General features: G+C 33.5%; 1 pseudogene; it reads left to right on the top strand.

Annotated features, from left to right (window-relative positions):
• The first annotated feature begins 43,196 nt into the window (after positions 1 to 43,196).
• Positions 43,197 to 48,381, top strand: LOC127546758 (elongation factor 1-alpha 1-like; annotated as a pseudogene).
• The last annotated feature ends 23,708 nt before the right edge of the window (positions 48,382 to 72,089 follow it).

Genomic DNA, 72,089 nt, shown 5'->3' with positions numbered 1-72,089 from the left:
AGTGAGCAGAAATCAACAGAATGAAATTTGGTAAAATCACATGTATAATAGGACACTTGGGATGGAAGCAAGGTTGAAAAAAGTGGTATAAACACATCATGGAAAAATAGTAATAAAAAATGCCTGCTGGTCACAGCCCACTCCATCCGCTGTACCATCTAGATGCTCTCTAGAACTTACAGTACACTGTTGTGATTTAAAGTAATTCACTAGTTGTTTAAATCCTTGTTCCATATGTATTAATATAAATGTAGATTTCATGAGGGAATGAATGTGCATGATTTTGTTTTTGATGTGGATACAGAAAGTTTCAAGGATAAAAGTAAATTATAAATTGCAAGAATTATCACTATTCATAAAATAGACAGTCAGAGCTAAAAGAGAACTCAGGGGTCATTTAATCCAATTTTTTTCATTTACAGATGAAGAAATTGGAGTCCCCGGAGGTTAAGTGGAGTCCCCAAAGGTTAACTGGTTTCCCCAAGGTCACAAACTAGTTACAAATCCAAGCTTACTACCTTCCAGTGCAATACAAAAGGAAGACAATACAAATGGAGAGTATGACAAAGTTCATTAAATTGTGAAATTGTTTTTTAAGAAAGAATACTGCAAATGCATAACTTTAGGAGGAAATAAAATGTAAGGTAATCAAGGAATAATTGGTCCATCCAAAGCAGACTTAGGCAGAATTCAGTTTCTGGTTGGCTAATATTTGATGTATGTCATTAATTGGTTCTCCAAAACCTATCCAAAATTTTTTTTGGTAACCCTCAAAACAATATATTTTACTCAACCCAGTGCTTGTATAAGCCCACTTTTTCTTGAATCATCATTTTTCTCCTTAACTCCCTTCCTCTCTTCATCTTTTATACTAACCTGTTTCTACTAAGTGATGGTCATTTTTTTTAAAGATCCATCACTTCCATAAAATTCTCTTAGTATCTACCATATTTGCATTTTTTCAACATTTTAATTTGTAAATTCAATTATATAATTAATTCTTTCCATTCCTTAAATGCTCCCCTTAAATATCATCTTTTCCTTATTGATGCTTTTCTTCTTTACATCTTTATTGTTGAAATTATCATTCACTCATTTCAGTTATATTTCACTCTTCATGACCCCATTTGGAATTTTCTTGAGAAAGTCACTGGAATAATTTGCTATTTCCTTTTCCAATTCAAGGGAAGTCCCCATCCAAATGAAAAGAAACTAAAGCACTTAACTTTGCCTTGTCCAAGGTCACACAGCTAGCAAGTATCTGATGACAGACCAGAACTCACCAAGATGAGGCTTCCTGATTCCAGGCCCAACATTCTATCCATTGTGCCACCTCCTTAGAACTTACAATACATTTCATTTTTCACCTTTCTAGTGCATTGATTGCTCATTACTGTGTATTTCTTATTTTCCTACTATATTCATAAAGTTTCATAATGTTAGGGATTGTTTCTTATCTAAGTAGAAACAGATGCAAGGTAATCTCAAAAATGAGGAAGAAGGGATGAAAAAGTCCATTGTAAATAATCACTAATTCTTAACTAATGAACACTAGTTTTTAGTAATTTATTTAAGGTTTATAACCCACTTTACCTAAATCATCTAATTTGATCAACCCAATATTCCATGAGGTAGGTGTTATTATTATCTCCATTTTACAGATGAGGAAACTAAAGATCAAAGATATTAATGAAATCATTAGCAAGGATTATACAGCTATTAAGTGTCAGAGGCAGGATTCAATCCCAGTTACCCCTGACATCAAGACCAGTTCTTTTGCCACTATATCACTGTTAGTTGAAAAGTTAAACATAAAATGTCTTAATTTCAAGTTCATTCTTTCCTTTCACATTGTTAAACCAGTAAGTTAGTATTTTAAGAATGCATTTAAAACTATGATCTCTTGAACTTTGGAATATAGCAATTAAATTGACTGGTTCATTTCATCCTTCTATATCAGATTCAAGAGTAGGTATTAACAAAGAAAGAAGTTACCTACTTGATATCTTCTAGGGCTCAGATGCTTTCATATCCCTTCTCCACTGACCTGTTACAATGCTGTAGCACCCTCCTTCCTATTACAATTATTTGGGAACATATCTCATTGCTTTGTAAGTTCTTTGAAGGAAAGGGTTGTGTTATTTTTCATCTTTACATCCCAAGCCCCAGTGAGTTAGACAAACAGAGAATTGGAGGCAATAGTTTTTTCTTTGAAGAAGGCAGTAGAGTGAAGAAAAAATATTAATTGAAAAAAAATTTAATTAAAATTTTAAATTAAAATACATTGTTAAAATAAACAGTTGGGGTAAGTATATAAAGAAAGATGGCAGGTAAGGAAGTAAAGCACACATCTTTAGTCTTTTCCCATTGCTCTATTTATTAGCTTTCACTTAATCCAAAAATCTTAATCTTGAGCAGATTCAATGTAACATAAATAAGCTCCAAAATTTAACTGTTGGAATGAAAAAATGAAGCAGCATAAAATCCTGTGTTTGTGCACTTGTACACATAATATTGGAAAATTCTCCAAAAGAGGATGCCTACAAGTACCAAAAATAGATGTCAGTTACTTTATCATTTTTCCCATTACTGGTCCTGATCACATATTCAATAAACATTAAATGATCCTAATTTTAGAAGAAGGAAAAATCATAGTCACAACATACCTGAATGTAAAACATACCATAAAGGGAAGATAAACAGTTGTCAAAATAATTGTTTTGGTTAATACACATTGCTTTCATTTCTCCTACATTCTTATACTAAAATTAAGGCTCCTGTCATACTTATTAGTGATAAGTTCATGATTTTGGAGGCATGTCCAAGGCAGCATAAAAACACTTCAATGCCACTTAAATTAACTTCATTTGACAAGATTAAAGAAAACAATTTTTTAAAACTAGCAAAAGCCTCCTCCTGCTTATTCCAAATAATTAGAATTTTTGAGAACACAATGAAGAGCCAAGAAAACATTATCTGATCCCAGTGGCATAATGTTTGGCTTGCCAAGTAGAAATTAATTTTCTCATATTAAGAAGTAAATTGAGCTATACACATAGCATAAGAACAGCAGGAGCTTACCATTTCACACGGAAATCTTTAGTGCCTATTTAAATGGCAGTAAATTGTGCCATATATATGTTTTGATTACTTTGCCCCATATTCTCAAGAAGATTCCAGGCCAATAGAAAAACATAGGATTGAAGATCATATTAGTTCTTTTTTAGCAAGCTAAGGAAGTGGTGGAAGAAGCACTGGAATGGAATTCAGAAATTTGGGTTGTAGTAAATTATGTGGATGCAGTATCTTTGGGTGACTTATCAATTTCTTCACCTCTAAAACTTCCTTAAGAGAAGAAACATTAGAATCTTCCTTTAGCTCCATGAGATCTAACTCCACAAAAGCATCTTCCTTCCCATGATTTTTCTGAAAAAAGAAAACATAGGTTCGGTTTGAATTTGATTTTGAACTCATTTTGAACTTAACCTCTATGCTAAGATTTCAATCTGTCATAATGGATGATTTAACTTATAAACAAGTTTTCCCAACTGATTATTCAGCTCCTTTGCCCAAGTCTGAGCTGCAAGTACCTTCTGGTTTTTTTGCTTTCCATGATGTCTATCCCACTTCTTTTGTTGCTCAGTCATTTCAGTCATGCTCAACTCTTCATGACCCCAGGTGAAGTTTGCTTCACAAAGATACTGGTGTGTTTTGCCATTTCCTTCTCCAGCTCATTTTACAGATGAGGAAACTGAGGCAAATAGACTTAATTGTCTTGCCCAGAGTTCCACAGATAATAGGTGTCTGAGACTGGATTTGAATTCAGGAAAATGAATGAATCTTTGGGCCAGGTATTTTCTCCACCGCCCAAAAAACTACTTGCTGTTTAGGTGAAGAAGACAATGCAATCAGAACTTGTGAGATTTGAAAAGGGAATGAAGATTATATGTTCTCCCACCCAGAAAACCCCTGAGGGAATCCCTTCCAACTATCATTTACAAATATGCAGTTGACACCTTTTTAAAAGTTTTAAGAATAAGAAAAAAAACAATGAAAGAAAAACTCTTATTTTTATGGAATTCCCTAGAATCACTTAAAGTCCCAAAAATATTTCTTTCAATTGAAGCTCTTCAAAAGTCTTATCCTTACCTTCTTTCTGTCCAAAATCCCATGACAGAATTCTCTCTCTACCCTTATCTAGCCATTGTTTCAAGCCTACTATCACAGCTATCTTCTGGTATAAAGTCCACTGACCACTTGATAGAAGCAGGGAAGCTTCAAAGGTTCTAGGTCTGTAAATGCAGCCAACAAGTCAAAATGGGAGAAATATTTTCAGATTGTGCTTTTCTACCAGAATTTATATATAGTTATCTGGAAAGTGTGTTCCAGGTATAGGTCCCAGGTTAAACTCACTTGCTCATTGTTTGGGTTTTGATGACTCAGCATGAGTGCAAATAGCAATCGTTTTCTATTCTGGGCAGAAATTTTGAGGGTCTTCTCCTCCCAGATTGATTCTTTGGGAGGGCAAACTAGATCATTTTTTGTTTCAATTCTTACCAGTCTTTAATGTTGAGGGTTGCTTCAACCTGAAACTTGAGCAAGTCCATAGACTAAAAAGATTAAAGTCTCCCACTGCATCCTGAGCCATTGCTAATAGTCTTGATCTATGTTTTGTCACTCTGGACTGATGATTCTGGAGGAGAGAGTCAGGCTGATGACTTTGCACAGCTATGTCTCATTTAAATCAAATTCACTTGCAAGCCAAGACACCATCCTCTGATGTCATTGGTCTTCTTTGAGAACAAAGGATGAATAACAATAAAAACAATTTCATTTATTAGACAGTTCCATCATACTCTGAGCACACATAGCAACTTTGCTGTTATGTTATAATATCATGAATATCTCTAGAACGAATCTCAGGATAATCCAAAGCCTTTACCTCTTCTCCTTTTCTCTGATGTCTGTAATTAACATCCTTCTACCAACAGAATACTACTTACTTGGCTCAGTATCATAGGATATTTAAAATTAAAAGGGACACTTAAGACAACTATCCAAACTTTACATTTTTCAGATTAGGAAACTAAAACTTTGATAAAAACCTGTCCAAGCCCAAAATACTAGTTAAAGAAGATTTTTTTCTCTTTGGACTTCAAATCTAGTGATATTTCAATTATGGTACACCCAACTAAGTACTATAATTGTCCCTGAATCTTTTCTTCTGAAAGCTTATTCCAATTACCCAATGACCTTTAATAATTTGGGGCAATTACCAATATTTCCTCAGATCCTCTTCAGCATCAGTGGTTAGAGCATAGTATTACTGTAATGTTGAATGGTTTGCTTTGGATTCAAACAGATAGCAGTCATTTTTGCGATTATAGCCTAGTACTGCTTTTCTCACCCTTTTTTTGACTATGAATGGTATTCTATTTATTTTAAGGAATTCTTACTCACAATAGTATATGCAGTAATTATCTAAATTAAATTCACCCATTCCCATTCATTTAATTTTACTGTCACCCAGAATGTCAATGTTTAATGTATCTAACTTCTGTTTAACTACATATAATATCTTCTAGAAATAACACTTAAAATGTTACATTCATCATAGGATATTGGAATGCTAAAGTAGAAAATCAAAAGATAATTGCAATAACAAGCAAGTTTCATCTTGAACTGCAAAATGAAGTACAGAGACTAATAGAGTTTTTCAAGGTTAATCAGTTCTAACAAATATTTATTTTCAACAACCCAAAAGGCAATTCTATACATGGATATTACAGGATGATCAATTAAAAAGAAGTGGCAAAAAGGTACAAAAGAACTATCTTAATATCACCAATACCAAGATAATCCTAATGGTGTAATTGCTGGTCTAGAGCCAGACATCCTGGAGAATGAAGGCAAGTGGAGCTTAGAAAGTATTATTAACAATAAGTTTATGATGAAATTCCAGCTGGGTTATTTAAAACCCCAAAAGATGAGGCTGTTAAAGTGTTGCACTCAATATACCAACAAATTTAAAAAACACAACAGTGGCCACTGCATTAGAAAAGATCAGTTTACATACCAATCCCAAAGAACAATAAGGCCAAGGAATATTTAAATTAGCAAATAATTGTTTTCATTTTATATGGCAGCAAGGTTATCCTTATGATTCTATAAGCCTGAATTCAGCAATATGTGAACCTTGCCAAAGGAGCAGGTAAAGGAAGTAGAGACCAAATTGCTTTAATTCACTGGATTATGGAAAAAGCAAAGAAATTCAAAAAAAAAAACATATTCTTCTGCTTCAAGTCCTCAAAGAGATGGAAGAACTAGAACCTCTTAATTGTCTCTTGAAGAACCTAGATGCAGACCAAGAACCTAGATGCAGACCAAGAAGCAATATCTAAAACTGAACATGGAACAACTGATTGCTTTAAGATTAGAAAAGGACAAAATTGTATATTGTCACTTTATTTAACATATTAGAAGAACCTCATGAAGACTGAATATATCATACTGGAATTGTGGTTGCCAGGAGAAATATCAAAAAATCTCATATATGCAAATAATAGCATTCAGATGGCAAAAAGTGAAGAAGAATTAAGAAGCCTCTTAACAAAGATGAAAGAAAAGAGTGTAAAAGTTGACCTGAAGCTTAAAATGGAAAACAATACTAAGATTTTGGAGACTGTTTCCATCATTTTTAAACAAACAGAGGGAGAAGAGATGAAAGTAGTGTCAGATTTTATATTCTTGAGCTCAAAGAGTGCTGCAGACTGAGACTCCAACCATGAAATTAAAAGACACTTGCTTTTTCAAAGGAAAGTGATGGCAAATTGAAACTACATACATAAATACAAAAAGCAGAGACATCATCATGTAATGCAATCATGTAATCATATAATCAAAGCTATGGTTTTCTCAATATCAATGTATAGTTATAAGAACTGAATTATGAGGAAAACCAAGTACCACAGAACTGGCACTTTCAAATCATGTTTCTGGGGGAAAAAAATTTGAGTTCTTTGGAAAGCAAGGAGGTCAAATCAATTGATACTTAAAGAAATTAATTCAAGTAATTGACTGGGAAATCAAATATTGAAACTGAAGCTTAAATATTTTTGACCTCATCATGAGAAGACAGAACTTAATTAAGAAAGATCCTGATCTTGGAAAAGATTGAAGGTAAAAGTAAAGAGAGATGGCAAAGGATAAGATGGATAGATAGTATCATGAAAACAAAGTATTTAATACAGTACCTGGCATATAGATCAATATTGTCTTCCCCTTTTTTCTGTGAAATTTCATGTAATACAGAATCCAGAATTTCAATATACTCTTATACAGAAAGCAAAGATGCACCAGGCCTAGAAAAGCAATAAATAGATTGCCTCCATTGATTTAATTCTGTAGACCTGGAAAAAAAATCATGCATGTGATCAAACTGCTTTCATCAAATTTCCTAGGTGTGAAATTATTTTTAAAAATACTAATTTTTTTTGTTTTCAGGATGCTATTTATCCTTCCATTTGCAATGAAATGCTAGGTGATTTCTTCAGTTGTCTACTGGATTCAACAGAAATTAATCATTTTATATATAATTGCTAAGCTTTTGTCCCCCTCTCCCTAACTAATCAGACAATTTCCTGGAGACTGATTACAAAATATTTAGTCTAAATGAAAGAAGAATAGTTTAATAGAAATATGTGGAAATGTTTCTTTTCCTCTAAATCATTTTCAGTGAAAGAGGACTTACAGAGAAAGGAGCAATTATTGGGAATAATAACTGATATTTATATAATGCTTTAAGATTGGTAAAGCATTTTGCTCAGCTCATTTGAACCTCACAATAACCCTATGGAGACAGATACTACTGATATTTAAAGTGGAGAAAAAGATGATGCTAGACAAAACTGTCTCCAAAATGGAACCTGAAAAATAGTAGGATACTCTAGAAAAGTCTGTTTTATGTTCATGATATTTTCTTTTTTTTTTTATTTTTATTTAATAATTACTTTATATTGACAGAATCCATGCCAGGGTAATTTTTTTTACAACATTATCCCTTGCACTCGTTTCTGTTCCGATTTTTCCCCTCCCTCCCTCCCCTCCCTTGCCCCTAGATGGCAAACAGTCCTATATATGTTGGATATGTTGCAGTATATCCTAGATACAATATATGTTTGCAGAACCGAACAGTTCTCTTGTTGCACAGGGAGAATTGGATTCAGAAGGTATAAATAACCCGGGAAGAAAAACAAAAATGCAGATAGTTCACATTCGTTTCCCAGTGTTCTTTTTTTGGGTGTAGCTGCTTCTGTCTGTCATTTATCAATTGAAACTCAGTTAGGTCTCTTTGTCAAAGAAATCCACTCCATCAAAATATGTCCTCATACAATATCGTTGTCGAAGTGTATAATGATCTCCTGGTTCTGCTCATTTCACTTAGCACCAGTTCATGTAAGTCTCGCCAGTCCTCTCTGTATTCATCCTGCTGGTCATTTCTTACAGAACAATAATATTCCATAACATTCATATACCACAATTTACCCAGCCATTCTCCAATTGATGGGCATCCATTCATTTTCCAGTTTCTAGCCACTACAAACAGGGCTGCTACAAACATTTTGGCACATACAGGTCCCTTTCCCTTTTTTAGTATCTCTTTGGGGTATAAGCCCAATAGAAACACTGCTGGATCAAAGTGTATGCACAGTTTGATAACTTTTTGGGCATAATTCCAGATTGCTCTCCAGAATGGCTGGATTCGTTCACAACTCCACCAGCAATGCATCAGTGTCCCAGTTTTCCCGCATCCCCTCCAACATTCATCATTATTTTTTCCTGTCATCTTAGCCAATCTGACAGGTGTGTAGTGGTATCTCAGAGTTGTCTTAATTTGCATTTCTCTGATCAATAATGATTTGGAACACTCTTTCATATGAGTGGTAATAGTTTCAATTTTATCCTCTGAAAATTGTCTGTTCATATCCTTTGACCATTTATCAATTGGAGAATGGCTTGATTTCTTATAAATTTGAGTCAGTTCTCTATATATTTTGGAAATGAGGCCTTTATCAGAACCTTTAACTGTGAAGATGTTTTCCCAGTTTGTTGCTTCCCTTCTAATCTTGTTTGCATTAGTTTTATTTGTACAAAGGCTTTTTAATTTGATGTAATCAAAATTTTCTATTTTATGATCAGTAATGGTCTCTAGTTCATCTTTGGTCACAAATTTCTTTCTCCTCCACAAGTCTGAGAGATAAACTATCCTATGTTCCTCTAATTTATTTATAATCTCGTTCTTTATGCCTAGGTCATGGATTCATGATATTTTCTACAATGCACTGCTCTAAGTTTACTGCTATTGAACTTAATGTGACACAGTGATAAAACTGCCAATCTTTTCTCTCTTAAACAATATATCCTCACTTGCATCTCTCTTCTCCTATGGTTCTAGGTTTCTTTTCAAGCCTTCCAACATCTGCCACAATATCTACAGACATTAAAGATTAGCATATCCAGTAGCAAAGTAAATCCTACTTAGTACAGTTAGAAGCTGACTTAAATAACTGGTTATAGTGTTCCTCCTAAACCCAGAATTATCTTCCCCCTGAAAAACTCTACTCAATTACAAACTAATAGATTAATTTCCAATCACACAATTAAGTGATCTCTCCATTAAGCCTTAAATCTAAAATTAGTGAATCATAGTTGGAACCATAAGGTTCCCGTTCAATCCAGACAGTGTAAGAGACTGAGTTCTATGGCAAAATCCAAGGAAAAAGTGGCATGAATCATATTTACCACTCAAGTTGGCATAGAGAAAAAGATAAAGAAGCCCTGGGGCTAGTTAGCTTTATAGCTTTAAGTGTATGGACTTTAAGAGGGTGGTGACTGTAAAAGATAAAGTAAAGGTAAAAGATAAAGACTCAGGACCAAAAGTGATCAAACTTTGTGCATGACAAAAAAATAAAAAATAGATGCCAAATATCAGTTCTGTCAATCGTTAGCTCCTTCTGAGTCATAGGACTGAGGAGGAAACTTTTGTATAGGAGTACTACACCAGGGTCAGAAGCAATCCTAGCCTATATACTTAGCAAGAAGAAAGTTCAGAAGCAAGAAATTACATTGGAACATCCAGTGCAGGAATCCTTAGATCAAAAAGGAGCCTTCTATTCTACCTCTGAATCATCAGAGCTTCCAACTTGCTAATAGTGACTGAATTCAGCAGCACTTTAAAGAAACTCAAATTTGGGACAAGCCCAATAGATATTTGATAAGATACAAGCCCAGGTAGGGAAGTTGCAGAGTTCAGATCAGGAGGGTAATGATCAGATTTTTTCTTCAATTAGAACATTTTGGTAGCACTAAAAACATTCAGGTCTCCTCCTGAACATGTGCCTAAAATCCTGGAATGAGACAACACTCAATACCATTATCCCCAAATAAAACAGCAATAGTATATAAGAGAATACAAGCTCACTTCAGACATTACTTCCTGAAATTTTGTACTTAATACACAATAAAGTCAGAGAATAAGCTGGAAGAGTAAGAACATAAACAAATAAAAAATAAACTTTACTATTAAGATAGTATATAGGAAAAAAAGCTCAAGAAAAAGAGAGTGATTCCAAAACAGCTACAATCAGATCCTTAAAGAAAAACCCTATTAGACAAAATGACTCAGACTCGGAGAATTGGAGCAAAAGGAATTTTGAGATTTTTATACATTCAAAAGTTTTTTAAGGAAGGAGGGAGGGAGGGAAGAAGGAAAGGAGAGAAGAAAAGAAAGAGCAGGATAAAGAAGAAGGGGAAAGAAAGAAGGAAAGACAGAAAGGAAGGGAGGGAAAATATCATGAAAAAAACTGATGTGGAAAATAGATCTAGATGGGAGAATTTAACAAAAATTGGACTATCTTCAACCCCTGACATCATATTTCAAGCAACCATAAAAGAAAGCCACCCAGGTCTCTTACAAGCATAGGGCAAACTGAAGAAAATCAACCCAACAATTACCTGCTGAAAAAAAAAATATCAAAAACTCCAAGGAACATTACATTCAAAAATGCAGAGCTTCATGATCAAATGCAAATATATCAAGCAGCAAGAAAGAATTTTAGTACTGAGGAATCACAGTCAGAATAACACAAGATTTATCGATAACAACCATAAAGAAATAGTGAGTTTGGAATAAAAGATTTCAGAAGGAATATCGACTTAAAACCAATACTAACCTTCTTAGTAAAACTACATGTAATCCTACAGGACAAAAAAAAAAAAATGGACCTTTAATGAAAGGTAAACATACACAAAAAATCAAAAAGAACTTTAGAAAAGGATAAAATGCTTATATTGTAATGGAGGGAGATGATACATATCCTCTCAGAATTGGAATTCTAGCAAAATAGAAGTCCTGTGAGTGATATGATTTGGTACTTGTAAAAGAAGAATGGAAAGGGAGAAGGGGAATATAGTATGGTACATAAGGAAAAGGTAGGATGGGGGAAATTATCTCACATAATTGAAATATGCAAATAAAAGATTACACAAAGGAGGAAAGGGTGGAATCTTTGTCTTTTGTGAGCTGGTCAAAGAGTAGAGGAATACACACACACACAGTTGAATACAGAAATACATTTCATTCAACCAGGGAAGGGAAGGGAACCAGAGAAGACAGAATAAAAGGGAAGATAGATGGAAGGAAAGTATTGTTTAAAAAAAAAAAAGCAAAATCCATCTAAGGAAAGTGGATCGTGAAAAGAAAGAAAGAATAAGAATTATAACTGAGTGAAAGGAGATAAAAAAGGCAGAGGAACAGAAGCAAGGTATAGCACATTGCTCCTTACCTAGAATACTGGAACTGAGCATACTCCCTCTGAAACACTTTTTTTCTTCTTTAAAAGAGGAAAGGAAACAAGAGAATGAAAAGTGAAGAAAACAGGTTGAAGAGAAATACAAAATTAATGATCATACCTGTGAATGCAGAAACAAAACTAAAGCAATTACAATTATAAAAGAGGTACATAAATGGAAAAAAATTGCAGTGTTTCTCTGATAAAAGTTTCATTTCTCAGATATATCAAGAATTGATTAAAATTTATGAATACCATCAATACTACAACTTGATTTATAACCCAAAAAGAGATCAAAGAAAGAGTAAAGGGATTCATATGTATAAAAGTATTTGTGGCTAATTTTTTCATGGTGACAAAGAATTGGAAATTGAAGGAGGACATCAATTGGGGAATGGCTAAATAAGTTAAGATATATGAACTCTATATAATACTATTATGTTATAAAAATTATGAAAGGGAAAGTTTCTTAGAGAAACATGTTAAAATTCTATGATTTTATACAAAGTGAAAACAACTAAGAGAAAAATTTGTATAGTAGCAACAATTTGATAAAGACAATTTTGAAAAATTTACATGAAGGCATTTCCTATCCCAGGAGTGAAGGTAGCCTCCTTTGATTGGCTATGTAGCCAGAAAACCTGCATCTTTAAAACTTTTTAAATTGAAACAGCATCTCTGTTTCCATCTCATAGTCTTTCCTAAGATCTCTCATTTTCTCCCATTTCCAGAGGGTAAAAATCCCACTTCACCCACAGCAGTTGCTATGATTTGGACCAATTAAAAGAGGAAGGACTTTCTTCTGCTGCTCTTGTTCTTATCCTTGGCTCAAAGATCACTATTGGCTTAAGAGTGTTCGTTTCTGTTTTGTGTCATTTGTTCTTCCTAATTTCAAGTGTTATAGATTATTCCTACTAAATCCAGAAGTACAAACCATGGAATCATGGTTTGGAGGCAGGATTGCGTTTGAAATTTTGAAACAATCCAGCTTGGATAGGGAAGCCCAGAGAAGCCAGTAGGCCTGGATTCAAATCCAAAGGACTTGGATGTGAAACTTGGCACTGTGCTACTTAGAAAATGAGTTAAATTGTAAACTATATACCTTTCTTTTCCTCTCTCCAGAGTTTTATGAAATGTGGAAGGAAAAATTATGCCTCCCATGTGCTGGGGAAGTAAGTTTATATTTTTATGATTATATTTTTGAAGTAAATACTTATTAAAATTAACCTATTAGTAGTTAATGAAACTTGAATGTAGGGAGCCTCCCTACATTTGAGTAAACATTACTGATAAAAGCTGGAGCCATTTGTTGAGAGCCTGGGCATCCTAAACATTCATAAGCATGCTTTAAAAAAAAACCCTGAGGGAGAGGTAAAATGAATAGGTAATAGGGGATAGGTTGACTAGTGTTATACATTTATTTTACACAGACACACACGTATTGGCCAATGTGATCATTTGTTTTACTTGATTATACAAGTTTGTAACAGGTGAAAGTAGAGAAGATGAAGTTACATTGATTGAAAAAATTAACTTAAAAGTTATCTGTCAAATTCTTTACTTTCAAATTATCTTCAAATCCCTTCTATATCACTTGGTTTTGAAAGTCTTATAAAGGATTGTATATGGACGGGCATTTTTGAAACTGGGACAATAAGCATAGGAAACCAAGGAAATTCAGGAAAGTGTCAGAGAATTAGAATTCCATTCCCTACTCTCAGCAGTCTCTAAAATCATTAAAAAGCAACTTGGCACTTGATCTAGGACTCATCTCTGTCTGCTGGTTTCCAACTGGATTCTTTGTCTTCCCATCCAATGCTTGATTGTGCTTCATTTCTCCCTGTTTTTGCATACACAGTCCCCAGTAGATACTCAGCAAGCTAGGATGCCCTGACTGGCAATGTATTTCCTTGCCTTTATAGTGGTCTTTATACTGAAATGACTGGACAGAAGATTCTCTCTGGCTGTTGCCATAGTACTCTACAGAATTGAAAATAGCTATACTTAATCCAGCAACAGGCAAGGGTTTACAGAATCCTACCTGGCAAAGGATAATTAATCTAATTTTTAAAGGGAGAAGAAAAGAAGGAACAAATGTTACTGCTTAATTACTACTTTGGGGAAGGGAGGGAAGAGGAGAGGTCTCCTGTCTCAAACCAAGCATGTATTCCCTAGAATTCAGGGTGGAGGTACATGTGAATGGGGACAGAGTGGTACTAGATGTGTGGAATAGAGACAAAGGCAGCATAGTAAGCACTTACTGGATTCTAATTTTGTTTTTTTGTTTGTTTTTGTTTTTTCAAAGCAAAAATGTGAAATCTCATCAATAAGATTATTCCTTTAAATCATACAAATCATAACACATCCACACTTTCTCCTGCTACATAATTCTAATCTATAGTCCCTAAATATTTCACCCCACATTCTGGAGGCCATCCCTGAATTCCTTGATATGTTATGGGCACCAGTGGAAAATTAAAACTGTCCAGCCATTATCCCTTCCTCTTATTACATGACCTGGGCTCCATCCCTTCAGTAATACATTGATTCAACTTCTAGTACAAAAGCTGTCATTAAAAGTACACTCAAATCTACTCACAAGCAACATCTATCACTTCCATTTGGAGTATCCAATAGCTTCCACTTTTGGGAAATAAAATTGTTCTATGATTTATTACCATATGATATAATTGAAAGAACAGTGGGATTAAAAGAAAGATGTTCATAAAACCTTGTATTGATATAGTTCACACTACATTTACTAACAGCTATCTATTGATATCATCCATCAAAATATTCCTGTGAAGAAGACACAGCCACTATTATGACCCACATGGAATTTGTGTAGCAAGCCAAAGCTCATGGAGGTTAAAGAGTTCGACAAGGATTAACTATCCAGTCTATAATAGAACCAGGAATAAAAAGCAGGTCTTCTGATACCCAACATATATTTTTCATTCCCTTTCTGTATTATTCATTACCTTGTCCACTGATCTGTTGTTTTTCCAAACAGCATCTTACTATTGTATCACTATGGCTTTAATGCAATCAAATATATGATTAATTTTTGCTAAAGGTGGTAAGACCATGACTTTTTTTTTAAATTTCCATAGTGATAGTATAATCATATGCTATAATTGTATAACTTTATTCCATCCTTATGGAAATGTGCCCAAATGTTCCCATCTATGCCAAGGCAACAGTAGAGAGGAGAGGAAGATAATTCTTCAGTCCAGCTGTTGGTACATCTTTCCCTGCAGCTGCCAAAAAGCCACTTTCCTCCATACTCAGTTTGTCCATTGTTTCAAGTGTACAATAAAGTGGCACTGATTTTACAGCTTGGCAGATGTTGCTTACACTGCAGGCTCTCAGTTCTATTCTTTTTTTTTTCTTTTAATTCCTTTCTGAGACAAAATCTTGAGTAATTGTCATTTGTTTTCCTGAGAAAATTCCAGTGAAAAAATGAAATAAATGACTGGTGTTTTTGTTTAGTTAATTCACTTTGGCATTTCGTAAGAAGAATAAATGACACCATTGGTCTCCTCTTCCCAGATTTCTCCTTCCCTTCACTCTTCAATACATGAACACACAAAAAAAAGATTTAGAAAGATTTTCTTATTTGCCTCAGAGTCACCCCACTGGAATTTAGCAAAATTCCTGTTATAAATCCAAAGCCTTCATGCATTTTAAGAAATCTTACTATGACTATGAAAAAAGTCATTATGGTCTTAATTGGTGGCTAATCTGTTAATTATTTCTATACAATAGTGTTCATGGAGATTTTTTCCCTCCCCTTTATTTCTGATAAAAGATAGTCCTCCCCAATAGGCCTCAATTTCCTTGGATTAATTCAGTCATTAAAATAGATTTTTTTTCATTTTTAGAATATTTTTATGCAACATTAAGTGAAATATTAAAGCAATGTTAAACCATTCATTTTTAATGTAGCATTTGCATTCAAATTCTATGAGGTCTGAGAAATAAATCATTCTTTTTAATCTCCAAATTTTATTTTTATATCTCCATGGTTATAGAAAGGTTAGAACACTAAGCTAAGAATTAACATGTGTGTATATATATATATACACACATGTTAATTCTTATATATATATATGTGTGTGTGTGTGTGTGTGTATGTGTATGTATGTATGTATGTATACATAAAAAGTCAATGTATTCCACTCTTCACTTTCCCACATTCACTAACATTTTGCTTGGAGTTTTATATAGTTTGTTTAAAGAGAAAGAAAGCTAAGCACAAAAGTAAATATCACCATAGAATTACAGAAAAATGATTTTAAAAGGTTAAAGAATGCACTATTGATACCAGTAAATACAGCTTCTAGATTAGAAAATAATATCTAGATGGCAAGATGGGTATTGAGCAACAGGATCTCAAGGGATATCCAATGTCTGGCTCTGAAAGATTTGAAAGGGCCATTTATAGTAATAAAAAGCACAAGTAACTCAACTTCTGCTATCTAAAGTCCTTGAAAAGCCTCAAATGGCTGATTACTATATTGTATGCACTAATACACTTTTTTATAAAGAACTTCCACAAAATTGCACAAAAAGATTTCTATTGCTTCTCCATTAACTTAAAAATTCAATTAACTAGAATGAGCATCCCAGATTTTAATAGTATTTGAAAGTTTAAAAATGTGAGTAATGAGGATAGATAAAACTTCTTCCACTGGGCATGGTACCCTTTGTAGGTGATAGCCATGATATTAAAATAGTACTCAAATACCATTGTGATACAATTCTTCAAACTGAAAAGTGTCTAATCCTCAAATGTCCATGAACTTACAGCACATTTTAAAGGTCATAGAGATAGGAAGCAGTTTGGATATTAACTCTCTTGCTAACTATTCTTCATTTCTTTAATATTACACTTGGTTCTAATGTGTAGGATTTTGTCACAGCCCAGGAAACACTATCATTGACTACCAGGATAGTAAAGAGATTACAAAGACAGAGCAAGAGATAAGCATGGTTATAGAAAGATTAGAACACTAAGCCAAGAATTAATATTTGCTAGTTTGTCACCCTCAGCAAATCACTCTAGATCTATGATAAACCTATGATAAATAAAACAATCATTCCAGTCATGATTCTGGTCAATATGGAAAAACTAATTAATAAAATAAGACAACAAAAATGATAGATTAATTTTCACACTCTCATAAATTTCCTCATAAATAAGGGCTTCTCTAGGCCCTCTTACATCATCTACAAAATTAGGCACTTTCACTTGATGATTTACACTTCCCAAATCTATGATTCTGTGAAAATATTTTGATTATAAAATTTCAAGGAAGTAATATTCAGACACTCCACAATTTTATAGCAGTTTGGCCCAAGATTTCTACACCCAAAATGAATTCATGAGAAGACCTATGTTCGCGTCTATATCAAATCATATACTTAGTATCTTCACCCATAAAATGAGAAAACAGCTAATATTATATAACACTTTTAGATAGCAGAGCACTTTAGAAATATTATCTTATTTAATCCTCACAACAACCCTATGAGGTAAATGCTATTATTACCTTCATTTTACAGATGATGAAACTGAGGCCTACAGATGTTAAGTAATTCTTCCAGAATCATATAACTAATAAATGACTGAAGTTGAATTTGAACAAAGGGCTTCTTGACTCTAGGTATCTAGGTGGCAAAGAAAAGAAAGTGCTGAGCCTGGAATCAGAAAGATCAGTTCAAATCCAGCTTCAAAAACTTCCTGAGCAAGTTATGTTGCCACTATTTGCCTCGATTTTCTCATTGCAAGATATGGATAATAATAGCACCTATCTCCCAAGGTTGTTCCAACATTATATATTGTATATATAATATTATATATCTCATCAAGATGGATTATAAGCCCTCCATGCCTTCTCATCATAAATAATTCTTGTTCTTGCTTCTTTGTCCCTGCGATTTTGATCTTTATAAGGCTGTGATATATCATAATTTATTATCATTAATAATCATAGGCAGTTACATACTGCAATAGAGAGATAGTGTACCAGGACAAGAATTAAAATGTGGTGGAAATACTTACCAGCTATATGACCCTGAGAAATTCACTTAACCCTATTTGCCTCAGTTTCCTCATCAGTAAAGCAATCAGCTGAAGAAGGAAATAACAACTTCTAGTACCTTTGACAAATTAAAAAAAAAAACATAAATGGGGTCACAAAGAGTCATACACAATTGAAATTACTGAATAACAAATAATTATGGATTTCATTGCCTCAGAGTTATCCCACTGGAAGTCTTTCTCTCTTTCTGTGATTCAATTAAATTAAAGAAGCAGCAATCTGTAATGTAAATTGGATTTGTTATCTGAAGACCAGTGGTTGAATTCTGACTATGCCACTTATTCATGATGTGACTTTGGGCAAATCACTTCATCTTTCTGAGATGACCTTAAAAATTTCTTTCAGTTCTAAAACAATGATACTACTCTATTCCCAAATATTCCAATAAGGTGAAATATTTTCAGAACTTTCATATCAGTGAAGATCAAGAATTTCTTAATCTAGATCCATTAACTGTATTTGGACATAATTTTTATAATTCTATTTTTTTTATTTTGTGCACTTAAAAACATAAATCCAAGAAAGGAGCCTTAGTCTTTACAAGATAAGCAAATTGGTTCATGACTCCAAAAAAGTTAAGAATGCCTATTCTATCCTAGCATAACTTTTTTTGCTAAGAAAAAAAAATATGCTAGCATATTTTTTGTGCCATTTGTTTAAGACTTCATTTAGTTTTAACATGATCATAGAAGACACCTTACTTGTGGAAAACTTTTAAAGCTGCACTTTATGGTACCAAATCAAATGTCTTTTTGAAATCAACAAACAATAAAGTGGCATCTGATAGTCTTTATAACCTTCAATAATTGTGCAATTATGAACATCTAACCTTCTGCAGGAAATTGTTTATATAATCCTCCTGATCTCAGCTCATGTTTTTTTATTAAAAATATCCTTGAAGCATGAATGAACCTTTTAATAAAGATATTTTTAAGTCAGTTTATGAATAAATCATTGTTGATATTTTCATGGCTATCTCTCTTTGCTTATAGTTCCATCTATGATTTTTTCCATTATTTTGGAATCTTCACCTTTTAAGATAACTTGATAATTGATTGGGAACCTTTCACTTTGTGTCATATCAAACACAGATCTTGGTGTACATTTAGCCAGGCGCAACCATTGTTACTGTCAATATTCTTAAGAGCCATTGTCACTTTCTTATATGGGATAATGGGTACTAAGATGATAGAGACATTGCTGTATAGTGAAGAGCCCTATATTTGGAGTTAAATAACATAGCTTCAATTCTGGGAAATCCAATTCAACTCCTTTGGGATTCAGTTTCCTCAATAGTAAAATGATAGACACACTATTGCAAGACTAACCTTTTTTTGTATTTGTATATTTGTATTAGCTAGTTAGTCAGAAACTATTTAAGAGTCTGCTATGTGCCAAGCAAAGCAGAATTGAATTAGCTGGGAAGAAACACAAGAAGCACTAAGTAGAGAGTCCACCCCAAATACTGATAGAGACTATTTGTGTTCAACCTATGGCAGAGTACCTATGGTACTCTTTGAGAATAAAGGACAGCAATCAATCAACCAATCAACCAATGTGCAAAGCAATGTACTAAGTACTCAGGATACAAAGAAAGATTTTAAAAATGGTCTCTGTTCTCAAAGAGTTTAGTCTAATGAAAGAGATAATATGCAAAAAAAAAACCTATGTACAAATAATATACAGATAGAAGTTTACATCAATATGCATTATTTATTAATATATAATTGTATATAATAAAATATATAATTACCTCTAACATTATACTTATATATTATATATATAAATTTATATGTTTAGCTATGAAATGAATAGATTATGCATATAAAGATATACATTAAACATTATAGATGATCAATAAAAAGAAGGCATCAGCATTATTTATTAGTTCACAATTGTGCTTGCTTATAATAAATTGACTTCTGAAGTTTTCTTCCAACTCTACAGCTAGATTTTTGTGATCCAGTGACTAGATAACCTTAAATTTTGGAATTCAAATATTCACCATTTGTGCTAATAAGATTAGACCATCATAAAAATGTCACCATAGGAAATCTTTCCATTTAAAATCTTTAATATTCTTCTTCTAAGTTATATCCATCAATGTATAGTGATAATCTGATTCAACTAGATCTTACACAAACGTACTCAACCATTTTCCCATCTTTTTAAAAGTAATAATCTCATTATCTCAAATATTCACCCTCTCTCCTTCCCCTCTGATTCTCCTTTTCCACCCTCTCTCCTTTTCCACCCTTCTCTTCCACCATCCCTCCCTTTCTTCCTCTTTTCCTCCCTCCTTCTTTTCTTCTGACTCTGTCTCTTTCTCTGCTTCTCTTCTTTCTTTTCTCTCTTTCTCTATCTCTGCTTCTCTTCTCTCTTTTCTCCTTCTCTGTTTTATTTCTCTGTGTATGTCTCTCTCCCTCCACAACCAATATGTTGTTATATGCTGTTGATTTGCCTTTGTTAACCTCTCTCAAATACGCCCTCTTTTCTCCTCTGATATTGCCACCAGTGATGCAGGCTCTCATCTCTCCTTGGATTATTGAATAGATAGCATAATAATGAGTGAAGCAGTTGCCGCATGGTTTAAGTCTTTCACCACTCCAATCCATCCTCCATTCTAACACCAAAATGATTTTCATAAAGGACAGATCAAACCATGTTGCTTTCCTACTCAATAAGTTCCACTGGCAATACAATGTCATTGTGGCGATTCAATCATTATGGAGAGTAATTTGGAACTATGCCCAAAAAGATATAAAACTATGCATACATTTTGATCTGATAATAACACTATTAGGTTTGTATCCCAAAGAAATCATACAAAAAATGGGAAAGGATCTGTCTATGTAAAAATATAACAGCTATTTTTGTATAGGTAACATTTAGAAATTGAGAGGATGCTTATCAATTTGGGAATGGCTGAACAATCTGTGGTATATGAATGTGATAGAATATTATTGTGCTATAAGAAATGACAAGAATTATTTCAGAAAATCTTTTGAAAAATGTAGATGAACTGATGCAAAATGAAACAAGAACAACAGGAGAACATTGCACACAGTAATAGCAATACTATACAACGAAGAATAACAAATCATTTCACTATTCTTAGCAATAAAATGATCCAAGAGAATCCCAAAGGACTCAAAATGAAACAAACATACTATCTACTTCGAGAGAAATAACTGATATTGTCTGAATACAGACTGAAACTTTCTTTCTTTCTTATTTATTGCTTGAGCCCTATTATACAAGATAATATAAAATTTGGAACTCAAAACATTTTTAAATGTGAAAAAAATTGTTTTTAACATATAATTGGGGAAAATAAAATATTATAAAAAGGAAAAGAAAATGTTAAAGTCATTAAAAATATAAAAATAAATTTCAGCAACAACCTGTTACCTCCAGGATTAAATACAATATGCAGTTTGACCTCCAAAGCCTTTCATAACCTAACCTCCCCCTATCATTTCAATCTTCTTACACCTTACTTCCCACTGTATACAGATCTCTTTACTCTTACACAAATAAGAGACCATTTCTCAGCTTTGGGAATCTTTAACTGTCTCCCATATTTCAGTTTGCCCCAATTTCCTCATCTGTAATAATAAGAGAAGTAATGGCACCTACCTCCCAGAGTTTTCATATAAAATGATGTTTGTAAAGTACTTAACAAATGTTAAAGTTTTATATTCATGCAATTGTAACAATGATGGTATTGATGGAACAAGCAATATTTAAGACCACAATAGTTCTTTAATTGCTGGAAGTTAAAAGGCTTTTTCTAACCATTTCTATTCTATCACTTCTCTATTCAGACCCTCACCCCTGCCTCAATCCCTCTAGAATATAAGACCTCATGATTCAAAATCACCAGGGATTCTGACTTGTAAGCATTCCCCTTATCTTGACTAGATCTAGGTCTCCACCTCATTTCCTAGTAATGTGCACTCCACACTTAATACCTACATGTCCTTGCTCCTAATCTACTTTTCAGCTCCATGAGAATGTAATCTCTCTCATGGCTGGCACCCTGTTGATTGCTTGTATTCGAATGCTCATTGCCAGTCACATAGCAAGTACTTAAGAAATGCCCTATCTTATCACTGGACTTGTATGGATTTAGCCCTAGAAAATAAATGGAAAAATTATTGTTAGTTGCAAAGACACAAAACTAACTTGGATGTCAGGGGAAATTGCTATCTAGTAAAGTAGTTCTAAAGAAAAATGATGTACCTTGGGAGGCAGTGGACTATTCTCCCATGTATCCTTTTGGCAGTCTTTGAGAAGCTTAAAGATCATTTCTCAATGGTCTTTAATGATATGGTATAGAACCTATTCAGATATAGGTTGGACTAGGTAACCTTTGAAGTTCATGCTATCTATCCTATATCTGATATTATATGATTCTTTGTCAGCTAACCAGAATTTTTTTAACTTTTCTACTCACAACTCTTACTCATCTGAGAAATTTTTCTGTGACTCTGGATATATAATACATAAAACAAGAATACAAATCAAACACATACTGATAATAAACCATAATTTTGTAACTCCACATTCTGTTATGACATCTCCTAGGGGGTTGCAATCCACAGTTTATAAAGCTGAGCACTAACCTAGACATACCCAAAAGTTTAATTTGCTACTAGTTTTCAATCCATGTTTAATTACAAATAGGAAAAATTCAAGCAAGAGAGGAAGGGATAACTACCAAGAAATATTTTGGAGACAATTAAGGTTTTGTATACAATTATTAAAATCATTCTGCACAAATTTGTACAAAGTTGTGATCCTTGTTAGTTACTATCTGTAAGTACTTGTATTGAACAATAACTTTATTTCATTTCTATTTGGTACCTGATATCTTATTTCTTAGTGTTTTATTATACTCCATTGCAATAGGTTAAAAGTATCTTAAAATTTCTGCAAGTTTGCGTTCTTTATTCCGATTTACCATATAAAACTGACTTCAAAGACATAAATTCAATTAGAAAATAAAACTACTGCTTTGCAATATTGCTAGAAGTCAATTCAGAGTAAACCAGGCATATTATCATTTACCCCAGCATTGTTGTGAAAAAAAATGATTCTTAATAATCCATAAAACAATTAATAAATAGAATCATGTGTAGAATGATTTTTACATATATGTATAAGTGTGTATATAATGGGAGCTATCTCTGGATCAAGGGAAGGAAAGAAAAAAACTTGCATGATACTTTATTATATATTTAAAATAAATAGCAAACTTCATGTGTGATCATTTTTTTAAAATTATACTGTTCATTCCATATAGTAAAATTTAAATAAATACTTTTTTAAAATAAGTAATTTGTATTCTGTTGCAAAGTAATCTTTAGAACCTGTAGAGAGCCACAGATAGTGGGAAACCCTGGGAAAGTTATAAGATCCTTTAGTCCAGGAAAAAGAGTCCTGCTGGCATATCTGGTTTGGCTTCTTATCCTCCCTAGGAGTGTCTCACCCTTCCTGAGAAGTCAGGAGGTGTGACAACCTGTGTTGTAATTAAAGCAGAGTTATACTAAAGTGGCAAGCAAACATCTGCACATAATAGAAAGTTCTTTATGTTATCCTGCATGTACAGTATCCTATAGTTAGTGCATGTGCAGTGGGCTATAGTTATGTAAGTGTATTAGGGTATATAAGGCTGAGAATTTTGAATAAACAGACTCCCGTTTGACCATCTTTGCGAGTTCCACTCCTTCACACCTCACCCACAATCAGGATTCTGGATGATACCAAAATCCTCTAGTGAGCAGGTCTGAGCAAGAATCAAAGCTTGGAATATTTTGAAAGCCTTAAGATTCATTTTTCCTATTTCTAAGAGCAGAAACAAAGATCACAAAGCTGAAAAACAATTAAGCCAGAATATATATTTATTCTGTTGACTGAAATCTTTCTTTTTCTGTAGAGATACATCACTGATACCAACTTCATCAAGAAATCGATTGTCAATAGGTCATTTGCCCATCCTATGAGTGATGACCTCTATGACTAATGAGAGATCATTATGTATCAGTACTGCGAAAAGAGTGGTTTCTTTCAGGGATGGTTTATTCTTACTTCCTAAAGATGACTCTAAGCTTCATATACTCAGGGAATTATATTTTAGAACTCTTCTGTTATTCTTTTCATTCAATGCAATACCTTGTATATGAGCAGAAGTATTAATAGGGTTAGTAATTGATATTCAGGGAAGACTTACTTCCATTTCACTATAATTAGGTATTTGTGTCCAGCTAACTTCATTCATAAAATGTTAACAATATGGATGGGTAATAATCTGTAATCCCCTAGGAGAGGTCACTTCCTGCTTGAAGGATAAGCTACTACAGTGGTATATGAGGAAGTGTATAGAAGTAACTCCAGCTATGTGCTACTATCCATTATCCATTTATAATTATAGAAATCTTTTAAAGCTGATTAATTGTAGATTCAAAATGAGAATATAACAAGAATGTTTAAAGTGATATGGAAAAGATCCCTTCAAAGTCTATTTTTAAATTTATTTTTACCAATAATCAAGAAAAGACTAGAATCTTTTCATTATAAAAGTCAATTCTATAAATTAAAAACCAAACTCAAAATGATAAAGGCAGGCTTAAAGTAGATTAATCTTCCCCTAAGTTACTTTTCCCAGTAAGAATAAATATGGGAGATCACAGAGGAAGAGAAGAGATAGAAGAAAGGATGTAAAAAGGGGAAGTAAAGAGGTAGACACATATACTGGTTTCATAGTCTACACATACTACATATATTCTACTACAATATTTGATCCACTCTTTGTCCATAATCCTATTATCTCTCTATAACTATTATCTTCTAAAAGGCAGGAGTAACATCTAATTGGATTTCAGGGCTGGTATACTATCCACTGCACCAATTAGCTGACCCTTTAATTTTCTCAATAAAGTAGACAATGACATTGTTAAAGTAGAGATGCTTCAATAGACTGAAGGTTTGAAACTACCATTTAGGGATTATATGAGTGAATCAATCTTGAAGGAACAGGATTGCCATGTAGCACTGAAGTCCCAGTTGAGAATATATAGTATGAATGTGTAAGTGGACTCAGTCAGCATGGTTTTATGACTTCCTTCAGAAAGAGTCAGTAGGAGAAGATAAGGTGAAAGGGGGAAAGAGAACTTGAAAAATTCTGAGAAGTAGAACACTGAAGCATAGCAGGAGAATAGGAAAAGATATTCAAGGGTAAAGAACATTGTGCAACTGAACTTTTCAATTATAAGATCAAGGTCTATAAGAGACAAAATTAAGATTAGGGTAGGGGAGAATTGGGAAACAGGAAGAATAGCCTCTTGGGATCTTCATTTCTTTCAAAATTCGCCCAAAATACCATTTCCTATATGAAGCCTTTATTGCTCGCTTTAGTGATCTTCCCCCCCAAGACCAAGTTGTATTCATTTTATAAATGCTTATTTATGTACACATTTCCTCAGATAGACTAAGATCCTTGAGATTAAGCATAGGGTCTTCTTCATTTTTATCTTCATGTCTGCAGGATCTAAATTCCCTACCTAGAACACAGCAGATATTTAATTCAAATTTATTCACTTACTGACTGATATGGATATACCCAAGAATTAGGATGAAAGTAAGATGAAAGAGAAAAAATGAATTATATGCTATATTCCTTGTGTCGAGAGGTAAAAAAAAGTTAGAGATTAATATATTACACTAACAAGAATGGTATGAACAAGGTTATATAGATAGATTTACTCTCCATGGAGATAATACTGAATAACAGAGGCAAAATAAAGTTATCAAAATGTTAGAAGACCCAATTAATATAATAAATATTGATGCAAAATTTTAAATAAAATACTAACAAGGGGATCACTGTTATATATCATGAAAATCATACAATGGAGTGAGATTTATAGCAGGAATGTAGACCTGATACAATATAGGGAAAATTATCAGCATAATTGGCCATATCAATAGCAAAAACAACAAAAATAAAAAGATTATCTCATTGCAGATAAAGCTTTTGACAAACTACAATACTTCTTCCTATTAGAAAAATATTAGATAACATAAAAATTAATGAAGCTTTCCTTAAAATGATAAGTACCATCTAAAACCATCAACAAGTATTAGCTGCAATGGGGATAAACTGGAAAGGCTTCCAGATAAGATCAGGGATGAAGTTAGTGTGTCTATTTTGGCCACTATCATTTAGTATTTTGCTGGAAATTGTAGCTATAGCAATAGAGAAGAAATAGAGAAGAAAGGAATTAGAATAAATAAATAAGAAAACAAAACTATAATTTCTTGCAAATAATATGATAGTATAATTAGAGAATCCCAGATAAATGCAAAAAAAGTTGAAATATTAACAACTTTATCAGAGTTGCAGGATATAAAATAATAATCAGCATTCTTGTATTTATCAAATACAAAAGATAGAGAAATTTCATTTAAAATTACTACAGACATTATAAAATACTTGGGAGTCTACCTTCCAAGACAAAGTCAGGAACTATATGAACACAATAACAAACTACTTCACGCCAAAAAAGAGAGATTTAAATAATTAGAAAAATATTAATGGCTTATGGATAAGCCAAACCAATGTAATAAATATGAAAAGTATACCTAAATTAATTTACTTATTTGGTGCCATACCAATCAAACTACCAAAAGATATTTTATAGACTCTAATAAAGGCCTCATTTTGCACTTATATAAGAAACTTATTTAAATTTATAAAAATACAAGTCATTCCCCAATTGGTAGTCAAGGGATATGACCAGCCAATTTTCAGAAGAAGAAATCAAGATTACCTATAATCCCATAGAAAGAAAAGTCTAAGCCACTGTTGACATAAAAATGTAAATTAAAACAACTCTGAGATACCACCTCATATGTCAATCAGATTGGTTAACACTACAGAAAAGGAAAATTACAAATACTATAGAGTAAGTAGAAAAGTAAGGTATAAGTGACAGAGAGTGAACTGGTCCCACCATTTTGGAGAACAGATTGGAAATCTTCCCCAAAATTATAAAACTGTGTATACCCTTTGATCCATAAATGCCACTATTAGGTCTATATCCCCAGAAGATCTCTCTCCCCAAAAAAGGCAAAGAACCTATGTTTCAAAAATATTTATAGCATCTCCTTTTATGATGGCAAAGAATCGGAAAGTGAGGATAGCCATTACTTGGGGAATGGCTAAACAAGTTGGGTTAGTGATGGAGTATTATTGTGCTATAAAAATGACATGTACTATGATTTCAGGAAAACTTGTTAAGACTTAAATAGACAGATGCAGAGAGAGTTGAACAGAAGAACAATGAACAAAGTAACAATAATTTTAAATTGTAAACAACTATGAGTGACTTAGTTATGTGATGCAATGAATGATCCAAGACAATTTCAAAGAACTTATAATGTAATAAGCTATCTATCTCCTGGGAGAAAACCGATGGAGTCCAAGTACAGATTTGAGGCATTTCTAACTGCTTTTGTTTTGGTTTTGTCACATGGCTAATATGAAATTCTGTCTTGAATTATTTCATACCTATAATTAATATCACATATCTTCCTTGCTCAATTAGGGAGTGATAGCTGGGAAGAAGAATTCGGAGCTCAATTTTTAAATTAATATTAACAATAAATAACTTACAAATTTATTTCTTTCTTAAAGCAAAATGATAGAAGGGAGCAAAAAAGATGATCAACCCCCTCCTTATTGTTCAAAGTTTAAGGCCTCATTAAAGTTGGTAGTTAAATTTGGTATCTTCTGGGGAAAAAAAAATTATATATCTGGAGATAGCTTTTTCTGAGGGACACAGCTTGTAAACAATGTAAAACAAAAGGATCAAGGCTTAAAAAGAGTTTGTTAGCATTAGAACTTCATAATGTAGTGCTAACGTTCTTTATTGGGACACCATAATGGAAGAAGAACACAGAAAAGGATAAGGAGTGAGGAGGATAGGGATGTGGGCCCCACAAGGACATTTAACAAGGAAAATAATTTTTATCTTTGTAATAATTATAGGGATAAAGGGACCAACAGGTAATAGTTTCCTATCTTCAGGAACATGGAACAATCAATCAAAGCCTCCAAACTGTAATCTATTTATATTAATTTTAAAATCTCATAATTTATCTTTTACAAGATGTATATTCTATAACCTACATAGATTATAAAGCTAGATAGCATAGTGACAGTCATTCAAGTCAACTACTTAACTCCAGGTAGACTCACACTCAAATTCTTATATGTTTAATACATTCTATATTCTTCTTTGGAATACCCCGAAAGGGAGATCTACATTTCCCCTTCATAATCAAAGTCAGTACTTTAGATTTTTTATGATTAAGAAATTCTTTCTTTCATTCATCCTAAATCCATAGTACTTCAGTTTAAGCATATTTCCTCTCATCCTCTTCTTAGGAATATAACAAGTCAGTCATAAATGGCAAAAGTAGATTTTTATTTATTAGAAAAAAAATCAAGACTTTAAAAGCATGATTTTCACAAGATTACATGGGTAGCAGAAATCAGAATATGAAGTTACACACACTGTATTGTATGCACTTTCCACTATAGTATGCTTTTATCAATGAAATGAAAGGGTACAGGGAATATATATATTTATAACATAAGGATTTAGACATACATGTAAAGCATGTTATAGACTTGAAAACCTATATAAAATGAAAAAAAATATTCCTGGGGATTAATAATTGAAGGTCATTAGTAACAGAATTATATAAAAGCTTTAATCAAGTTAATTAACTTCATTTAAATTCAATAAGCCTTTTTAAAGATCCTAACTTTTTGTCACTACTATCCTGGTACTAGAGATATAAATTAAATACTCTCTTCCTTTAAGAACCTCACATTCTACTGGGATAATTATACTGGGTACCTTACGCCAACCCTTTAATTTTACAAATGAGGGAAACTGATTGTCCAAGCAATAGCAAATAAGTGATAAAATTAAAATTAGAATCTATGGTCTGCTAATTCCTGTTTCATTTTTCTACTATAACAAGATGTCTCTACATGTTCCATGGTTTTCTCATTGATACTGTAATGTTTATAATATAGTATTAACAATTTATTACTTCATTCATTCAAAAAATCAATATATAATGAGAATGTAGTTGAACATCCAGTGTTAGCAACTAAGAGGCATACAATACCAAATAGAACAAAATCTTTGCCCTCAAAAAATTTCCATTCACAATTTCAAGTGAGCATATTGCTAAGAAAGAAGAGATAAGGAGAGTTGAAGAGCCCAAATTATAATTGGGTTTTCCAAAAAAAAATTCCTTTTTTAAAGTATTTTATATGGAAGATAAAGTGAATAGTGAAATGACCAAGCTTTCAAAGGATATGAAACTCTCCTGAATAGTGATTCCAAGAAGAATGAAAGAATAGTTCATAAGATTGAACATGAGTGAGTAGAAAATATGTAGATCACTTTTCTTATAAAATAGACCCTGGTCAATGTGTTCTGACCCAAGAAACAGAATTGGAAGTCATTAACATTCTTGGAAAGAGCATAAAATGCTGCCTTAACCTAATATAATTATAATGAATTCATAACTTGAACATTTGAATTTTTGAACAATTCTAATTACCCAAATTTAAAAAATATGTTTGCGTTGTAAAGGCAATTCTAATGAATTGTTCCATTAGAGCAGCATTCAGAGGCCTATGCTGAAAGGGATACACATCTTCCAGAGATTTGGAACAAATATTTCAGGTATCCTGAGCATTAAGGCACTAACAGTTTTCAAAGGTTAGTGGAGACTGTGGTTCTGAGTTCTGAGTTTGAGTTTAAGCAGTCCTGATCAGGTCTAATTTCTAGGTATTTGTTGACTTAGACTCCTATATACAACTGCCTTTGCCCACCCCCTCAATCCTCAGCCCCTCTGTGTTTGGCAGAACAAGATATGGAAGCTGGTGCCAGGTTTTTTGCTCTGATCTGCAATCAATCATAGAACCAGAGAGAAACAAAATTTAAAAGAATCCACAAATCACCTTCTGAAAGAGATCCCAAATTAAAAACTCTCAGGAATGCTATAGCTATAACTCTCAGGTCAAGGAGAAAATAATCCAAGCAGTCAAAAGGAAACAATTAAAATATCAAGAAGTCATAGTCATAGTCAGGATTTAGAAGCTTCGCATTAAAGAATAAGAGGGCTTGGAATATGATGCTCAAGAAGGCAAAAAAGGTTGGATTACAACCAAGAATCAACTCCCCAGAAAAAGTGAGTATAATCTTTCAGGAGGGAAATCTTTCCTGAATGGGATGAACTTATCCAGAAAACAGAAGCAGAGTGAATTGAATCCCAAAATAACAGATTTTGAAACATTCCTGATGAAAAGACCAAAGCTAAATGGAAATTTTGATATTCAAATACAAAACTCAAATGAAACATAAAAAGGTAAATGGGAAAGAAAAACAAATTATTGCATAAGGTTAAACTGTTTGCATCCCTACAAAGCAAAATGATACTTTTAACTCTGTATCTTTATTAGGGCAGTTAAAAGGAGTATACATAAAGGTTACAAATATGTTGATTTTGATGAGATGATACAAAAAATTAAGGAGTAAGAAAGGATTACACTAGATGAGAGAATGGAGAAGCAGAACTGGATAAATTTAATTACAAGAAGGAATGTAAAAGACTTCTTACACTGGGGTAAAAAAGGAGAGGTGAGCATTCCTTCAACCTTTTTCTTCTCAGATAGGATTGAAAGAGTGAATAAGATAGGCAATTAGTTGGGTATAGAATAGAATCTTAGAACAAATAAGGGCAGGGGGAATTATACAAGAGAGCTTATTTTAAGGATACAGTGGGGAGAAGCAAAATACTAGGAAGAAGGGACAGAGTGAAAGGAGAGAGAAAAGTATAAATTAGAGGAAAATAGGATGGAGGGAAATAAACAATTACTAATCATAATTGTGAGTAGGAATGGGATGAATTTTTTTCAGAAAACAGAAGCAGAGTGAATTAAAACCCAAAATCCCACAATATATTGTTCACAAAAAGTACATTTGAAGCAGAGAGACAAATGCAAAGTAAAGATAAAAGGTTAGAGCAGGATATAATAACACTTCAGCTGAAATAGAAGAAAAGTAGGGATAGCAATAATGATCTCAGACTAAACTAAAGCATATGTCCAAAAGAGATCAAAGACAAAAAGAATACAAAATATTCATAATTTCCTTTTTAGTAACAGCAAAAAAAAATGGAAGTGGATGTATACAGATTGGGGCATAGTTCAACAAAAAGTGACAAAGGCATATAATGATATCATTGGTCTATAAAATAATGAATATGAGGTATTCAAAGAAACATTATGAAACTTGTATAAAATAATCCAGATATAACTGGGCAAGATATTTTTAGAATGATAAATAATTCTATAATAATATAAATAGGAAAGGGCAGTTAGGTGGTACAGTAGATAGAGTATCAGCCCTGTACATTGTTGGTGGAATTGTGAACACATCCAGCCATTCTGGAGAGCAATTTGGAACTATGCTCAAAAAGTTATCAAACTGTGCATACCCTTTGATCCAGCAGTGTTTCTACTGGGCTTATACCCCAAAGAGATACTAAAGAAGGGAAAGGGACCTGTATGTGCCAAAATGTTTGTAGCAGCCCTGTTTGTAGTGACTAGGAGCTGGAAAATGAATGGATGCCCATCAATTGGAGAATGGTTGAGTAAATTGTAGTATATGAACGTTACGGAATATTATTGTTCTGTAAGGAATGACTAGCACGATGAATACAGAGAGGACTGGGGAGACTTACATGAACTGATGCTAAGTGAAATGAGCAGAACCAGGAGATCATTATATACCTCAACAATGATACTGTTTGAGGATGTATTCTGATGTAAGTGGATCTCTTTGAGAAAGAGAGCTAATTCAGTTTCAATTGATCAAAGACGGGCAGAAGCAGCTACACCCAAAGAAAGAACACTGGGAGATGAATATAAACTGCTTGCATTTTTGTTTTTCTTCCCGGATTATTTATACCTTCTGAATCCAATTCTCCCTGTGCAACAAGAAAACTGTTCAGTTCTACACACGTATATTGTATATATATTGTATATACTAGTAACCTATTCAACATGCAAAGGATTGCTTGCCATCTGGGGGAGGGGGTGGAGGGAGGGAGGGGAAAAATCAAAACAGAAGTGAATGCAAGGGATAATATTGTAAAAAATTACCCTGGCATGAGTTCTATCAATAAAAAGTTATTAAAAAATAAATAAATAAAAAAGAGTATCAGTCCTGAAGTCAGAAGGACCTGAGTTCAAATCTGGCTTCAGACACTTAACACTTCCTAGCTGTGTGACTCTGGGCAAGTCACTTACCCCCAATTGCCTTAGCCAAAAAAACAAAAACAAAAACAAAAAAAAAAAAACAAAAAAAAAAACAGGAGCACCAGGTAACATAATGGACAGAGTATCAGGACTGAAATCAGGAAGACTCATCTTCCTAAGTTCAGATCTGACCTCAGACACTTACTAGCTGTGTGACTTTGGACAAGTCACTTAACCCTATTTGCCTCAGTTTCCTCATCTGCAAATGAGCTGGAGAAGAAAATAACAAGTCACTCCAGTAACTTTGCCAAAAAGACAGCAAATAAGGTTACAGTCAACTAAAAACATTTAAACAACCACAAAAGAAAAATATCTTATATATAAACCTAAATATTTATATAGCAGAGCTTCCTGGCATAGGATAGAACTGAAAATAATGCAGATACTCATTTGTTGGGGGCATGGCTAAATAAATTATGATAAATGACAATAAAAATAGAATAATTGTGCTATAAGAAACAATAAATATGACAAATAAACAAGAGGGTTATGTCAACTCATACAAAGTGAAGACTACAAAATGAAGTGAACACAATTTAAAATACAATTTTTTAAAATCCGAGCAAATGAACATGAATTCTATAAATTTAATCCCAACTTGAACCCAAAGGAAAGACATAAATAGACATATTCTCTCTAAATTGCAGGAGAATGGCAGTGGAGAATGTATATCATATCAATTTTTTCCTTGTTTTTTTCTTTTGAGTTTTTTAGCTCTTTCTTAGCAACTAAAATAGAAGCTCTCTCTTGTACAAGATGAATAGCATCTGGACATTTATTGTACTGGATATTTATTACATTCTAATATAGATCATTTATTAATAAAAAATTTATTTTTAAAATCTTCCATACTTTTTTTACAAGTTACACAATTATTCTGAAAGCTGAGTATATGTGTACAGGTCTACAAAAAATGTCAATTAAGAATTTGGTAAATTCTTAATATGTTGTATTGGAAGAATCATCTGTCACTGTGACTTTATATCCATCAACACTTTAAACCACAAAATATATTGATGCCAGCCTTCCTTCGTTCCTTTGTCCTAAACAAGAAAGTATATTTAATGATTGTAAAGTAACTGCACTTAAGGACTACATCTACTTGAAAAGAAGAGAAGAAAGTTCCATTAATTTTAAGGTTTCAGTATCTTCAAAGACCAGAAGGTATATCTCTGTAAGGACTAGATTAGAGCCATTTACAGTATAAGTATGGGCATGTGGTATTATCATCTGAGTATTCAGAACTTTAAGTGCCCTATTTGCTTAATTCATTGATCTGTTTTGTCAGTTTCTATACTGGCTTAACAGAGAAGTGTTCAATTATTAAAAGTCATATACATTCTATTCTTCTAGAACTGAGTAATAGCACTTAATACATTTCAATTGGATGTCTTCCATATTATGGAATAGTATTTATTATTATATTATCATAATAAATTTAGCCATGCTCCCAACAGATGAGTATTTGCATTATTTCCAGTTCTATCTCTATGCCAGGAAGTTCTGTTATATAAATATTTTGGTTTAGATATAAAATCTTTCTCTGTAGTGGTTATTTAATTGTTTATAGTTATGTGTGACTTTGTAAACTTATTTGCTGTGTTAATAATACTTATTATTACATTTAATTGTTTATAGTTATGTGTGACTTTGTAAACTTATTTGCTGTGTTAATAATACTTATTATTACATTTTTGTGGTATTTATTCAAATAATTGCTAAAAGAAACAGGATCTATTAGTTGTATAACACTCATGCACTTTTTATCTAGATGTTCAATAGATATATAAATCTCTCCTTGGGATTCAACATAGATTGCTTTAATAGATTAAAATACGAATGAACACTTGCCTCTATGACTTTACACCCATCATTACCTTTTAAATTACAAAACATTTTTATGCCAGATTTATATACTAATAAAATAAGTATATTAATAAAAATCTGAGGCAGTTTGGTGGGGCAGTGAATAGAGTACCAGCGCTGAATTCAGGAAGATCTAAATTAAAATCTGATCTCAGAAACTTAATATCCTCCTATCATCCTATCTGTGTGACCCTGGGCAAGTCACTTAACCCCAATTGCCTTAGCAAAAATAAATAAATAAAAATTAAAATCTCAATGAAATAAAAGAATGACAGTACAAGTACACAGTTTGAAAATTGCTGGTGGTAGTTAAATGTGCATAGAACACCGGTCCTGAAGTCAGGAGGACTTGAGTTGAAATCTGACTTGACATTTAATTCTTATTATTTGTGTGGCCCAAGTCATATAATCCCCCCCCCAAAAAAAAAAGAAAAAAGAAAAGAAAAGAAAGGAAAAACTACATTATTATTCCCCAAAGATCAAAGATCATCTAGATTGAATAAACTCTATATGTACAATCTATAGCAAACATGGCAGGCCTGCAGAATTTGAGAAGGCAGGGAACATATAATCTGTATCAACAGGAGTGCCAATACTCATAAATCCCAGACTCTTCAATTTATCAAGCATTTCCTCACTTAATAAAAGTGCATAATATCTATTCCATAGCAAAATTCTTGAGATATAAGGAGAAAATATTTTAAGACAATAGAAGAAATGGTGTTTTGCATAAATACAGAGTTAATTTTAAATCAGGAAGATTGAGATTCTAAAACAGTACATATTGTCTAGGATCTTTCAACACCCGAAGACAGCTTTCTTTTTTTCCAAACAAAGGATATTTTATTTTAAGCAGATACTCTGCATCAATGGAGAGAGTTTCTTGTCTAGAAGCATCCTACACCAGTAAAATTATAGATCCAATTTTTTTTTTAAATCCTACTAGAAAATGATCTTTAAAGAAACTGTGAAAGATTTACGTTTGGTGACTGAACCAGATTACCTTGTATTATTATAAATAAAATTTAAGAGCCTAAGAAAGTATTAAATTTCTATTTTAAAATTCACATTTTTAAATGAGGTTGGGGAGAATTTTATAAATGAAAAAGGGGGGAAAGTGACATTTGTTTAGCCCTGACTGACTCAAATTGAGGATGATTAAAGTTTAAAAAAGGTTTTGTTCAATCTCATGATAATTAAAAAAAGGAAGGCAAAGACAGTGAAAGGTAAAGAGAAAGGATAAATTGTAATCCTTCATTATTAAAGGTATAGACATATCCTTATTGTGAATTTTAACGAAATGCAAAATTTTATTAATTTTTTATTGCTTAACCATCAATTACTTAGTTCCATTTTATTATGCACATTCACCTCTTCTTTTTCCTAATAAATCACATTTTTAGTGTCCTAACATTCATTTTAAATTAAATTAGGTATCTACCCTACATGAATAACAATCAGGTAAGTTACACAATAGGGAAAAATGAAATCCTAGTAAAATGAAATTAAGGACATGACTAGATACACTCAAAAGCATTTTGATGAACAATATCTAGGGGGGAAGTAACCGTAAAAAGAGCAAGACAAAATTAAAATACCTCTGTTTTAATTGAATTTTGTCCACAAGAAAGTAAAACAAATGATACATATAACATGTTTTCTGGAACTGAACTTAGTTAAGGTCCCACTGAGGAAGTGAGACAGGGAGCAATTTACTGTTACCAATAAAGTTATTTAGCTCAATATTCCATGTAGAAGTAGCAGTGAGAAGCCAGGTTTTCATCCCAGGTGTTATCAGAAGTTGTCATAGTATTAGCTAAACTGAGATTCTAACACACAATCCCTTTACCTAGCTGGGCTACACAAGGAAGGCTAATAAGGGAACAAGATGAATTGCTACACTGGTTTATAACTAGTAATGTTGATGCACTGGGAAACAGAATGAAAATGGAAAAGCAGTGCATCATAGGTAGGAAGAGCTAGGGACACAATAAGGAACCTTAATTCAATTTTGTAATTCAGGATGAGAAAGTAATACAAGAAGTTATTAGGAAAAATTCAGTTGAGTAGGAGAGGAGATTGGTTAACAGCATCTTCTATTTGTAAAGAGAGAAAAAGAGAGAGAGAGAGAGAGAGAGAGAGAGAGAATATTTGTTAAATTTCTATCAGAGAGAAGATGGTGGAGTGAACCAGAAGGCTGACTTTGAAGTTAGAAGGATCTGGGTTCAAGTTCTGATTCTTAAACTCCAAGCTATCAAAATAGTCTTTTTACTGTTTTTCACACCTGGCACTCCCATGTGCTTTTATGACTTGAATAAAGGAATAAAAAAGTACTTACTTTGTGCCAAATAATAATAATATGGATAATAGCATAATAATGATGGTAAGAAGTTTTGTTTTTGTTTTTATGACATTCATTTGCTTTACCATAAATTCTGTTGGAAGAAATATATGCTACACTCTTATCTGCCTTCCTCAGAATGGATCGAACACTGAGCCAGAAGTCAAGACAACACATCTCTCAATATAGCTTTAGATACCTATTAGTTCTGTGATCCTGCAAGTAATTTAGCTTCTGTCTATCTAGATCTTTTCATCTGTAAAATTGAAGTAATAATGACACCTAACTCCAAGGGTTATTGTAAAGATAAAATGAACTAAAGTTTGTAAAGCACTTTACAAACCTTAAAATTCTATGTAAATTCTAGTTAATTGTTATTATCATCTGTCCTAATGTAGAAAAGACAAAGGAGAGAAAGCTACATTGTTCCTATACCTTTTGGCTAAGGACAAAGCTGCCAACATTTAGAACCATTATCATTTTAAGCAGCATTTTGGTTTTTGTAAAACATTTGAATTCATATTAAAAGCAGATAGCAATAGAATCGGGAACAGATCTAATTATTTGGATGCTTTGGGAAAAACTAAAAATGAGAAAGGATTGAGCTAGAAGATATTGAAATCTAAATTTTTGAGGTTTTGTGCCTCTAATTTGAATTCTGCCACAGCAAGATGGCCGGGGGCTCATAGCCACATGTTTAATAAAGTTTAAGATTTATTAATATGTTTATAAAACCTACCAGTGAGAAAGAGAAAGAGAAAAAGGAGAGAGAAAGAGAGAGGGAGAGAGATTCCTAATACCTGAGCTAGTAGTCACAGATTAATTTGAGGTGAGCAATCCATATTCATATATATATATATATATATATTTGTATAATACCTTTCATCTGAGTAACCCAAAGTGGTTTCCTAATGTTCCCTTCTTAACTTTCCTTGTGTAGTCCAGCTAGGTAAAGGGATTGAGTGTTAGAATCTCAGTTCAGCTAATACTATGACAACTTCTGACATTTTTTCCCAGTCCACTAACTGGAAAGAGGTTTGAAAGGTAAACTACTGTGAAAGAATAAGTAAGCATCATTAAGTTTCCAAAGTAAAATTAAGTTTCAATATCTAAAAAAAAAAAATGAGCAAAAAAGGAATTAGGAAGTGAGGAAAGAACAGGTGAACTGAGTCAATCAGAAGGAGTCTTGTAGTTTAGGGAAAAAAAAACACAAATTCAATATAGTAGCAGATCCAGCTCAAACTGATTGGGGTCAATGATCATACTCAACTGAACTTCTTTTGTGTTGCTTAATAAAATAATTGAATATTAAACAACACACTTCATAGTAGGAGTTTTCTACCATTTTTGAACATGGAATATATTATGAGGGAGGGGAGACATGCTTAAACATATTTAGGAAGAAACAAACAGTGGGCATATCAGAAAGATTGTAACCCAGAAGGGAATAGACCAATCCATTCTCTACAGACCTAAGCTAACAAGTATAAAGCTTCTCTGACTTCTGTTCTTAGAGTTGCTCTTGTGAAAGAGGAGCAGAGCCCACTTCTGGCCAGAAGTGGTAAGACAATTCCTTAAGATTTTTCTTTAATAAATTTTCCTTGATACCTGAATTTCAGTGTCGAGCATGTTTCTAACACCACTGTCCCATATAGGCAATGATATAACACCTAGCATATGTGGTTTCCTTCCCCAACCTTACTTTTTGAAACATGCTTGTTCACCATTATTACATTAACAGGATCTCATGGAGCCTTGAGGAAGAGAGGATGTTCAGCTTCCAGTCATATATTATTTATCACTGGATTGAAACCCTGTATATTAAAGAGTAATTTGCCTTTGCTTTGTACCTCTTCCTTCTGGATTCAAAGCATGAATGAGCTTATCTAAAATAGCTAGAGAGATAGTTGTGGGGGGAAATGCCCTCCCTCCATATCCAGTTACAAGCCCTGAGAACAATTTGTCCCATGCCTGGGCTTCTTTCCTTGGGTGCAAAGGTTTACAAGAACTCAAAGGGACAAAAGACCTGTGATAACAAGGACAACATTTCCCATAGGAAAAGCAATGGCAGTAACATGAAAATAGCCTGCATCAAACAATTCAACTACCATCAGAAGAAACTGTCAAAATAGAAGAAATAGTTAGCATCTCAGGAAAAATTAAGGTCAGAAAGAAAACAAGAAAGATAATCAGAGAAAAACTAGAGTTGGCATTTTTTCAACCTAGTTAAAAAAATTATATCTCATGTCCCAATAAGGCTTAAATGCTGACTTCTCAACTTATTGAGTTAGTAGTAACGTCATTAAGTTCGGTTCAAATTATCATGCAATATCTGCTGTTTATTTTTTTAAACTTAGCATTCCCATTTCTATGTGGGAATTCTATGTGTGATCTGTTCCATAAATAATTCTTGTTTGTACACTGAGTCTCACTTTCAAACCATTAAAAAAAATTGATTGCCCCCTTTTGCAGAAGTTCAAAACTATTAAAAATAGTATTGTCCCCAGAATCACAAGGATGAGAGTGCTGAGTCAATGAACAAGAGAGCTTTGAAACCTACTTCTCCTATTGAAATATCAAACTTTTCCAGCAATGAAAACAATTACCACTATTTGACTGGGTCCAGAGAAGGGAGAGTTGAATAATCTGACACCTTGTGAGTCCCAGTAGCAGTTGCTTTCTACCCTCTATGCTCCTTAATGTTTGCAAAATTCCTTACATATATTGTCTCATGATCTTCACAAACCTATAAGATAATATCATCATTTTATAGATAATGAATCTGATGTTCAGACAGATTAAGATTAGCCTAAAATCAGAACTAATAAGTAACTGAAGTGAGATTTGAACCTACCTCTTTTTGGCTCTGGGTTTAACACTGCCCACTATACCATTCTGTCTCACAATCTTTGTCCACTTAAAAAGAGGTAGAATGAGTTCTCAGGAGCATTTACACAAAAGGTATCATCCATTGAAGTGAGTAATATCCTAAACAACATGCCTGACAGACTTCTCTCTAAGCTATAGAATTGTCAACACGACTTGCTATTTAGTCCTCACTATAGTACTTCAGTAGCCCTCACTCCTGGCTGGGGTCTGAACCTAGACAAGGATTACCTACATTTTTAAAGAGGGGAATTACTTGTTTTTAGCAGAGAAAGACTTCCATCAGTTGTCTGGATAGCTACAAACTCTCAACACAGCTATAATCTATCTCTGGATCACATATGTGTTATATATTTAGCTCCTTTAGCTGTCTCTGTGACGTAGACAGAGAAGAAATCTCTGCTCTATCTCTATCTCTGTGATTGATTCTCACCCAATTGCTCTTCACCATATTCATCCCCCTTTCTCTCAGATTCATGAATTTTCACAATCAAAAATATCTTATTGATGTTACCTTATCTCTCCTCCTGCTCTTTCCAATGCTATATTCCAATTGTGAATCACATATCACCTAATCCCAATAACATACAGATGTATGTACCTCACTGTTTTTTTTTTTTTTAATTCCTTAAATCAGGTAGAAATAAGATGTTGGAGCAAAGGGACTCTTCTGAATTCTCTCCTAAACCCCTCCATTTTTGTTTAAATAATGAATCCAAACATATTTTGGAGCACCGAAAGCCACAAAAAGATGGATCCAATTTTCCAGCCAAAGACAACATAGAAGATAAGCAGGAAATATACGAGGCACTTTGTGGTGCAGACCCTGCCACCACAGCCCCAGTCCCAGAAATCAGAGGTCTCTGAATCAGTGGCAGCAGTGATAGTTTCCAGATTTCTCAGCCCACAGAGGCCAAGGATAACTTGGAAGGTTGTCAGGAAAGGTTTGTTGCATTAGTGTGTGAGGGGAACCTCAGCAAACCAGGAGAGTGTTTTGGGAGCCACAGCAGTAGTGGTGTTGGCAGCATGTATACAAGCAGCAATCATGGTGGCTTCCAGAGGAAGAGGGGGAAAAAGCTGGTCAGAAAGAGATTACAAGGTTTTCTTTGCTAACATTGAGGCAGCTCTCTGTCACTTTGCTAATACTCAGGTTTCAGTGTTGGATCACAATACAAGTCCCTAGAAGGATCTCTGAAAACAACTGAACAAAACCCCTGAAGTTTGGGACATTACACCCTTCACCCTTGAAACAAAGTCCAACTTTAACAAAAAGTTTAAAACCAAATAATAAACTGGGGAAATGAGCAAACAATAGAAAAATATTCTGACCATAGAAAGATACTATGGTGACAAGGAAAATCAAAATATACACTCAAAAGAGGACACCAAAGTCTCAAAACCTTCAAGAAAAAAATAAGCATCGGTTTTAGGCCATAACATAGCTAACAATTTACCTGGAAAAGAGATCCAAGAAGTAATTTGAAAATTAATGGTCTATCTAAAAGCCATGATCAAAAAAGGGGGGGAGGGGGAAAGCCAAGATATCATCTTTCAAGAAATTATCAAGAAAGTTTTTCTTTATATTCTAAAACCAGAGGGTAACTTGGAAATTTAAAGAATCCACCAATCACCTCATGAAAGAAATCCCAAAATGAAAATTCCCAGGAATATTTTTTCCAAAAATCCCAGATCAAAGAGAAGATATTGTAAGAGTCCAGAAGGAGCAATTCATGTATAGTGGAATCAGGATAAAATGAAATTAATACCTTCTACATTAAGAAATCATAAAGACTGGAATATGACATTCCAGAGAGCAATGGAGCTAGGATTATAACCAAGAATCACCTACTCCACAAAACTGAGTATAATCCTTCAAGAAAAAAGATGGACATTCAGTACAAAGGGAACTTTTAAGCATTCATGATGAAAAGACCAGAGTTTAATAGAAAATATGATTTTCAGAAACAGAACTCAGAAGAAGCATAAAGAGGAAATCAGGAAAGGGAAATAATAAAGGGCTTAATAAGGTTTATCTGTTTAGATTCCTACATGGGAGGATGATACTTTTAAATTATAAGAACTTTCTCATTATTAGCACTGTTTGAAGGTATATATATAAAAAGAAGGCATAGTTGTGAGCTGAGGGAGAAGGGAGAATATCTTTAAAAAATAAAATTAAGGAATTACAGAGGAATATATATGTGGGAAAAAATTTAAGAGAAAGGTGGAATAGCATAAATTATCTGCCACAAAAGAGGCAAGAAAAAAGCTTTTAGAGTGGAGGTGAAGAGGGGTAGGAAAAAGAGAGTGAATGAACTTTAATCAGAATTGACTCAAAGGGGAAATAACATACACACTCAACATGGATCTAGAAATCTATCTTACCTTGCAGGAAAGTAGCAGGAGAAGAAAATATAAGAAGGTCAGAGGGTGATAGAAGGAAAGATATATTGGAGGAAAAATGGTCAGAAGCAAAACACTTTTGAATAAGGATAAGATGAAAGAAGAGAGAACAAAATAAGTAGGCAGAAAATACAGTTAGCAAATGTCTCATTTCTCAAATATATAGGGTACTGAGTCAAATTTATAAATATGAGTATGTATATACATATGCCATTCCCCAATTGATAAATGATCAAAAAATATGATCTATACTCAAATGGCTATGAAATCATGCATATCTTTTTACTTAACAATACCACTAGTAGGCATTTAATCCAAAAGAATTTTTTTAAAGGAAAAGTACCCATAAATACAAAAATATTTATATCAGCTCGTTTTTGTTGCAAAAATAATTGGAAATAAAGATAATGCCAATCAATTGAGGAATGGCAGAAAAAATTGTAGTGTGTGATTATGATGGAATATTATTGTTTTATGGGAAATGAGCAGAATGCTCTCAGAAAAATCTGAAAAGTCCTCCTGAGCTCACACAAAGTGAAATGTACTGTGTACATTAGCAATATTGTAGAATGTTCAGCTGTGAATGACTTCTATTCTCTGCAATACAATAATTCAAGACTACTTTGAAGGGTTTATCATGAAAACATGCTCAGAAAAAGGACTTGGTTGTGTCTGAATACAGATTGAGACTTTTTTTTAATTTTATTTTTCTTGAGAGTTTTTTTAGAGAGGAGATAAGTGTTTTCTTTCATAACATGACTTTTATAGAAATGTTTTACGTAGCTTGATATATGCATTTTCAATGAGTGTGGGTGGGAAGGAAGGAAGGAAGAGAATTTGAAAATCAAAGTTTTAAAACAAATGAAAAAAGCTTTTACATACAACTGAGAAAAATAAAATATTAAAAAAAAAGTTCCTTAAATCACTTTGCTGGGGAACTATTCATCTTATACTAAAAGATAGATACATTGTCTCCTGTGAAAATCTGAGCTCCTTTATTGCAGGTTTCATTCCTACAAATTGCCAGCTGCTCTTTCTGATATCTGGTTTAACTATTATGTCCTGCATTTTATTTCCTATATCTCTCTTTTCAATTTAAAGAATTTAATCTGAATAACCAATCTTAGGTTAGTAGTTTCTTCCCAAATGCATTTAGATATGCTCTGTTGTTAATAATGAATTCACTACTCATTTAGGCCACAAATCAATAGTATAAAGAGAAGATTCAAGGAATTTTATTCCACTCTATCCATTTTTAACTAGCCCCTTGTCCTTATATTTAATCATAAAATGTTCTATATTTCAAGTGATTATTGTGATGAAAAAAATTAATTCCACCTTGTAGCCAGAAGAGATAATAGGAAATTGCCAAGGAAATCAATACCTATATTAAGAAAATTGGCTATAACTCTGATAGAATAGCTTTTATGCCAATTTCAAGTTGGAATAGTGAAAACATAGTTGGTCCAAGCTTTAATATGCCTTGCTTAAAGAGTTGAAAAGTCACTCATAAGGATGGGAATGCCAAGAGAACGACATTACTTGAAGTTTAGGATTTCATCCTGCAACCAAGTCATTCAATTGACAAACCCCTTCATCTACCCTTCCAAGATGTCTATAAGATTGGTGGCATTGGTACTATACCTGTTGATCAAGTAGAAACTGGTCAGGGTGATATAATCTTTGCTCTAGCAATGTTACAACTGTAATAAGGTCCATTAAAGTTCACCATGAAGTTTTTAATGAGACTCTGTCTGAGGATAATATTGGTTTCGATGTCAAGAATAATTCTGTTCAAAAATTTTCTGCTCCATCCTGATGTTTTCTCACAATGAGTTCTCAAAATTGCAAATATGTCACTTTATCTAGTTCTTTAAGAATATATGTGCTTCAGGTTAACAAGATGGCAAGTAATATAGAATTAATAATTTTAACTGGGGTAAACTCCCCTATAAAAAGGAAATGGTTAGCAAACTGGATTAAAAGCTAGAATCCTACAATATATTGTTTACAGGAAACACACTTGAAGCAGGGAGATACATACAGAGTAAAGATAAAAGGTTGCTGCAGAATCTATTATGCTTCAGGTGAAGTCAAAGAAGCAAGCATAGCCATCCTCATCTCAGATCAAGCTAAAGCAAAAATTGATCTAAGTAAAAGAGACAAGGAAGGGCACTATATCTTGCTAAAGGGTAGCATAGATAATGAAGCAATATCAATATTAAACATATATGCACCAAGTGGTGTAGCATTTGAATTCTTAAAAGAGAAATTAAGAGAGCTTCAAGAAGAAATCGACAGCAAAACTATAATAGTGGGAGATCTCAACCTTGCACTCTCAGAATTAGATAAATCAAACCACAAAATAAATAAGAAAGAAGTCAAAGAGGTAAATAGAATATTAGAAAAGTCAGATATGATAGATCTTTGGAGAAAACTAAATGGAGACAGAAAGGAGTACACTTTCTTCTCAGTAGTTTATGGAACCTATACAAAAATTGACCATATATTAGGACATAAAAACCTCAAATTCAAATGCAGTAAGGCAGAAATAGTAAACGCATCCTTTTTAAATCACAATGCAACGAAAATTACATTCAATAAAAAGCCAGGAGAAAATAGACCAAAAAATAATTGGAAACTAAATAATCTCATACTAAAGAATGATTGGATGAAACAGCAAATCATAGACATAATAACTTCACAAAAGAAAATGACAATAATGGGATGTCATACCAAAATGACTGGGATGCAGCCAAAACGGTAAGGGGAAATTTTATATCTCTAGAGGCCTACTTGCATAAAATAGAGAAAGAGAAGGTCAATGAATTGGACTTGCAAGTAAAAATGCTAGAAAAGGAACAAATTAAAAACCTCCAGTCAAACATTAAACTTGAAATTCTAAAAATAAAAGGAGAAATCAATAAAATTAAAAGTTAAAAAACTATTGAATTAATTAATAAAACTAAAAGTTATTTCTGTGAAAAAAAAAACAACAACAAAATAGACAAACCCTTAGTAAATCTGATTTAAAAAAGGAAAGAGGAAAATCAAATTGTTAGTCTTAAAAATGAAAAGGGAGAACTTGCCACTTATGAAAAGGAAATTAGAGCAATAATTAGGAGTTACTTTGCCCAACTTTATGCCAATAAATTTGATAACTTAAATGAAATGGATGAATATCTTCAAAAATATAGCTTTCCCAAATTAACAGAGAAAGAAAGAAATTGGTTAAACAGTCCCATCTTAGAAAAAGAAATAGAACAAGCTATTAATGAATTCCCTAAAAAAAAAAAATCCCCAGGACCAGGTGGATTTACATGTGAATTCTACCAAACCTTTAGAAAACAATTAACTCCAATGCTATATAAACTATTTGAAAAAATAGGGATTGAAGGAGTCCTACCAAATTCCTTTTATGACACAGACATGGTACGGATACCTAAACCAGGTAGGTTGAAAACAAGAGAAAGAAAATTATAGACAAATCTCCCCAATGAATATTGATACTAAAATCTTAAAGAAAATGCTAGCAAAAAATTACAGAAAATCATCCCCAGGAAAATACACTATGACCAAGTAGGATTTATAACAGGAATAACAGGGCTGGTTGATATTAGGAAAACTATTAGCATAATTGACTATATCAATAACCAAATTAACAAAAACCATATGATCATCTCAATAGATGCAGAAAAAGCATTTGATAAAATCCAACATCCTTTCCTAATAAAAACACTTGATAGGATAGGAATAATGGACTTTTCCTTAAAATAGTCAAGAGCATATATTTAAAACCATCAGTAAGCATTATATGTAATGGGTATAAACTGGAAGCATTCCCAGTAAGATCAGGAGTGAAACAAGGTTGCCCACTATCACCATTATTATTCAATATTGTATTAGAAACACTAGCTTTGGCAATAAGAGTTGAGAAAGAGATTAAAGAAATTAGAGTAGGTAATGAGGAAACTAAATTATCATTCTTTGCAGATGATATGATGGTATACTTAAAGAATGAGATTCTACTAAAAAGCTATTAGAAATAATTCATAACTTTAGCAAAGTTGCAGGATACAAAATAAATCCATATAAATCCTCAGCATTTTTATACATCACCAACAAAATCCAATAGCAAGAGATACAAAGAGAAATTCCATTGAAAATAACTGTTGATAGCATAAAATATTTGGGAATCTATCTACCAAAGGAAAGTCAGGAATTACATGAGCAAAATTATAAAACACTTTCCACACAAATAAAGTCAGATTTAAATAACTGAAAAAACATTAAGTGCTCTTGGATAAGCAGAGCGAATATAATAAAGATGACAATATTCCCTAAACTAATCTATTTATTTAGTGCTATACCAATCAGACTATCAAGAAACTATTTTAATGACCTAGAAAAAAATAACAAAATTCATATGGAAGAACAAAAGGTCAAGAATTTCAAGGGAATTAATGGAAAAAAAAATCAAATGAAGGTGGCCTAACTGTACCTGATCTAAAATTATATTATAAAGCAGTGGTCACTAAAACCATTTGATATTGGCTAAGAAATAAGATTCATTGATCAATGGAATAGGTTAGTTTCACAGGACAAAATAGTCAATAACTATAGCAATCTAGTGTTTCACAAACCCAAAGATTGCAACTTTGGGGATAAGAATTCACTATTTGACAAAAACTGCTGAGAAAACTGGAAATTAGTATGGCAGAAATTAGGCATGGACCCACTCTTAACACTGTACACCAAGATAAGATCAAAATGGGTTCATGATTTAGGCATAAAGAACGAGATTATAAATAAATTAGAGGAACATCTCAGACTTGTGGAGGAGGAAGAAATTTGTGACCAAAGAAAAACTAGAGATTATTATTGATCACAAAATAGAAATTTTTGATTATATCAAATTAAAAAGCCTTTGTACAAACAAAACTGATGCAAACAAAATTAGAAGGGAAACAACAAACTGGCAACATTTTTACAATAAAAGGTTCTGATAAAGGCCTCATTTTCAAAATATATAGAGAGTTGACTCTAATTTATAAGAAATCAAGCCATTCTCCAATTGATAAATGATCAAAGGATATGAACAGACAATTCTCAGACGAAGAAATTGAAACTTTTTCTAACCATATGAAAAGGTGCTCCAACTCATTATTAATCAGAGAAATGCAAATTAAGACAACTCTGAGATACCACTACACACCTGTCAGATTGGCTAGAATGATAGGGAAAGACAATGTGGAATGTTGGAGGAGATGCGGGAAAACTAGAACACTGATGCATTGTTGGTGGAGTTGTGAACGAATCCAACCATTCTGGAGAGCAATCTGGAATTATGCCCCAAAAGTTATCAAACTGTGCATACCCTTTGATCCAGCAGTGTTATTACTGGGCTTATATCTCAAAGAGATACTAAAGAAGGGAAAAGGACCTATATGTGCCAAATTGTTTGTGGCAGCTCTTTTTGTAGTAGCTAGAAACTGGAAAAGGAATGGATGCCCATCAATTGGAGAATGCTTGGGTAAATTGTGGTATATGAATGTTATAAAATATTATTGTTCTTAAGAAATGACCAGCAGGATGAATACAAAAAGGCTTGCAAAAACTTACATGAATAGATGTTGAGTGAAATGAGCAGAACCAGGAGATTATTATACACTTCAACAACAATACTATATGAGGATATATTCTGATGGAAATGGATATCTTCAACAAAGAGAAGATCTAATTCACTTCCAATTGATCAGTGATGGACAGAATTAGCTACACCCAGAGAAGGAACATGAATGTGGACTATTTGCATTTTTGTTTTTCTTCCCAGGTTATTTTTACCTTCTGAATGCAATTCTTCTTATGCAACAAGAGAACTGTACGGTTCTGCACACATATATTGTATCTAGGATATACTATAACATATTTAACATGTATAAGACTGCCTGCCATCTAGGGAAGGGAGTAAAGGGAGGGAAGAGAAAAGTTGGAACAGAAGTGAGTGCAAGGGATAATGTAAAAAATTACCCATGCATATGTTCTGTCAATAAAAAGTTATAATAAAAAAGAATATATCTTCTTCTTCCTATAAAGAATTTTATGTTTTTGCTTTATATTGCATGCAATATTGCAAAAATAAATAATAAAATTGATAGGCACACTTTCAGGAAGCAAAAAAAAAAAGAATGTGTCTGTCAAAGATGTCCAACATAATAAAGTGGCTGGTAATAATAAGAATGATCCACCTATGGAAGCATCTAGCTTCCAGGTTATTACCCTGAACTATCCAAGCCAAATCAGTGCTAATACCCACTTATTCTGGATTGTCACACTACTTTCATTGTTTGAAAGTTTGCTGAAATGAACAAGAAGACGGATCATCATTCTGATAAAGGCCTGATGATCAGGCATTAAATTCCTGAAATGTGGTGACATCCAGGGAAGCCCACATGTGTGGAGAACTTTTCTGATTATCCTCTTCTGGGTCATTTTTCTAATCTTGAGATGAGGTAGATTGTTGCAGTTAGTATCATCAAGGCAGTTGACAACAAGGCTGTTAGAGCTAACAAGGTCAAAAAATCTGCCTAGAATGAATATTCTGTACACATGCCACTCCAGTCTTACTTCAGAAATGAATGTCTCAATTAGTCAACTTAAGTTTAATGATAAAAGACTGGTTAATGATTTCAATGCATCTTAAAGCTTCAAGAGGAAAAGAATGCTTTTGTGAAGCATTTATTTCATGACAATTTTTGAGTTAATTTTTTTTTTAATTCAGAAATTTTTTAATGGAAACAACTTGACTAAAACAAATAGAACTCAAACTCTGGGTATGCCATTAAAGCTGACAAGGCTTCAGATAGCAAGTTGGTTATGGCCCATATAACCTCAATAAAAGCAGAGAAATTCCTCCTAAAAGGGGAAAGCCATCACCTTCCCAGGTACCTAATTGCACTTTTGAACTGCTTAAAGTTTTCATTGCACCAAACCTAAATTTGCTTCTTTACAGTTTCCACCCTTTATGCCTGGTTTTGTCCTATGTTCAAATAGAACGAGTCTAATCCTTCTTCCTTATCAGCCTTAAAGAGTTATTTCTAGAAGCTTTGCTCTAAATGCAATCCAAGATGTCAATAGCTTTTTTCATTATAATGTAATAGTATTGACTCATGTTGAGACTGCAGTCCAACTTTCCTTTTATTCAGAAGAATGGCTGTTTCACTATGTCTTCCTGAAACTATATTTTAAAAATAATTTTTTAACCCATGCATGACACTTTTCACTTAATTTGATTGAATTCCATTTCATTTCATTAAATTCTGCCCAATGCTCTAGGACAGGGATCCTCAAACTTTTTAAATAGGGGGCCAGTTCACTGTCCCTCAGACTGTTGGAGGGCTGGACTATAGTAAAAACAAAAACTATGAACAAATTCCTATGCACACTGCATATATCTTATTTTGAAGTGAAGAAAAAAATGGGGACAAATACAATATTTAAAATGAAGTAAAGTTAAATCAACAAACTTATCAGTATTTCAATGGGAACTGTGGACCTGCTTTTGGCTAAAGAAATGGTCAATTTCTGGTTCCATATTTGTCACTGCTAGTTGTAACAAGTAATGCAAGTGTGCATCCATTAGTCTTGATCTGGTTTGAGATTTCAAACATAACATTCTAGAAAAAGTCTGTTCACAGACATAAGTACTGCCAAAGATAGTTGCCATTTTGAGTGCATGGTTCCTGAGATGAGGATATGTCTCAGAAGGAGAGATGCATAGAAATTATGAAGACTGTTTGACTTGAATGCGTCTTTCAGAGAATCACAATGCTGCAGTTCAGCTAATTCCATTTGGTAAATTGTATCCACATTTTCAATGTCAATAAAAAATGGGTTATGGAAAAGCTGTATGTCCTGTTCATGGAGATGAAGCTCTTTAAATCTAAATTGGAACTCTTTTTGCAATTTTTCCAGTAAATCCACACATGTTTTGTTTGGGAATGCAATCAGTGGTTTTTCTGCTAACAGATTTTGAGTTGTGGGGAGATGGCAGAAGTTTTCCTCCTTCACTTGTTTGATGAGGAGGCCCAATTTTACTTCAAATGCTTTGACATGTGATTGCATATCACAGATGAGCTTCCCCTTTCCTTGAAGTTGCATATTGAAATTGTTGAGTAGCTCTGTTACATCTGTCGGAAAGGCAAGGTGCTATTTCCATTCTGCATCATTGAGCTCTGGTACTTCTTTGTTTTTTGAAAGCAGAAAAATTGTAATCTGTGGAAGTAAGTCATAGAAACGCTCAAAACTCTCCCTCGACTCAGCCAATGGGCTTCTATGTGATATAGAACATCTTCATACTCAACATTTAGCTCAGACAGAAATTCCTGAAATTGTCTGTGATTTAGTGCATTAGCTCTAATGAAGTTAACACAAGATACCACAATTTTCATAACAGAGTCCCACTTCAGTGATTTACTACACAGCACTTGGTGGTGGATGAGGCAGTATATGGCTATTGGCTGAGAATGGTTATGTTTGTCCATCTCTTGGTTAATGAGAGCAATTACTCCTTTCTTAGACCCCACCATGCTAGGAGCACCATCAGTTGTCATGCTGGCTAATTTAGCCCAGTCCAGCTCCAAACCATTCATAATTTGGCAAACCTTTTCATAGATATCCTCTCCTGTGGTTGTTCCTTTGATGCTTTGCAGTGCAGCAAGCTCTTCTATGACTTCAAAATAATCATTCGTCCCACGAATAAAAATGAGAAGTTGTGCAGAATCACGAACGTCATTGCTTTCGTTGGGTGCCAAGGAAAAATATGAAATTTTTTTATGGAGTTTTACAAATACTGATGCAGATTGTCTCCCATTTCTTTAATCCTCCATGTAATTGTATATCCTGAAAGACTCACTGTACTAAATAAATAGGCCTTCTCTGGACACATCTCTTTGGCAACAGAAAGAAGGCATTCTTTAACAAATTCTCCTTCCACAAATGGTCTGCCAGTGTGTGCTATTAGCTTGGCAACTTGAAAACTTGCTCGCAGTGATGAAATATTTAGCTGCTTCTGCTTCACAAAAGTATTTTGCTGAGTTTTCAATGTATTTTTCAGTTTTAATATTTTATCTTTTTTCACTTCTCCAACCAAACAATCATATTTATCTTTATATTAAGTTTCATAGTGTCCACCCAAATTATATTCTTTGAACACAGAATATAGTGTCTGGCATATCAGACATACAGCTCTTTCCTTGTACTGCATGAAAAAGTAATCACAAGTCCACTGTTCTTTGAATATTCTACACTCCGAGTCAATTTTTCTTTTTCTCAACATCATTATTTCCTAGGGATTCCAAATTGCTATTAGTAAAATACCAATATATATATATATATATATATATATATATATATATATATATATATATATATATATGCAGCGCTACAAAAACAATATACCAGCAATAACTTTGCCCACACAGAGAAAAACAGACTGCAATGCCCAACTTCCTCCAAGCTGACTCTGCACTGTGATTCCTCTCTTTCCCGCACTCTCTCTCCTGCTCTTTGCGCTCCCACTTCCAACCTTCACTGCTGTAGTGAATTCCCCTTGGAGCAGCCGTGAGGTGTGCAGCATGCACTGTACATCCCCCACGCCTGTTTGTTATGGTGGCTGCCATTACTGTACAAGGCCGCAGGCCATCAGTTCTCCATCTTCTGCATCTCTCTCCCTTCCCCACACCACATACCCTGGCCTCGGAACTCGCCTCACACTCTGTCTCTGCCACCTCAGCCCAGTGCCGGAAGTGTGCATTGCTAACTCTAGTTTAGGTTGAACATCACTTCCGGTCTGATTTTGCCATAACCCGGCAGGCCACATAAATGTCCTCAATGGGCCGCATCTGGCCCATGGGCTAGAATAGCAGTATTTCTTTGAATTCAAACTGTCTCCAATATATTATCTATCCTTCCTAGTTTTATGTCATCTTCAAATTTGATTAGCATGTCATTGATGTTAATGTCCAGGTTATTGATAAAAATGCTAAACAGTAAAGAGTCAAGCACAGATGATCTCTTATTTGCTCCATTGAAGATGGCCTCCCATGTATACAGAACCATTAACAACTATCTTTTTTAAATATTGTCATTCAACCAATTGTGAATTTAACTAATTTTAATAACTTTTAGTCTATATCTTCATTTTTATTTGTAGCAAGAATAGCTAAAATCACTTTATTAAATGCTTCACTAAAATCCAGGCTAAACTTTATCTTTAGCATTTCCCATTTAGCATTTCTCTGTTGTGACCTATATGTCTTTGATGAAGTTATGTTTATAATAAATGCTTCCTTTGCTAAAGAAATTTACTAAGTATCCTTTAATGATTCATTCTAGAATTTTGGCAAGTATAAAAGTTAAGTTCATTAACCTGAAGCTTTCAGACTATTTTCCATTTTGAGATTTTCCATAGGTCATGAAATCAACTATTGAGTGTGGTAAGGGCAGCAATCTATATCAAATGAGTTTATTGATAAAATAACAGATTCTTATGTATAATTATTACTGAGTTTATTTATTATCTTAAGGTTTTGAAAACTTACAAGAATTAATGCCTTTTTACAGTTGGAGAAACTGAAGCTTAAAGAAGTACATGTGTAAGTGTCAAGGCTTGAATTCCAAGACAAATGTTCTGACTCCCACAAAGTTTTAAACCAGAGGTCCTTAACATGAATTTTTAAAAATATTTTGATAACTATTTTAATATAATAAGTTTCTATTTTAATCCTACATATTTTATATATTTAAAAATTCTATAGGTTTCACTAGACTGCCAAAGGGGTACATAACATAGAAAAGATTTAAAAATCCCTGAAGCAAACTGTATATTAATAAAATGTTATTTAAGAAAAAAATCTAACCAAATTTGCCACCTGTCTGTCCACATGTGCTCTATGCATGACTTTTTTTCCTAAAAGGAAATTCAGATGCAATCCAGCAGTTGCCTAGGAGATAAGAAAATACAAATTCTTCCTTTTATGAACATAGCTCTCTCAGACTGCCAACATGTGCCACTAAAGTAACTAGACAAGATGTACTACAACCTTTCTCTGCGTCTATTTCATGCTTATTAATCAGGTATGCACTAAGAACTTAAAAGCCATTCATCTCTCTTGGACTGATGTGAAGAGACTATTAACATTCAAGCACCAGTGGTTTTTGAATAAATCAAATTACTTAAAAGCAGAAAACTAATTGTAAAAAAACAAAGAGATAGCATCTTCATAGCCATGGAACAAAGCTTTATTAAAATCTCTTTGTAGTCTAACCCAAGGGATATTAAGGGGAGGAAATTAGGCTAGTTAGAAAGATATTTCACATCTATTCTGTCAATGGTAGGCCAGTTCAATGGGAAAATACTCAACTTTCTCATAAGGTTAGGGGAGCCTAATGAGCTAGCTAAAGTCAAATAATAGGTTAACTCTAAAGTATGATCAACTATTCCAAATGTCTAAATTTAATTCCTATATAATATTCACTAAACCCCCAAATTATATTCTTCAAATTCAATTATTATTTTTTAAATAACTTTTTATTGACAGAACCCATGCCAGGGTAATTTTTTACAACAATATTCCTTGCACTCACTTCTGTTCCGATTTTTCCCCTCCCACCCTCCACTCCCTTCCCCGATGGCAAGCAGTCCTATACATGTTAAATAGGTTACAATCAAATTCAATTATTATAAACCATTGTTGTTGAGGTCTAGATTCGGGGTACCTAAATGAGATTAGAGTTTAGTTGAGGTCTGGTGGCAGGTTTGAGGTATAGGGAGTCAAACAGAGTCTACCCTGCAACCCCTTTGTATTCAGCACAAGGATATGGCAGTAAATGAGGTCTAGTAGTGGCACGAAACCTCAGTAAAGGCATTTATTGGTCTGAGGATGAGATTGATAAAAGAGGTTTATTATTGGGTTTGGAAGTAAGGAGATAGGTGAAGGTAGAGATAAGGAAGGCACCGGACAGAGAGTCCAGTGGACAGAGGATCCTCACATGGCTAGCATGTTTGGGAGCTCTGCAAAGAGAGGGTCCCAGTGTGTCCCTTTTATAATGAAAGATTTAACTAGAGGGGCTTTTGGGTATAGCCCAAAGTTGGCTCAGATCCAGGTGGGAGTTGGGACAAGTCCCGATCTTCTATTAGAATACAAAGGGACCAGGATTTGTGAGTTAAAGGGTAATTACATTAACTAGGGGAGGTTGGGAGTCACAAAGAAAGGAATCTTTCCCACATCATTGTTATTCTTATTTTTCCTTCTATTTCCAATACATTTGAACAGCTACAGATGCACATAATTAGCTCAAGATTTAGATTACTTTGATCTGACTCCAACAACACTATCTTACATTTGAATGAGGATATTTTTAGATGTATGTATCCTGGCTTCCATATAATGTTTTCTGCACCTCTATTGATCACTATCCAGAGAACTGAATTGAAGATCTTTAGAAGTCTACACATCCTACAAGCTGTTACATATGCATTTAACAACAGTGTTTGATTTAGAGAGAGTAAGGAAGAAGGAGAGAGAGAGAGAGAGAGAGAGAGAGAGAGAGAGAGAGAGAGAGAATCTAAAGATTGTCCACTGAAAAGAGGTCTCAAAATGAAAACTCCCATGAATATTACAGCCAAATTCCATTATTTCCAGCTTAAGGAGAAAACCTTGCAAGCTACTAGAGAGAAAACCCAAATATGGAGCCACACTCAAGATAACACAAGATAGAGAGAAAAACAGAGACAGACAGACAGAGAATGCATGCAACTAAAAAATTAAAAAAAAAAAAAAAAAAACAACTAGGAAAGACCTAAGAACTTTGACTAGTACAATAACCAACTATGATTTCAGGGAAACAGTGAGGAAATGAAATCAGTACTGAAATTCTTAGGTACTAATCATCTGAGAATAAAGTGATAAACTCAGAATATAGAATGAGAACTTTATTTTCAGACCTGTAACATGGGAAATTTGTTTTGCTTAAATATGTATATTTGTAATTCAATTTGTCTTCATTCCAATTGGCGGATGAAAACTTTAAGGGTGTAGAAAATGAGACTGGTGATATGTTATCCAAATGAAAAAGGGATGTGCCAGTGGCTGCTAGAGGTCTAACTCAGACCATGTAAGAGGATGATGATGATACAAGGAGACTGAGAAGCAGTTGCTGTTCTATGACCTCTCTCCTCTTCCCTCTGCCTCCAATTTATTTCATTCCCAATCCACAAACAACACCTGCATCAGTAAAGCCTGATTTGCAACTCTTTCACATGTTATGATCCACAGTTGTGGAGGCTCACAGAGAATTGACCTGCTCCTTCACTTAGGCATGGTCCTTAACAAAAAAAGAAAAAAAAATCATTAAAGCCTTTTCAAAAATGCACCAAAAAATCCAGAAGAAACATCAATAAAACAATGATGATGGTGATGATGATAAAAACTTTGAAAATAACATATTAAAAATTAGTATCAATATTATAAAAATTAATCATGAAACTTGAGAAAGAAAGCACTGTGATAAACTTTTTATGAGATATATAGTTTTAATACTTAAGCTAGTTAAGAATAAATTAAAAAGGGAAAACAATCAACCATATCATTATGGCTCAAAATTTTCAAACGCCATGTCAAATGATAGCAATTTATTCAAGAAATAATTCATTGTAACCAAGTTGAATTAAAATGAGCGATGTAAGGATGATTCTATATTTGTAAGACTATAAACAGGCTCATCATGTTTTTTAAAATAATTGAAACATTATCTCAATAGACAGAAAAGATTGTTGACAAAGTAACATACTCATTTTTTGCTTCAAAAAAAGTGAAGACATAAAGTTTTTAATACAATTTTAAAAAATACCCCTCTATCACCAAAAGCAAGCACCACATGCAAGGAAGCTACATTAGAAACTTTCTTAATAAATTTGAGAGTAAAGCAAGATGTCATCCCCAGTATCATTTGCTATAACTCTAAAAATGCTAAAGAAAGAGAAAGTAGATAGAACAATGACTTTTTGTTTGTTTAAGATCATACTTAAGATTCTAGTAAATCAACAAATAAATTAATTGAAATAATTAATAACTCCAAATTTCAAGATATAAAATAAAGCCAAAAGAATAGCATTTTTATAGAATAACAAAAAAATCCAAGAGGTAATAAATAGAAATGGCTATGCTACTTTTAAAGAATTAAAAAATAAATTAAAAATTTGGAGAAAAATATTCTCCATACGTGTATAGATTCAATTATAAAATGAACCTTAAAAGAAATGAAGAACAACTTGAATAACTAGAATAATATTTAGATTTCATGACTAGGCCATGCCTGTCTGATGAAAATGACAATACTAGCAAGATGCATTTACATATTTAATACTATGACAATCAAACTACCAAAGCACTACTTTATAGAATTAGAAAAATAATAATAAAACTTTTTTGGAAGAAGAAAATAATCTCAAATATCAAGAGAAAAAAGTAAGGAATGAAAACCAGGAATGGAAAGGAAAAAAGATGACAATGAAAGAGTAATGGCAGATTCGCATTTCATACCATGTTATTATCCAACAATCATCAAAAACATTTGCCATTACCTTAAAAATAGAAAACATATTAATAAAAAATACTGTAACTCAATAATTTTGTGCCAGATAAATCTAAAATTGTACATTATTTAGCAAACAATTCCCTATATTTGATTTTTTAAAACTGCTGAGAAAAAGGTCAGGTAGAAATTAGATTTAGAACAATATATGACATAAAATTACATAATAAATTTAAAATAGATGTTTGACCTGGACATCAAAACATTATATACTTAAAAAAATAAAATAGTAGATCATCTATCTTTCATAACTATGAAGTTTTAACCAAAGAAGCTAGTCGATAATTTTGGTTACATAAAATTTAGAAGCTTCTGTAGATACAAAATTAATGCATCTAGAATAAGAAGGAAAGCAGTAGACTAGAAAAAACTCTTCTTACATATCTCTGATATCAATTTGGTATTTGTGGAATATAAAAAATAGATCAAAAACCAATTGCAAACTGGTAAGTGGTAAAGGGATGTGAATAAACAATTCTCAAAAGATTGCAAAGTAACAAATGTGAACAAATGCTCTCAACCACAGTATAATAAATCACAAATAATAATATAAACAAATATCTAAAGAACTCTAAAATTTCACCTCACACTCAGAAGACTGGAAATGATGACAAAAGATGGGAATGATCAATGATTGAGAAAATGTGGAAAGATAGGCACATTAATAATACATCATAAGTGAAACTGTGAATTAATTTAACCATTTTAGAAAGTAATTTTCAATCAAGCAAATGAAGTGGCTAAAATGACCATCCCTTTTAAATTTGAGATTCTACTATTACGTATGTATATATTTTAAGAAAATAATTGACAAAAAGAAATACTTTTCATACAACAAAATGCAGCACATTTTGTGGTAGCAAAGAATTAGAAACAAGATAGATATACATTGATTAGGAAATAGCTAAATAAATTTTAGCACAGAAATGCAAAAGAGTATAATGCACTGAGTGTAATAAATGGCAAATATAATGAATACAGAGACGCATCAAAAGTCATGAACTTAGACAAAGCAAGGTAAGCAGAGGTAATAAAACAATAATTATAATGGTTACAACAATGTAAATAGAAAGAATAATGATGACAAAACAATCAAAATTCAATATTGAAAATTTACACAAGAACAATATTTGCCCAAATAAGAGACATGGGAAGATTTTCCCCCAATTCATTTGAATGGATGGTACATAGAGATGAAATATTATATATAAATCAGATATTTATATCTTAATTGGTTTTGTTCAAGTTTTTCTTTTTTTCTACTTTTTCTTTAAAAAAATTCTTTGTTATAAGAAAAAGTACTCTGGGAGGAGAGGATAGACTACAAAAGAAAATTTAAGTTATAAAATAGGATGTTAAAATCTATTAAAATATGAAAATAAAATGTTAAATTTGTTGAATATTTAGGGGGTAAAGGAAGCTATTCATGGTACAGATTCACAGCTCCATCTTTTTTGTTTTACTTTATTTGTAGCAACATTTTTAGTAAGTTCTAGGGGAAAATACTTTTCAAATGAAAATTTCAAATAAAGTTGTTTTTAAAATAAACTTTAAAGAAGACTGTAAAGTTGAGAATACATCCCAACCACAGAGAATATACAATGCAAAAGCAGAGCAAGATGGGAAATGGAAAGATGGGAAAAGATGGGAAAATAACAATAGTTTCCAGAGATAACAGGCCAAATATGAAGTTTATTGAACACAAGAGTTATGAGATTGTAACTGCATACTGGGTATGCATTTTAAAACCTATGTGGAAGATAGAAATAGAGAAGAGATATTTGTCAGGTAGTCCAATTAGGAATTTATTGCTATAGCATTAATAGAAGATGATGAGGGCCTAAATTAAGAGAATGGCAATAAGATAGAATCAATAAGTTCTAGTAACTGATTGGATAAGAAGTTATGTAAGGGAAATTGAACATTTGGAGGTAACTTTGAGGTTGTGAATGTATGACTGGGAGGATGGCAATGGACTTGACAGAAAAAGGGAAATTCAGAAGAAGAAAAGATTTCAGAGAAAAGGCAATGTATTCTATTTCTGATAGATTGTAAACATCTAAGGAAGGTAATGTTTTATTTTTGTTTTTGTTTTTCTAGCACCTACAACATGACTGGTATATAGCAAGAATTTAATCTATGTATATTGATTGATTGATTTTGCATGTATTGAATTTGAAATGGCAACAGGATGTGCATTTCAAAATTTCTGGTAGTCAGCTGGTGATGCAGACCTAGAGATTATCAGAGAGACATGGCCTATGTATATATATAGTTCTGGGAGCCATCTGCATAGAGATGAAAAGTAAACACATGATGAAGTTATAGAGAAATGGAAAACAACTGCAAACAGAAAGCATTCTTCTTTCTTGAAGTCTATGCAATCTCAAGTAATATTATTAGGATTCCATAGCTTCTGTCATAGAACAGAGAAGGGCTTAAAATATGTTGTCTAGAGTATATTGCTTGATGATTTTCTGAAATTCATTCTCACCCAAACCTTTCTTTATTTGTAATTGAGAGCTATAATTCTAGGACACATGATAGTCTCAAGAAAATATACAATAAAATAAATAAAAATTCATTCATGAAAAAAGTTACACAAGAACATCAGATCCCCAGAGTTTCTCTGTTTTACCCTGGCTCTCTTGTTTTCCCTCCTGGTACAATGTGTACAACCTATACAGAAGCATAAGCCCAGGGGATTTGGGATTTATCTGCTTTAATTCATCTACAGGTAGGTGTCAGAGAGGCTTATTACCTCATTATGATTATTGACAAAAACTGCTGCCTTTCTTTTGGCTGTTGAGGTTCCCTGAGAGAGGGAAGAGGAAAGGGTGAAAGTTTTAAGCATTTACTATGTAGTATCTACTAGAAACATAAGTATAGGCAAACAAGATAACCCTGTGATCGTGGAGCTAATAAATCTAGGAGAAGACAATATATACTGGAAAGGGGGAAGGGTTAGGATATACATCCTTTGCATTTTCCTCTGTGCTCATAACTTCTTCAGTCACCAATTCTACCAAAGAAACTACAGTCACTAAGGCACAAAAAGATAAACAAACTCTGTGGGTGAATGCTAAGGTTAATTGGTTATCTCACACAATGATGGTTGTTTTCCTTTCAAAGAGGAAAGGCACAAGTGGATCCCATCTTAGTGAATTGGCCATACAAGTGGCAGCAACTGAAACAGAAACAGAAACAGCACTTTACAGAAACAGAGGTCAACCAACCAAAAAGCATTTAAGCTCCTATTGTTTCTCACATATGACGCTAGGTGCTTGAGAGTTTATGGTTGTTCTCTAACTCTTCCTTCCCTCCATGCCTTAAGGGGAATTTCCTCTTACTGTCGTGCTCCTAAGCCTTACTGTGGCTGGGGCAGCCCTCTCTTTCATTCATGAATCATCCACAAATTCAAGGATATTCATTAAAAAGGCAAGGTACTCCATTTTATAATCAAGCTTCCTCTCCCTCTATGCCATGGCCATAGCTATAATTCTTCATTTTCATTTTTTGACATTTTTCTCTTCTCTTAATTAGGCTAACTCCAAATGAAGAGTAACCAGTCCAGAAAGGATTCATTCTTTTTCAATCTGGAGACAGAAGAGTCTTCAGTGCTTTCCTTCAACCTCCAGATGTAGTATCAGATTTTATTTTCTTTCATATACAGCATTCACTAGTGTGATTCAGAAAGGCCAGCTCTTCCTCCAGAAACTTTAACAACCTCCCCCCCACCCCAACCTTGGACATAATACTTATATTCCCTAGTAGTTGACAAGTCTACATCCATTCAATAAATTTCCACCTTCATATTGGGCTTTATCATGCTTACCCTGGAAGTAGTGCTTACCAATCTATAGGACAAAATTCAAATGATGAAATTACAAATAGCAGTAAACAATATGTTTCAGTTCTTTAACCATATTTCTACTTGGAATTTTTTCAGAATACTGGAGAACTATCACATATCCCCTAGAGTTCCAAATTCTTGGAATCCTACTTCCTATGATTTTAACAGTATACTTTCTAACACATCATCTAATCTTTCTCCTGAGCTCCAGTCCTAAATCACCAATTGTCTGCTGGCTATTTCCAGCTAGAGTACCATCTATATATAAAATTCAGCATGACCAGAATAAATAATGGAATTCATGGATTCATTAAAAAAAAGTTTATCATATGCCAAGCCCTGTGCTAAGAAATGCAGATGCAAATACAAAAGTATAGTTTCTCCCTACTCTCAAGGAGCTTACACTCTAACAGAAGAAAACAATACATAGTAGAGTGGTGGCTAAAATGGATATTTTAATTTAGAAAGTTACAGGGATGTTGAATGGAACCATAGAGTAGTATACTGAAACATTCTTTGCAATTGCAATAATAATATTGATTTGATTATATGCCTAGAATCAGAAGGTGGTGACAGAGAATGGTGGCAAATGGGGAAGATGAGATGTTGGGGAGGGAAGAGCTGACCCGGACCACATGAAAACACTCACCTATCAGGACAATGGATCCTCAAGAGTTGAAAGATAAATACATTCTCTAATGTATTATCTGTGGTCCAAATGGCAAACTTGTCCAGAAAAATGACTAGAAAATAGAGCAAATCATAGCTGAAACTAGCCTAAATATGGTGAGCCACATATAAAGTACTTAGCAATCGGTATAGAATTAATTACGTCCTCCCTCCTGTTTCATCCCATTCTCCAAATTCTTCTATTTTGGTTGAGAGCACTGCCACCTACTAGTCATCCAAACACAGTCTCAGCTCCATCTTCTGTTCTTCATTCTTCTCTAACAACTACACATAATCAATTGCAAAATGTTTTTCTATTATACCCCTATAACATCTTTTTCGTCTATTATATTATCTCAACTCATGTGCCTTGTGTCTCTTAACAATTTAGCACTCCTATCAATTCTTGACTGGGCAAACTACAAGAACTTCCTAACTCATTCCCTATTTTTCAATCTCTTCCTCCTCTGATCCCATCCACAAAATTACCAAAACTATCTTCCTAAAATAGAAATATCCCCACACCAATTCCCTAGAGTTCAAGGCTCTTTACTACTAGAATAAAATACAAACCCTTCAATTTGACACTTATCTATCCATGGTATTTATGCATTACTGACCTCCACACATTGTACATTTCAGCCATCTGGACTACTGGCTGTTTCATGAATTAACTGTTCTATTTCCTATTTTTAGAGGACCGCAGATATTAGAGAACTCTGAGAAAAGTAAACTTGAAGCAAAGATATTTACAACAGGGTGTTAATTCAGTATGATTAATGAGATAGTGATTCTCTAGTTTACACATACTTAGTGTGCTGTAATGATGTAATCATACTAAATTAAATTAGTGTATAATTGAGGTCTAGTGTCAGGTTCAGGGTACAGGGAGTCAAATAGAGCTCCCCTGCAATCCCTTTGGATTCAGCACAAGGATATAGAGGTAAATGAGGTCTAGTAACTGCGTGAGACTCCCCTGTAAAGGAATTTACAGGCCTGAAAAGCTGGATTGATAAAAGAGGTTTATTATGGAGTTTGGAAGTAAGGTTAAAGTATAGTAAAGGAAATAGGGGAAGGTAGAGATAAGAGGACATGGGAAACAGGATTCCAGTGGACAGAGGGTCCTTGGGGTGCCAGGCATGGTGCTAGCGTGTTTCGACTCTCTTCAAAGAGAGGGCTCCAGTTTGATTCTTTTAGGAGAGATTTAGTTAAAGGGGTCTGTGGGTGGAGTCCCAAGTTGGCTCCTCGCTGGGTTCCAGTGAGGGCTAGAGTCTACTTGGTGGGGGTTGGGAAACCTGAATAGATCATTAGAATGGGGGCTGCGACAGCCCAAGTTGGCTCAGGTCTGATGGGGGCTGGGAGAGCCAAAGTTGGCTCAGATCCAGGTAGAGACTGAGACAGCCCAAGTTGGCTCAGATCCGGGTGGAGACTGGGACAGGCCCAGATCTTCTATTGGAATTCAAAGGGACCTGGATTTGTGAATCAAAGGTCCTAGCTTCCTGGATTGATAATGCATCAACTAGGAGGGGTTGGGAATCAGAAAGAAAGGAATAAATCAGTTATTAAAGAGACCACAACCCACATCATTCCCTCCTCAAGCAATTGAAACAAATTCATTTAAGAGAAAAAAAGATGTAGGGCAGAGTCTCTTATTGAGGCAGAATTGAAGATTTTCTCCTTCAAGGATTTTCCAAGTTCAGGGGTCCCCTCTTCAAGAAGACTGGAAATAGAGACATTCCATCTTTGACGATCTTTCTGATGGTTCTCCTGACTACTTCACTCCTCCACTAAGACCAAGGCCGGTCCCGAGATCCTCTAGAGAGCTAGCTTGGACATTACACCTATTTCTATATCTAAGATTATCACCCATGGTAGGACTATACTTCCTCCTAATCTTTACCTTTCAGAATCCTTAACCTCCTTCAAAACAAGTCTTCTGCTATTTCCAAAAACATTTCATGACCTCAGATTATCTTGTACTTTTTATCTGTGTAAAATTTATACCATACTGCTCACTTTATCCCAATATATTGTAAGATCTTTGATTTCAAGAACAGTTTTTCATTATGACTTTGAATATCTCATAATATTGAACGTTGAATATACACAAAAGAAATGTGTTTATTTATATGTAAAATTAAATTGAAATAAAATGAAATACATGGAATAGCATCCTTTGGAGAAGTGTCCTATTCCTCAAGATTCAAAAATATTTCAAGATAGTAATCCATTACAGGAATCACTACAAGAATTTTGCATGACAAAAGAGGGAATGCTCTGTAGTCCCAGTAACTGGAAAGATGCACATATTTTAGATCCATTTAAAGGTCTGCAGAGAAGGACTGCTTCATAAATAGAATGCTGTAAAAGTGACCATATGCTAACCCTTAAACAGTGACCTTTTTCGAGCTCCCACATTCACAGCTGCAGCATATGGAAGCCACAGCAGTATGTAAAACACATAAGACTAGCATTTTCCCAAAATGTAAGATAAATGGATATTTTGTTCCAATCAAAAGTGAGCACCTTTTGAAAAAAAGTCAACACATCAAAAGAAAAACAAGTAACTGATAGCTCCCATGATAAAAGATCTCCTGAATTAGGAATTGCCACAGTTGATCCATTTAGTTAATTTTCAATTTCATTATTTTTTTTTCCTGCTCTTCATCCTATCTAGCTTCATTCAACAAAAATATATCAAATGCCTACTATGTGCAAGGCACTGGGCCAGACACAGAAGACAACAAAATGAAATATGAAAAAGTCTTTGTGCTCAAAGTAGGAAAGTTAAGGTGTGTCCACAAATAATTATAGTACAAATCAGAATATGAAAAGTGAATATATTTAAATTCAGGGTTTTGTGTGGGATTCAACATAGGTGAGATTATTTAATTTCAACAGAAAAAAATTCAAATGGAATTTTATCCCCAGTATAAAGAATAGTAAGAATGAATAAATGGCTGAGCAAATGAATGAATGAGTGATGGTAATGATATGATAAGACAAGAAAGTAAGGGTAATAATAATTATGATATCTAGGATTTATATAGAGCCTTAAAGTTTGCAAAATATTTACACATATTTTCACATTATCCTCACAATATTCCTTAGTAGTAAAGGATACTATTTTCATCACTTTAAAGATAAGAAGACAGATAAAGATTAAGTGATTTGACTAGAGAGATACAAATAGTGAGCAGCTAAGGCTCAATTTGAATTAGAGTCCTCCTGACATCAGGATGAACATTCTTTTCCACTATGCCTTCCAACTGTTTGTATAATATCAAGTAGTTGGGTTTGACTGGTAAATCAAGTAAAAGATAAAGGAATAGCAAGACCTACCCTTTACTATTATGTTTTGATCATAGTAAGTACCTAGTGATATTGGTAGTACCAAATTCTTCCTCTGGGTTATATCAGGAAATATGTGGTTGAAAAAGCAGTAAGATCACTTCAGCTTTGTCTGTCTCAGTTCTCTCATATGTAAAACTGAGATAATAACAGCATTATCTCCCAGGATTTTTGTGAGAATAGTGAAATTATGGAGGCAGAGTCAAGATGGTGAAATTAAAAGAAGCAATATAACCTTCCACAAACTTCTCTAAACATAAAATGCATCAGAATGAATTCTGATAGGGAAATCTTTAAAAAAAAAGTTATATTGAGTTATTTGTCCACTCCAGCTAATCATAGAAATACATAAAAGGGAGGTTTGTAGACAGTGACAATCAAGTCTTTCTAGGAGACTTATGTGAGTAGAGCACTTCTATACCTAAGGAGTCCTATTTACAATGTAGTTTCTCTGAAAAAGATGTAGGAGATTTAATAGACTACAAGCTCAATATATCGATACAGTAGCCAAAAAGTCTAATGTAAACTTAGTCTTTTTTTAAGAGGTCTAACGTCAAGGACAAGGAAAGTTATGGTTCTTGATCCCATCACATTAGGAGTCATAAGTTGAGTTCTAAGTACCACATTTTCAGAAGTATCTTCTTGATCTGGAGAAAGCCCAGAGGGCAATTAGAATATTAAAAAGCCTCAAAGTAATGTTGTACATGGATTGTTTGAAGAAACTAAGATATTTATTCTGAAGAACAGAGTAGTTGGAGGAGTTCTTAACTATTTTGCAGTCTGGTAAAACCCTATGAAACCCTTTTCAGAATATTACTTTTTGTAATGGGCTGAGGCTCAAGTTGATGCACTGAGGTCCCAAGCACGTGAGGCTAAATAGTAATTGGACCATACTCTATTAATATATAAGCTTGGAGAAAGAATGGCCCCCGCCCACTCCTTGTGCAAGTCCTGATGTGTTGTATAGGAAATGACGATTTTGGTGGGTGGAGGCAGGGGAGTGGAAAAGGAAGGGGAAGGAGAGACTGCTTGCATTGCCATTGCGACAGCCTTTCAGCTCAGATCCCCCTCTGTTAGCTGGCTTCCTGTCGCAGCTGCCCATATTGCTATCGCAATCTTTTTTGCCCATATTGCTATCGCAATCCTTATTCACCTCTTCACTTCAATAAATATTGAAGATTTTTCCCTTAACCTGAATTCCTGACTCCGGCTGATTTTAAATACGTGGTCATCACAACTTTTAAATGCATAAAATAAAATATACAAAATTAGATTACAAAAGAAACCAACTATATTAAATACTTATTGATTTTTAAATTCATATAATGTTTGTCAATATTTCTAATGTACCCTGACCTACAGGATACATTATATTTGTCTTTTAAGTATTTGAAGCGCTATCACATAGAAGAATTTTTTTTTTCCTAGTTGAATAGAGGGTCAAGGGAGGTGAAATGTATAGAAGTTGCAAATGGAAAGATATAAGTTTGCTTTCAGGAAAATCTTCCTAATAATTAGAGCCTAATTAGAGCCATTGAAAAGTGGAATGATACCTCAAATGGGAGTGAGTTCCTCCTAAATGGAAGTCAAAGCTTCAAAAGATAACTATCATTTGCCAGTATATTAAAAGGTGAATTCTTAGTGAGCTATTTGATCACTAACTACTTATATGATGTATGACCCATATGACCAATACCACCTGTCAATTTATTTCCTTGGGTCTGTTTCTTCATCTTATACAATAAATTATTTAATAGCATAGAATAGATTATTTAATCTTTTATGTATCTTCCATTTCTCAAATTCTATGATGTGTGTATGTGTGTGTATTTATAGCAGAACCTGTGATTTCATAGGAATTGGAAGTAGAATCCCAACAAGTAAACTTCTTCTACCCAAGCAAATTATGGTAGTAACTCTTAGTCTTATAAAATTGCCTCGGGGCAATGAAAGGTTAAATGCTATTTTAGGTATCATTTGGGCTTTAGCTCCATTAACTACTAAAAAATAAAAACAAGAAGAAAGCATGTACAACTTAGAGCTAGACTTCAGGAACAGAAAGCTGCATTGCGGCTATGGTAAGACTTAGGTAGAAGCTCTCTATTTTTCTGCCAACAACTTCAAACAATCTTCTTTTTTTTTGAGGAAGATGAGATCAAGGCTCTGCAGTATTTTCCATCTTTGAAACTTCCTGTGCACCATGTTTTGTCAAGCCAACATCTGTTCCCATGGAAACAGGAAAGCAATTGAAATTATCAGCAGAGGCATTTGGGTCTGCCAACCATTTAATCTCTGGCTGTTGGAGAAGGCCCTGAAGGCGCCACTTAGCCCCAATTGTTCCATGCTTTAAAAGTTTGTATAACAGCAAGCCTTTGATTTTTGTTTTTTAGGAAAGATTACTTGAATGTTTTCATACTTGAACTTAAAAGATCATTTTAAGAGTGTAAATACATGAAAGTGAAGAAACTCCAATGTGGATAACAAATAGCAAATGTGATGAGTTATGCTTATCATATAATAAATTTATTCACTGTAATTGCCTATATGTAACTCCAAGAAGCTTTGATAATCACTATCAGTAAAGGCAAAAAAACATCCAATTGAGCAATTATGCTCAATGAATATGATTATCACTGCTATTGAAAGACAACTTCCATAGAATCCATAAGAAAAAAAGAGAATCCTTATAAATACTGAGGAACATTCCAATATTCTTGTTGGAAGATAGCATTGTGCTATTTTCCTGATATACTACCAAGTCCTGAAATACTACATAGTCTCCTAAATGAGATACAAACCGAACCAGAAGTCCTAGAAATTCACAAAGGAAAAGTCAAGAGAAGGATGATAACATTTCCCAGACTGCCAGACTGACATGAAGCTGGATGACCAACATGGAGAAATTGTATATATATATATATAGGCAATGTATACATTGAAATGAAATGAAAAGGATAAGAGAGTAGGGCAAGACTGCATTTGGAAAACTACATTTAAAGTATTTTCTTTCAGTACTCCCAAGTGGTCATTGATACAAAGAACCTGATACAAAGAACCATTTTTACTAACACTAATGTTTACCCCTGACACTATATGATAGAGACATGATTATTGCCAAAGTATCTAAATATAAGATAAACCAAAGATCAGTGATGAAATGAAGGGTAATAAAACATTGTCCCCATGCCTGAGAGGCTGAATCTAATCAGGTTTAAAACTCCTGTCCCAAATTAGAGCTGTTTTGATTTTTTTGATGAGTTCAAATTCATCAAACCATACCCAGACTAGATCATGCTTCATATCACATCAAACTATCCACATAAGACATTGCCTTTTGACCTCTTCCTGCCCCACTTCTCCCCACCTGGAATGGTACTCTCCAGGTTATATAAATACCATGTTCCCAATCTCTCAGAGAGTTAATTCACTTGATTTTGAAACCATTGCCCTCAAGCTGAGCTATCTTGTTTAGTGCCTGAGTATAAACTCAACTTCATATCTAGCTAACTCCAGACTACCTAATACAACCTATACATCTCACCATCTCATCCATCCATTGACAGTCAATTTTCTTTCCTATTCTCACATATGTACTTTCAATCCCCCTAAATTTCATCAATTCCTTGCTCTGAAAAGAGTATACCAAATAATAGCCCTATAAACCAACTATCTTCCTTTGACTACTCAGACCAAAAGTCTCTTTTTTTGCTCATTGATTCCTTCTATATAATATCTCCCCAATGGAATATAAGATCTTCAAAAGCAAGAGTTGTTTCACTTCTGAATTTGTGCCAATGTGCCAATGATAATTTTCATTCACATAGTATAAAAATCATCAGCAAGGAAACTCATAATCAGAAAAGAAAGTTAATCAGGAATGCAGCAACTAGACTAGTGGTAACAGAGGGATAGCCAGACAAAATTGCAAAAAGAAACAAATAAACAAAAAACAATCTAGAGGAATACTTCTAGCAATATTGAGCAGATAGATCATTCATAGAAATTTATAGAACATGAAATAGAATAACACAAAATGAGAAGGCATGGGTATATTGTTATAGCTATTGAAGAGAATACCTAATTTACAGTTATATGAAAGTAACAAACTATAATATAAGATTCACTGAAGGTTTAATGAAAGAAGGAAAATATTTAAAGTATAGGACTCAGTATGATTATATATCACATTAGTTACATAGAGGCAATATGGCATAGTGGAAATAACACTGAACCAAGTCAGAACTTGGGCTTTCATCCTGATTTTATTTTTGCTAGAAATAAGAGACATCACAGTTTGATGGAAAAGCACTGAATCTGCCATAATAGGACCTGGTTTCTAAGCAACTTTATTCCTTTCTGTGGAACCTCAGTCATTTAATTTCTCAGCTCCCTTGCCTGTAAAATAAGGGGTTGGATTGAGTGACCTTTAAATTAAGTTCTTTTCTAGCATTCCATAATTCCTAATCTCCCAGTCTAGCTAAAAGAAGAAAGATTGATCACAAAAAAAAGTTGGTTAATCAAATTAAGTAATGAACTCCAGCTATTTAAGGCATATAGAGGTGTGATGATCTGAATCAGCTGAAGGAATAAATATACTAATGAATTTATGTGTCTTTTGAAGTATTTCTTCTATATGGATTATAGAACAAATAAAAATAAAAGTACTTGAAAGGAGTCAAAAATAACAATGACTTATACATGTTACTACACATATATAGTTGAACATATATTTTTGCATAGAATTTAATATAACAATATATTCAGAAGACGAGGCTGCTAATCATTTAATGTCTGATTATTAATTATTACTTATGGTTATATATCTTCTGTGTTACATTGAGTATTCAAAAACTCAACTTCTCTTTCTTCTATAATTTTTAAATTATTTACATTAAATTACTTTGTCAATCTCAAACAATATTTATAGAATATCTCATATAAGAAATAGGAGAACTATAGCAAAAGATCATAATGGCAATAGATACAAGTTAAAAGAATTTGAATTGAATAACAAATTGAGTAACACAAATAGATCACATAATACAATAACATAATTTTACAAATAAGGAAACTGAGGCTTGAGATTAAGTGGCTTGCTCAAGGTCACCTATGGCAAATAAAAGAGCCCAGATGCAAAATGAGGTTCTCTAACTTCAAATTTTGTGGCTCTTTTAATCATATCACACTGTCTTATCTCAACTAGAAAATTTTAATGGAATAATACTTTTGAGTAAGAAACAATAATGTTTAAGTATTTAGAAAAGCATGACTTATAAACAAAAGTTGAATAAGCAGAAATCAAAAATATATTAATGACTGAAGTTGATGTTTCTATTACAAATGGAAATACAGGCAATAAGATGTTATATAATGACCAAGTATGACTCCAGAGAAGAGGTGAGAAAATACACCTATCTTCCATATTTGAAGTAGTGGAAAATATGAGTGTATATTGCATATTTGATTTATGTGTTGGTTAGTTTTGTTGAACTGCTTTTTTTTCTTCTGTTTTCTTCTTTTTCTTTGTTTTGTTTTGTTTTGTTTTTGTAAAAGGGAATGTTTCTCTTGGAAGGAGGTAAGAAGGATATACCTGGACAATGAAATTATAAAAATAAAATCTTGGGAGTTGATTGAGTTGATCAATCACCAGATCTCTACCTAAAGTCCTGAACAAAATTTTCCAATCCTGATAGATTTATCAAGTGAGACCACCTCCATTAAGTAAGTTAATTAAAAAGTGTTCAAACTAATGTACAACCTTTCATACACTTTGTGTTTTCCATAGAACAGCAATCCAATTCATACTCAGATTTAAAGAGTATCTTGGAGTGGGCAGCATGTTTTGTAATACTTAATTTGTGTCATCATGAATTAAGAAAAGGAAGATTTGAGAAAATATGATGGTTATCTTCAAATATTTGAAGACTGTCAAAAAGAAAGAGTCACATTATAATGCTTATGTAATGTCAGAGAAACTGAGGCAAAACAAAGATCAGAGAGTTTTTAATATTTTATTTGGATTTCTGAGAGGGAGAGATAGTCTGGAGGCAGAGCAGAATCCATTCTGCCTCCAGGACTCAATTGGACCTTCATCTTAAAGAACCAGTATGGAATTTGAGATTCTAGTGATTTTTATATGTGGCTTTCAGATCAGGGGAGACAAAGGCAAGGGGTAGAGTCCAAACTCTGGTGAACAGTGGGAATTTCCAGGCAGGGACCATCCATTAAGTTCTGACAGGTTGGGAGTAGGATCATAAATTCTTACAAATTGGGAGTTAAGGGGTAGTCAAACTAGAGACAGAAAGTCTGGAACAAGAGATACATAAGCATATCTCCCAGTAACTCATCTGCAATTTATGGTTCTATGGAATGCTAATGGTGAGGGCTCCCAGACCTAATTATCTCAGTCCTAATGGTCAGGAAGAGGGGGTTGCAACCAGGAGAACTGAGGCAGAACAATTCAAGGAACTGAGGTAGAAAAATTTAGGGAAACTGAGGCAGAACAATAAAAGGAAACCGTGGCAACATTTAGTCCCAATAGACAGAGGCAATGCAGATCATAGTGAGAAGTTACAGAGGGACAGATTTTTGCTTAAAACAAAAAAGGACTTCTTTAAAATAGACTGTCTTAGAAAGGTATGGCTTTGTCATCATCAGAGGTGTTTAAGTGAGATCCAGAAGATCACTGGCCCAGGATTTTGTAAAAGATATTCAAGTTCAGGTATAAGTTGTTCTAGATGCCCTTTGACATCCATACCAATTTGAAAAGTTTCCTATATTACTAGGCCCTAGTGCTACCTAAAGGGAAAAATTAAATCAAAACTCACTATCAAGGACATAGCTTTCATTCATCTTATGGCACAGTAAATATAATCATAGCATTTCAGACTTAATAAATGCCTCCCAGCCCTGTTTGTAGTAGCTAGAAGCTGGAAAATGAATGGATGCCCATCAATTGGAGAATGGTTGAGTAAATTGTGGTATATGAACATTATGGAATATTATTGTTCTGTAAGGAATGACCAGCAGGATGAATACAGAGAGGACTGGCGAGACTTACATGAACTGATGCTAAGTGAAATGAGCAGAACCAGGAGATCATTATATACCTCAACAATGATACTGTTTGAGGATGTATTCTGATGGAAGTGGATCTCTTCGATAAAGAGAGCTAATTCAGTTTCAATTGATCAAGGATGGACAGAAGCAGCTACACCCAGAGAAAGAACACTGGGAAATGAATATAAACTGCTTGCATTTTTGTTTTTCTTCCCGGGTTATTTATACCTTCTGAATCCAATTCTCCCTGTGCAAGGGAGAACTGTTTGGTTCTGCACACATATATTGTATCTAGGATATACTGTAACCTATTCAACATGTAAAGGACTGCTTGCCATCTGGGGGAGGGGGTGAAGGAAGGGAGGGGGAAAATCGGAACAGAAGTGACTGCAAGGGATAATGCTGTAAAAAATTACCCTGGCATGGGTTCTATCAATAAAAAGTTATTTAAAAAAAAAAAAAGAAAGAAATGCCTCCAAGGTCAAGCTTAGTCCAATCCCTATTCAATTCATAAGTCTATTCTTTTATATCCTAATGAGTCATTACCTATACTCTTCCGGAAAAACTCTCATGACTGTAAACTCATTACCACTTGGTTGATGATTCTACTTTTTGACAATTCTAACTATTCAAAATT

The sequence above is a fragment of the Antechinus flavipes genome, chromosome 1 (genome assembly GCF_016432865.1).
Source record: "Antechinus flavipes isolate AdamAnt ecotype Samford, QLD, Australia chromosome 1, AdamAnt_v2, whole genome shotgun sequence".
Taxonomy (NCBI): domain Eukaryota; kingdom Metazoa; phylum Chordata; class Mammalia; order Dasyuromorphia; family Dasyuridae; genus Antechinus; species Antechinus flavipes.
This window is presented reverse-complemented; position numbering and strand designations above follow the sequence as displayed.